Below are 72,089 nucleotides of genomic sequence, written 5' to 3' on the forward strand. Positions count from 1 at the left end.
GACACCAAAACAAGTCCATGCTTAAAATATTTAGTTCCACTGGTGGAACAAAAAGACGCGATGATGCTAACTACATAAATCTTGTGTTAAAATGCAACACGAACACACGTTGCGGTCCCTTTCCTTGCAGCAGCAAAGCTGAGAATGATTTTCCCCATCTAGCCTGTAGGTAGCTGCTATTCGTGATATAAAGTCTGTCTTTTTTTTTATCAAATTGACGCCATCCGCTCACACACAAAACAAATAACTTATTTATCATCCGTTCGCTTAATGGGGATGAGTCTTCATGATTGCCTGAGGTGGTCATCCAGACGTGTCACGTGGTTGGAGAGGCTGCGAGGATGTAAAATGTATGACCTACATCTACACCGCTTGCTGCCTTCAGTCAACAGACAATACAAATGTAACTGTATCTCACATAGACAATGTGAGACAGAGGAAAGTATTTTATTAGCATAAAATTCTGAAGAAACAGGTGACAACCTTGTCGTCGACTGAAGTCAGCGTTGGTATAAGAAAAGTAAATTAAGTCAAAAAGACCATATAGTGTGTTGTACATGTCATGCAGTGTATAAATAAAGTGTTGTTTTTGTGTTGTATTACACATGCAACACACACACACACGTGTATGTTTGTGTTATTATGACATGAATTTAATTTGGACAAATTTTGGCTTTATTTCCATTATTAGTTACTCAACAAATATTTGTTTACGGATGCACTAATTATGACTATAAAACATTTATTTATTTGACCAGTGGGTCGGGGTCAGGGCTTTTATGTGGGGAGAATGTGCCGTTGTTTCGAGAAAAAGAAGTCAAGAAAATAAAGGGAAAAGAACATTTGATAGTTGAGATAAAAAAAACATCACACATTTTCTATGATGGTACAATGCAAATCATTATTTGTAAAGCTAAATGACACTGACACTTTGTTCATGTATCAATGTGTCAACCGCAGATTATCGAGTGATGAAATCAAATTATGTGCATGGCCGTCATTACACCCTCAAGAGAGCACACACTCTTTCCCACTGTCTTACAGATGGAGCCACCATGACAGTGAACTTGTGCACTTTTGAGTGACAAAGATAGCGAGGTCACATGTGGAACAAGATCTACTGTGCGCCTTCACGTTGAGGTCAGGGGGTCAGATGCATTAGCGTGGTCTGTGCTCCACCACAATGTGAAGCCAGGTACAATAAGAAGGTCTCAGTGATACAGGCAGGCAGCAGCGGCCTGTTGCGGCCCTGCAGATGTACGATTACATTTTTAAAGCTCACTCATGAAGGAAGTAGAGCGTGTATCTAGCTGTGATATCTGAGCTGCATCCTCATAATAATATTAAACGGTCTGGTTTTGGATGACTACTGTGCGGACGTCAGGAAGCTCACGGCTGCTGCTGCCTGCGCGCAGTACATGATGCTTCCTGTGCAGATAAAAACACAGCACCACTCAGTGTTTACTGGACAGATAATGCTCATGGTAGCAGCTACTTTAAATCAGATCAGAAAGGAGGAATGCCAGTCGCAGCTGCGTCCATGAAGCCACGTGCTTTATCTAAACAGGCGCAGCACTAAATTAAGGAATTTTCAAGGTTTACAAATGATCATTTGCTGCCGCTCCCCGCAGCCAGAAACTGCAAAGTAAAGACCGTGTGAACAGTGATGCATGTGTCCACTAAGTCATTTGTGCATTGTCAAGAAAACAGCTCCACTTTGTGCATCCGAACTTTGAACGATAAAAGAACATTTCAAAAATCTCTCGCTCTCATCTCAACATCTAAAAAGGCAGAAATGACAGGGAAGTGCATGGATTTGTGAAGCTGCTAGCTGATCTTTAAACACCACTACTGTCAACATCATGTGCTCCTTTATCAGAGTCTGCTTTGTTTATTTTTCATTTATCAAGCATATATTTTTAGCGTTGCAGTTGTTTGCTGCCTCGCAGGATAAAAAGATCAAGTCGCAGCACAACTGTGAGTCACTGTGTGTGTGTGTGTCACTGTTTGTCTCCCTCTGTTGGCTGACTCATCCATCATATGATGAATTCAAACATTTCCTTAATCATACACCCTGAAAAATACAGAAGACCTTCCAGTGTAAGTAGGACAATTACTGCGGCTTCAATCCTAGCCACTGTCTGACAGAACGTTGCTGCTAAGTCGGAAAAACACAGTGCAAAAAAACACAAAAACATTACAATTAAAACAATTAAATTACAGTCAAAGGTTCACAAAACAAAATACACAGAAAAAAGAAAATTCATTAGCAAATTAAAATAAAATGCTAAAATTGGTCTTATTCCAGTTAGCAATAGTGTGAATATAACTTGTTAAAGGTTCAGTGTTTAAGATTTAGGTGAAAGGAATCTATTGGCAGAAATTCAGTGTAAAATAATCCTAATGATGTTTTCACTAGTGTGTTTCATCTAAATTGTACGAATTGTTGTTTTCTTTACCCTAGCATGAGCCCTTTATATTTATATACTTTCGATTTACATCGGGAACGGGTCCTCTCTACGGAGGCCGCCATGTTATTTACAGTAGCCCAGACTGGACAAACTAAAGTTTTTAGTTTTTATGAAAACTGAAGGTTACCACAGGTTCTTTCATGTTTGGAAGGGGGGGTGAGGTGAGGGGTATTCAGCTGCAACATGCAACTTCACCACTAGATGTCGCTAAATTCTACACACTAAACCTTTAAGTTGAAGTTGAACATACTTATTTCATGTGTGTGTTACCACCTGGAGTAATTCTTCAAAGTTGGTCCAGGAATTTACTTTTTTCATACTACTGCTGGATTATTGCTACTGATGATTTCACATGGGAAGTTTTAAAATAACTATTTTTAAACTGCTGTTTATATTGCAGAGGAATGTTTAAATTAAAAATAAATCTTTACATTTTTTGAATCGGTCAAATGTGTTGTGTGTATAATCCTTATCTACAAAAAAACTGCAACTACACATCATATAAATGTATCTGATTGAAACCTGCTTAATTTTGTTTTGAAATGGAGTGAGGGGAAGTCTTCAGAAGCATGAAATTAAAAGCGATAAAATACAGCACTTGAGTAACTGTACTTACTGTACATGATTAGTGGAAATAAAACCCACACAGCCCTGGTGTTATCTTAAATCCTTTAATATATGAAAGAGGCATATTTTCAACACAATATACAGTGTAACAGACCATGTCCCACAGTTTTCATTTACATTTCTTTACAAGGCTGCCCGTCAGAGAGGATGCAACTGAAACAACTGATCGACAGTATGGTTTTGTTTGTTGTGTTCTGCTGCAATCGAGACACAACTGGAAACAGCCTGTTAATTAAACAATGTTTGTGTTGCCCAGCTGAACAAACATATTCTGAATAATTTCTGTGAGCCTAAGAGATCTCTATCTACTGTATCTGTATCCATACTCTTCAACTGGGAGCCAATGTGTACCAGTCAACAACTCAATATGATCACAAACAAATCAGTTCTGCTGCATCTTTGTGCTCGGACGTGACCGGCGTCTGAACACCAGCAGGAACGATCCGCGGTTGAGTGATGTGCTGCTCACCTTTGTAAGAACTATTTGACAGGGACATGAGCAGACTCCGAAAGCTTAGACAGGATCACAGGACAGTGTTGCATGAATATAAGGAAAATAAAGTTAAATCCTTCATAAATGCATATGTAGAAAACGTTTTTCTATCAATAAGGGATTATCAAACCTTTGAAATAATGATTTGTGATCATACTTAGAAAATCATCCACAGCCACTTAAGAGACATAAAAGCCAAAACAAACAAAGATTTTAATGCTTTGAGATTGCATATAAAACGTAGGTCTGAAAACACACACACACACACACACACACACACACACACACACACACACACACACACACACACACACACACACACACACACACACACACACACACACACACACACACACACACACACACACACACACACACACACACACACACACACACACACACACAAAATGGAATGCTCATTTGCTTTTATGCTCACGAAACAATTAAAAAAAAGAGGACACCAGAATAACATTGAAAACAAAAGAGACAAGTTTTAATTCACATTACTAAACTTCACTGGTTTTGTGCATTGCGTGCATGTAAGGGTAAAGATTACGATTTCTTACTGTAGTAGGTCCATGCGGATACAGACTTATACATTCATGTTATGCATAAGGCTCCTCAGGAATGATTTAACTGCCCAGAGGGACAGCAGAAAAAATGAAAGAGGTTGTTTTGTGATTGCGAGGCTGTTATGATAAAGGACAAAGCACATTTAGCATTGTTCGCTCCCCCCCCCCCCCACATTGGAGGAATACAAGCAGCCGAAGCTGGTCAAACCGAACATACTCCAGCGAGTCACCTTTGTAGAGTCTGCATAAAGAAAGTCCTGCCATCCTGCAGATTATTATGGCACTTTAGTCCTCATTACCAAGGTGACTTTCTGATTATTGGCAGATCCATCTAGACACGGCGGAGGCTGCACAGAGTCGGTGCTTTTTGTTTTAGAGCTGCAGCAGAACTGACACCCGTGGCCTCCATCTGCCCCAGCCAGACCCGCGGCATCACTCAAAAAGGCAGCGGCTGCTCTGTTAACGTCACGTACGACACCAGTCTCCTTGCATGCATGACCAGAGGTTGGTCTATATTTATGAGGGGAAGGGGTGTTTCAGGCCCTGAGAAAACATTTTCCCTTAAGGGTGATTTAAAAGGAAAAGAAGGGAACACTTAACAGATTAACTGAACCAATCAACTAATTCATTAAAATTAGAAAAAGAAAGGTGTGAAAATGAAATGCTTCCAGTTTCATCCTCATACATTTTACAGGACAATCGAGAAAAATAAAAGTAAAGCAATGTCACGTCAGGCAACTTTGGGTGAGGATTAACTTGCCGTAAGTTGTGTTTTATCCTGTAAATGTTTCTACATTTGAGCTGAAGGACAAAAAGACTAAAGAGAAAACGTGTTTTCTCAGATTGCTGCAGGCGCTGTGTTTAAAAATACATCAAAATGACAGCCTAGGAGATATGTGCAGTCAGATCAGGTAGTGGTTTGGAAGCGGGAGCACGGGGAGCGAAAGCAACATGTGACATGTAATGTACACACAGCGGGCGATCGTCAGGGGCTGAACGAAATGACAGAGCAGTTAGAGGTTTTGGTGTAATGTCGGAAAATAGCAATGCTACTCATCTTTCATCTTGTGTGCGCTTCATTTCAAAACATGTGTTTCAGTAAATCGCACCTGAACCCACCTGTGCAATAGAATAATGATCATGAAAGAATAAAAAAAATTGATGTATAAAATGATCAAGTGAACCCAGTTATACCTACATTCTGTGAGGATCACGGACGAGATGAAAAGCTGTAGCTTGAAGTGTGAGACAAGAGTTTGTTTTTTTTATATGATGAAAAACAAACGGCAATGTGGGCTGAGTGTAAACGAAAATTTCCCTCAGCCTGGGAACAACATGGCAGATTGTTCGAATGCCAAATCAGGTGAGACTTGTTATTTTCCTGGTTACTGCACTAAGTTATCAATAATCTAGTCAAAGTAAAAGCAGCATTCATGTTATATTGACACTGATGCTAACATCAAAAAGGTAACAGCATGTATTTACTATTCTATTTTTAAAAAATAGGCCAAACAATAGACAAGACAATGAATTAAAGATAAAAGCAATGTGTTAGTATTTTTAATTTTTTGTTTGATTTCTCATTTCAACTGGCACTTCCCACATAAAAAGGGACAATTAATTCACATTTTGGCTGTGCAGAAATGCGGTTTGTTAATGTGGGAGTTCCTAATCAAATATGAATTGTAGCCAGATAAAATCTTGGCAGTTAGCTTGTGACCAGCTGATATTATTTGGTCTCCATTTGGACTGCTAGCAATATCATGATAAGAAGATGATGTGCAGTTCACTGATGGATGAGACTTAAAACAGGCGCCTGTTGAAGTCAAACAATAAACCTGGGATACAAGTCTCTCTACGAAAGGAAAGGATGAATAAAGGACGTATTCAAAGAACAGAAACGAATATTTTCATAATGCAGAAGACGCAATATAAATGTAAGACAAGTGTGGTAACAAAGTCAAGTAAAAAAGGCCCCAAACCAGCAATCCCATGTGCCTGAGGGATGCTCAGAGATAAACAACAAACTCTGACTTTAAGTCCCCCCCCTTTAGCATATAACCTACAATCCTAACCACACCAGGCCATCCATATAATACAATCTAATATCCTTCAGTAAATCAACAGATAATACAGTTACTGCAGGGCAAACAGGGTGACTGTCGAAGAACTGTCAGTGTTATTCTGCGTTAACTTAGTGTAATTTTAACAGACATAGATAGATATGCTTTTACCGGTGGCAGAAAGCATAATGGAGTCAAGGCCTCAAGTGTTTGTATGGTTGCACATGTTTTTGTTCCGCAGGCACTGAGCTTCAGCATATTCAAGTATCAGCTTTGATTAAAGTAGGTTAACATCAACATTGACAGATTGTGTTGGAAGATATAACCCTTTAAGCACTAAGCGCCCAGGTTTAGCGGTAAACGGTAATTGGATGGTTGTACATGAAGTAAAAAAGAAACTCCTGCTACCCAGGTACATGGTATACATGTTTCCATGTCAACGGTCGAGCTGCAGATGTGGAACAAAGTCTTTAAGATTGATGAAACAAAAATCAATCAACTGATGAATTCTGGGGGAAAAGATGAACAGCTCATGATCAAAGCATCAACTCATGTGTCGAACATGGAGCTGGTTGTGTTAGGGCTCAGACATGTGTGGCTGCCGATGGAACTGGCATTTACTTATGATTCCACTGATAACAGAAGCAACAGGATAAATGCAGGTGAACAGGATCATCCTGAAAGCTCAGATTCAGTCACACACATTAAAACCCATTGGACGACATGTCATTATTCGGCAGGACCACGATACTCAACATACAACCAGAGCGACCACAGAGCCTTTTAGGGTGAAGGGCTGAGTCAGTCACCTGATCTCAGTCTGACTGAGCAACAGTCGACTTGGTGAATATTAAAGACCGAGCTGACGGAGAGAATCACCAGGGATGATACAAAGTGGCTGCTGATGTCTGTGGGTCGTAGACTTCAGACAGTCACTGGCTGCCAACCATTTTAAGTAAAACATGAAATATGATAATTTTGTTTGACTTCATGTGTCCAATTATTTTTGAAGTCCTAAAATGTGGGCGCTATGTGTTAAAAGGGTTAAATCTCCCACACAGTTCCTTCTGTGTTGACTTTAAACTACTGAAATCAAAGCTGAGACTTGGCACTTTAATGTAGAGCCTACTTTATTTTAGTTCAAATTGAATGTGCTGAAGCTCAGAGCCTGAAGTGTGTGTACAATCACTTTGAGTCTTGACTGAGTTTTTTTGGCCAGACCCTGAGGTATTGTGGGGCGGGGTGCAGAGAATCATATACAGAACAGAAAAGACACAAACATATCATTGAGAATTAATGGCACTTTTTTTTTTACATTTACAGTTAGAATTTAAATCTCTTGAAACAGTTTGAAGCTGAAGACATGACCAGCCAGTGTTCAGAGTCTTCTCAGTGGTCATTAAAAAGGTCACAATTGGGAAATATTACACGCAACAGAGTCAATGTGTTTGTTGGCCAGCTGGCCGGCCGGCCACCCACCATCCCCTGCAGCAGGAAGTCGGGATAATCACGTAAAAAAAACTCTGCTGTTTTTATATGAGATTTTCAACCCCTCGCTGGGTGGGATTGTGGCTCTGTGACAAAGTAACTCTTGACCAAAGAGATTGAGACTTGTCGTCCCTTTTCCTTTGTTGTCTCTTACTTTCATCCATGGCTTTCAATCTCCCAGCTGACAGGAGTCCTTGTGCAACTACGCCCCATAAATACACTGGTCTAAGAACAAAATCAGAGGAAAAAGCTAAAATAATGGAATCTATCTCTGAAGTAGGCAAGGCGGTCCTCTGTTTATTTGGGTTAAAATCCCAGCTGAGTGGTAAACAAAGTGTTGACGGTTTGGTTTGCGTGGGATATTTTCTCCCTCCCCACCATTCAAGTGTCATCGTTACACAGAGAAGTAAACGCTTGGTGACAGTTTGTCTGTAAGTGTGTATGTGCTGCTGAGCTCAGTGGAAAAGTGGACCGGGCTCATGGCTCTCCGTCCTCAGCTGGACGGGAACTGTTTGTGTGCTGTGTTGACCTGGTGTGGGCCTGAGGGGCGGGGCTCCCTCACCTCACCTCTCCTGTCACCAGTTGGCTTTGACGGTGTTGACGTCGCTCACTAGGTTTTGAGCAAGGCAGATACCAAAAATCTGTGGAGGGAGCCACACAGGACGTTAGACCAGGAAGTGACATCAGTACACAACACAATTGATTAAACAAAAAACAAAAAAAAGGAGCAGCATTGATGTTGCCTCTTCTCACCACTAGATAGCAGTGATGACACAAAATCAAAACCCATCCACATTTTCTGTTTTAAATAAACATGTGATTTTCGAATGCACAAAGTGTCCTCGTATAAATACTTCCAGGTAAAATAATCTGCAAACAATGATTCCTTACCTGCAAAAGTGCAACACCAACAAAGATTCCAGCTACAATGATCAGGTTGTCCTGAAGCCACTTCTCAAACTGTCCCACACAGCCCTTGGTGTAGATATATTTCTGCCGATCCAGCTCCTTTTCAGAAACAAAGAACAGATACAATAAAATTATGACTTCATAAATAGTTTATTAATAATCATTAGATCCATCAGCTCCCAGAGACAACACTTTAAGATGAGTGAAACATCAGACTCTGACCCAGCTGACCTAATAACTAATCCTGGACAAAATAAAAATACACAGCGTTTTGCCCGCTGACTCCTTCATCGCTGAGGAGGGCAGAAGGAGTGAGTGACAGTCGTTCTTAGATTACGACATGTCCGTGTCTGGACATCATGGAGGATAAGCAGGCAGTGTATTCAGTCTTCTCTGCGGACACAGTGTGACTGAACAAACAGGCAGAAGCTGTTTCCTGTTACCGGACAGATGGTTGTTTGCGTTGGCAGATTCAGCCGATGATGTATGTGCGCCGTTCAGAGATGCAAATAAAAAGGTGTAATTTAGAGCTGCAAAGACCCTGACAAGGGGGGGAATAAGACTGGGTGTGAACAAGACTACACCGTGCTGTCTTTGTTACTCTTCAAGACGAGTCAACCAGGCAAACCCTTTGTTCTATTGCAAAACCTGAAGGCTATCTTTCAACCAATGGGAGGTAACGGGAGCCCCCTGGCAGCCAATAAAAAAAAGCAGGAAACTCAATGTTGTTCTGGCTGTGAACTTCCTCACAAGCTATTTCAGCCCTCTGTTGTGCTGCTGTCCCTCCCATGTCTCCTGCTCTTCCTGTTTCTCATCCTGCCATCCATAAAAAAGGGCTGCACAGGAACCTGGTGCACATCACTGATGGGCATAGTGTCAACAGCCAGGGCGACAGCACGAGAGCACGCAGAGAGAAAATGAATTCATAACAACTCCGTGGCAGGTGGTTCACTGTATTGCAGTGTGCCTAGCAACAGCAATCTTTCTGACTGCAGTGCAGTGAGTTGTAACCACCACACCCACACACAGAGGAAAAGGGAACGGACTGGCGTAACCCACTGAGTTGCCAATTACAGAGTGTAGTAAGGCTGCTCTCTCTGCTAAAACTGGAGCCTAATTATCCCTGTTAGAAGAACAATCTGTTATTAAGGCACGAAGCATGCAGAGGAGTCTGTGTGCTGCTTAACCCTTCACATTCTCTGTGTCTGCTGTGTCAGCAAACTGTTTCCAGATATACATGTATTTTTAAAAAAAGGCTATAATTCATACGTCTTTATCAAGAATGATGGACGGAACAATAACAGGATTCCTGAAGTTAAATTCAATACCTTTAAGACCTTTTTTAAACGGCAAAATCACTTCAACACTGAGCTCTAACCATTTCATCAGGGACACACCTTGAACTTCCATTTATTAAATACATATATTGATTTTGAGATTGCAAAACTCAAGAATCTAGATTGCAATAACTTTTATGGAACACTGTACCAACACAACAGAATTCAGATATGCTGGGAGGTGGGCCTAACTCAAAGATGAAAGTAATAACAGCAACATGCTCACTAACACGGGCATTAACATAAATCTCAGAGGTCTTAGCATTCTTTCCTCTCTCTCCCATTCACTCTGTAACATTTGGCCGAACAAATGAGGCCGTTTGAAAACAAAATATTGCTGAGAATCGCACCGTCAGCATGATATTGGCCAGGTGGGTTTCTAAAGCGGTGAAAAGCAACTCAGCCATTAGAAGAGGCTTTCTATGGCTGCAGTATATTCAAATTACAACTGATAAAAGCCACACATACACACTTATGAAAATCAGAATTTAACTAAAAGTACTCAGTAAAACACTAAACTAAGATAATGGCAACATGTTACACACGTTAACTCACAACTCACTGTGGGGGTAGGGCCCACCTCCATTCAAAAACCCATCGGGATTCATGGCATGAGCCTCAACTCTGTTCAAAGCCGGTCCTGACCTCCCTGGGGCCCTAAAGCTAAATTCTGTAAAGGAGCCCTCCGACCTGACCCCGGAGCCATGTAAACCATTTGCCATTGTCCCAGTCACACCTGAAGCCCCAGAGCTCCCACTACAATCCTCCCTCTTTTAAAACTGTTTGCTCCATCAGTCGTTCAAGCAATCAGTAAACCTGAGGCATAAACAAACAACATTGGCTTTTATATTTTTCCTAATTGTAAGTAATAAGTGGCATCTGGTACCTTGGAAGGTGTTGTATAAATCTATATAAAATTATTATTGAATAAAACATATTCTATATGAACCTAAGGTAATATTGACATAGGGAATATTCTAAAGAGGAAATTGTAGAAAACAAAAAATGTAGAAAAGAGTCAAATATAACACTGAGCTTTGGCTCTGCTGCCTGGTGATTAACACCGACTCATTCAGTGTCTCCTCCACTGTAAAACTTATAGCACCTGAAAATTATAGATAACCCACTATTATTAATTTGATCAGCTTCACTGGACCCATTCAAGCTGGCTCACCAGGATTTTCTTCAGTACATTCGTCGAATATAAAAAAGTTGGCTGAGTCCTTTAGCTTTTATTTAATGAGAGATGTGCAGCCATATTGCCCAGTATGCCTAGCTGATCAACATTTGAAATTCAATGTTTAACCAATAGTCAATGTCAATTAATTACCTATGGCCTATGTAGAGTACCATCATGAACACACATTGTCTGCACTGGTTCACACAGAAGCCGCAGCCTGATGGCACAGGTTTGTTTTGGTGAGTCTATTTTCAAGCTGCATTTTATGAACACCGTTGACCATTTATAAAACATAATGAACTGTTGCATTTTCCTCTCTCACTTTTGTCATTCACAAAGTCACAGAACAGCCCTGGAAGTGGTTGGCAAGCAAAAAACTGACTAAGAGATGCACTGCCCAGTTAAGTTGAGCCTTTTTCAGACATGACCTCTGGGTAAAATCCGGAGGATCTGCGGAGTCCAGTCCATGTCTGAAAGCAGCTTTAGTGAGAGACAGACATGAGACAGATGCAAATCAACTTAATGTTACTGTTATTTGCTGACATAAAAAATAGAACAAGTTTACCCGATTGCTGTTTCTGCAATTCACTTCCGTGATGTCTTTATTGTCTTTGCGACCAGAAGGACAGTTCTTCTTTTCTCTCTCTTCCAAGCTGTAAACACTGACACCTGCTTTGGCACGAGTGTGTAGGGCTGCCTGGCTCGGATTCAGTGGCTTTGTATTCCATGTGTTATACAATCAAGAATCTGCAGCGGGTGTCTGATTTTGTAAAATTAACTGAATGCTATATAATTTATGTGTCTGACTTCCTGGCCAGCTCGTTCTGCTCTGTGCAGTTTAATGCAGCTGCACAGAAGTCTGCAAAGCTATACAATATTAAGAAATTCACATTGGACAAACATGCTATTTATATTGAAAATGTAGTTTCATAATGTTAAACCTTGTAAAATAGAAATTAAGATGTTTGAATACTTTTTTTAGGGTTTTAATTGTCACTAAATGGATTTACTACCTTCTTTTTAAGGTCCTGCAGACACCCTGGACAACCAATCACGACCAATACCAATGAAGCCAATTGCCACTCCAACCGAACAACTGCTGAGATCACCTCAATCAAGCAGGTTTGCAGCTTGTCAGTCAACTCTGCCTCAGGAGTAATTCCACTCAGGAGCATCGCGTCAGTTTAACCAGGAAGGCTGGCATTGGCTGCCAATCATGCCTTAGACGACTGCCCTTGACCGTACCATATATAAGAACTGGTTCTCCGTAACTGCTATAATCTTATAAGTCTTTTTATATTTAGATATATATGGAATATATTCTGAAGGACAATATTATATATAGCATGAAAACAGAATAAAAATAGGCAAAGAGAGACCTGTTGATACTTACCAATTGAAGCCGAACATCATAACCACACTGCGTGTTGATTACATCCTCCTGTAAAAAGAAGAATACAAAAATGTGAAGTACTCTATAAATAGAGGATTATTTATATGTCTGAGTGACATGAGGACAAATTAAGAACTTCAAATAACTTCCGGTAATTACTAATTTCTTAATGAAAGAAATGTTGCAGGTGTCTCCTAGATTATTTATTAAAATCCAGTTTTTTCTTATTGCTGAGTGACTTACTGCAGGGTCTTTAACACAACAGGAAAAGGGGACTCCACAGCGCTCCCTGCTGGGGTTCAGTTCAGTGCAGTTGAAGTAGATGTTGAGGTTCCAGTCGTCGGGCCCGTGAGCTCCGCAGCATGACCACTGAGACAGCAGCAGCAACAACACGAAATTAAACTGCCAGCTTTGACTAACGGACACATTTATTTTCTCTGATCTGGTCTTAGGTTAGCTTGGGCGGGTAGCAAACTACAGACAGACAGACTCAAATGGCAAGACAACAGCGGATCTAATTAGCTTTACAGTGCGACATGACAGAGCCCAGCATTTTCACATGGGAGCCAATTATCTAAAGCGTTTCATTCATATAATTGGATAATCATTTGAAGGAAATGAAATCACATTAAACATGAGATTTACTGCACAGCTGCAGCGGCTGACTCATTCTCCTCTCAGCCCAGAGCCGAGCAGATTCAACATCAGCTTTTAAACACGTACACAACAAAAATCTATAAAGAAGGCAGTGACTTCTAACAGCCTGGAAACACGAGCTAGTGACACACAAGTTTCAGTCAGTTAGTGTGGACTCACATATTCCTGGGCAAAGTCAATGAGATTCTGTAAGTCGATGTCATCTCGGTAGGCCTTCACATTTTTGTTGATGAAAAAGTTGAGCTGGTCTTTGATCCAGTCCTTAAAGACGAAGGCGAGGATCCCCGCAGTCAGCTCCAAGAAGAAGATCAAACCAAGGAACACAGAAAACTGGAAAAGTACAAGACACACATCAGAGTAAATACACACACAAAAAATGGCTCACTTCAATCGTCTGTGTATCTTGTGTTGTAAATTGTGGTGGCCCTCAGAGTTCAATGCAATAAACACAAGAAAACACAATACATGCAAATGGTGAAAACATTCATTTCATCATTTTGACAACACATATAAAACGCACTGCGATACTCACAACATTAACAAATACTTGCAACACAACAAAATACATGCAACATAACAAAGTGTTTCCAAGGGACACTAACAAGTGATAAAGATGGTTGTGGCGTTATTTGTTGTGAGTATTTGGTCGTGTTGTTAGTATTTGATCATGTTGGGAACATTTGTATTGTTGTGAGTATATGTAGTGTTGTCCATATTTGGTAGTGTTGTGAGGGTTTGTGGTGTGTTTTCTATTGCTGTGCATGTGCTGTGCAAATGATTGAAGATAAATTTAGATATAAGGGCCAGAACAACATTTTTTTCTGGTATTTCTTGGAAAAGGACAACAGCTCCCATGTGTCCCTGTGCAGGTCTGGTGGTAAGATTGGTCCTGATTTGCTGAGTGAGAGTGTGGCAACATAAACCGCAGTCCCAGAGGTACCCTTATGTCATCCCTTTACAGTAAATGTAGGAGGAGACAGGGATTATGATAAATGCACAAAAGCCACATTAGCTGCTCACTCTGACGCGTGACTTATTGCTGCTAATGGACATGGGCTGGAGTTAATAGCTACTCGGAATCACAGCCTGCAACAAGGCTAGTTTGTCTATGTCACTCATATGTTCTCATGCTCATCATTACAGCTGAACACAAAGAAACATCCTACAATGGTGACGCCATGGCTTTGGAACAATTCTCAGCTTCTTTCAGATCAAAACCAAAAAGTTGCCACTGAAGAAAACATTGCTTGACACAGTGGGAATATTTGTATGGCCTATGAGGACTAGATCAGTGTCTCTGGTTATTAGTGAAAAAGGAGTAGGTTTAGTGATGAGATAACACATTTTAATGCCATGCAATCACCCATAACATTTGGCTCGGGTGAATCGAAGGGACACCTGGTACACTGACAGTCTCAGCTCTGGTGTGAACTGCAGATCTAAAAGGGGTGTGAAGTGGTTAAAATGGAGTCTGTGCAGAGAGAAGCAGGAGCTGGCTTACAAATTTAAGCAATAAGGTGTTCTCTCTGAGGGCTCCGATACAGCCAGCAAAGCCCAGGACGAACATGACCCCTCCCACAACGATGAAGAGCCACACAGGGTCGAAACCCCCTAGATCTGTGATGGATGACAGATTGGACAGCACGCCCTGAGGGAGAGGAGAGAAGACAAAAGGCAGTGGTTTAAATCCTGACTATAATATTTCCACAATCAATCCTCATCATCTCTTTTACAAGGTCTCATGAAAATCTCTCATTCTTAAGCTTTGAAAAGTGTTGGGTGTCAAAGTACGAATTGAAGTAATGACCAACTTGTGTTGCAGATGCAAAAATGTAGAGAAATCTATTGGAATACAATAGTGCTGTTGGATTTGACTGGTATTTATCAAATATATTGCTTTTAAATAAAACAACAAACCCCATCTTATCAGTTTATCTACAACACAGCTTCACTCTCTGGTAGATCACTGTCCAGCCAACAAAATAAGTCACTTTTATCAGGAGACAGATATGTTCACAGCAGACAATCTGTCCTTCCTCTCCGGCCCCACAGCCCCCGAGGCCACAGTGTATACACGGACATGTTTTCCTGTCAGTCTCTGGTCTGCATCACTCCTTACACTGACAAAGACTGGTTTTATCTGAAAGAACGGCCCATTTCTCAATCTGTACTACACTTTGAAGACAGTGACTCAGCTTAATGGAAAATGCTTTTATCATGTATACTATGTCAATATTTAAAGTTTCAAATTTAAAAGTAATCTTTGCGAGATAACAGCCCCTGCGTCACACTGCTCTGAATGCCAAATGCCAAATTCCCAATTTTTGTTTTTACATTTACGACAAGCTGATATCAGCACCGATTTCTTCATACAGTCATCCGCTCCGAGCACAGCTTGTTCTCCTGAAATAGGGGACTTGAGTATTTTTATATGGATTGTATGTACTCCTGCAAACAAACAGCCGACACTACAGACATTTGGCGACAGCACAATCAGATTTTACTGGCAACTTTAGCTTTTGGATTAAATGACAGCAGTCGTTTTCCACTTGAACATTTTGGTACTTTTCCAACACGTACAGTGATTAACAAGGGCATATACAGAAACACTTTCATATAAGGATTGTGATGGGACTAAATCCACACAATAAGCAGGCAATGGGCATAATTATTTACCCAACACAAACATCCTGCTGTAATCTTTGTTGCTGCGGTTGTTCATGCATCCCACTCTCATATTCTTAGATCAGCATCAGGCTCAAACACGTACAGATGGATTTGAGAAGTTATTATTCGCAATCAATTATGTTTTGTTTCTTAGATTTACAGTTTGCTTTCAGAACCTCCATACCAGTAAAGAGGATGAGGCGCTGCTACAAAGCACTGGTTTTGCTGTCGGTTTTTAAGGAGCTCTGAGATAAAATTGCCTGTTTCAGTCAGAGGCTTAAATGAGGGGCTGTGTAACAGGCAATTTTAGACAAATATAGACTTTGTTGATCTTTTTTTGAATTTCTGGAGTTCCAGAGCAAAAATATAAAGCTGGAAATGAGCGTAATAGGTCACCTTTACTGTCACTGTGTAGTGCAACATAAGGAGCATTGTTTGTGGGTCTAAAAGCTCGTTCAAATATAATAGGTGTTCCAATTCATGGGTGGTCTCTCAACATCTCTCACCAAAAGGGAACCCACCATTTATTGTTTGTAAATGTGGGCCCCTGCTCTCCGTTCTGACATACTGTTTATTTTTCACATATATTGCACACGTCAAAAGAAAACTTGCAGCTAAAGCCCAAGAAGCTGAAGTCTCATACTGCTTAACTTAAGCTGCTCTGCACTGAGCTGAGGGACAACTGCGGGACAATACCGCATTCTTACCGCGTTTTTATGGCACTGGTGCAGAATAAACTTCCTTCATTTGAATTAAAGCATGAGGCCCTGAAACAATAATGTGGTCTGGCTGCACGCAGCGGGCTTGAAACTAATCAGCTTAGTCACTGAGACCCAAACTCACCATTGTGCCTTTCCAGTACCCGCTATTCATCATTTGGCAAAATCCTTTTAAATTATTCACTCTGTTCCACAAAGGTACTCCGGTGCAGGCCTATTTGCGGAGTTCATGACCAGATGTTACTAATGAGTACAAGCTTCCACAGCATTTACTGAACTGAATGGGGCATTTTCTAGCTAATTAATGAACAAATTGACTGTAAACTCTGTTGGAAGAAATTTTGAAACAACCTCTTATAAGCACATGACACCTGACATTTGTGGCCTGCACTGTGGGAAATAAATAGTATCTACTTTCCATACAAATCTGAAGGCCAGTTAATTTATTCTGTACTAGTAGCTGTTCCAATTTTTTAACGGATGGGCTACAGCAACTTTGTTAATTTCCTAAGGTGTCTAAGGCCTGGTGCACACTAGAGGATTTTTCAACTCTTAACCGATTGTAAAAACGTGAGAGATCACAGACAAGAGGACAGATTTAACAGATTTTTTTATATAATAATCGCGAGAACGCACACACTCTAAGATTTGGCCTGACGTACGTTGTCGGCTGGCTACACTTGTGTGTGTGCGTTGCAGCGAAAGACAAAAAAAGAGGAAGAAAAACTATGGCTGTTGTCTGGCTGAGAAGGCGGAATTGGAAATACATTTTGCAGCGTGAGCTAGAGCTGAGTTGGAAATATATTGCTGTTTTTAGTCGCAGCTATACAGTTGGTGGTGCTTCCAAGGTCAGCTCGCTGTCATTGGCGATTGATGGTTTCTGTAGGAGCCAATTACGGTAACTACCAAACATGTTTGGTAGTTACGTTTCAAGATCAGGGAGGCTTCGAATCCATCAGTAACATTAAGATTATTTTGTAAATCTCTCTGACTTCAGGAACATTTGGGCAGATAATCAGCACCGACTGGCCTCCGGTCAGGAACGGCCCCGCAAATGTCGGAAAGTCGGCCCAACTATCCTCTTGAGTGCAGCAGCCCGAAGACGTGTTTACAGGAGCGTTATTAGTAAATACTCATTCTTCGAATTTATATTTCCACACCACTTCTCTCAAACTCTCCGCTCCCACCTAAACTCCCTCAGCTTGTTTCGGCCAGGACATTGGAAAAATTTGAGCTATGCTGTTGAGGCAGTCATGTTGTACTTCACCAGCGTGTGTTTATGTGTGCATGTGTTTATACTTACCTTCTCCGCCCATGCCCACAAGCCTACGCACAAGAATGCTGCGCCTAGTAACTGTAAAACAAAGCAGAGAGAAGAGGATCTTCAGTCACACAAAAAGCAGCCGTACCCACTAGTTATGAGACCATTTTACATCCTCCCAGTTTCAAGTATCTCAAAATGTCACTTTACTTCTTCAGTATTTGTTTAAAAGCATAAATACTTGAGACTTAATGAGCATCGACGCAGGTCAAAGAAAGAAAAAAAAAAACATCTCACGTGACAGATCAAATATAAAAAAAAGACTGAGGGTGCGATTCAGTCGTTCTTGGTTTAAAGTGGTGTCTCCATGGAAACACAACTGTATTCAGTCATTTTCTTTGTTAAACTCTGATTGATCAAACGTAATCCATGACATCACCTTTTCCCAATACATCCTTGCCCAAAGCAAAAACAAAAGAATTCCAAACACAAATACAAAGATCTTCTAATTCAATATAACCTCCAAGTTCTCTTCTAAACCTGGCCGTTTATAGTGAGTCCATGTAGAACTCCTATTACTTTTAGGAAGAAAAATGTCTTCAGAGCTTTTAAACTATAGTGAATTCTCAGAAGACTTTTGTCTTTTAAACTAGCTGTGGACAGAGGGAATCATTACATTTGCCAGTTATTGCAGGTTTAAGTCATTGCACTGGGCTGCGTAAGAGGAGGTGTTAAAGGTAAATCCCTCCTGTATTAGTCTCCCATCGAAGGGAAGAATGATTATAGGGCTCAGCTTAAAACAAGCCACATAAGAAGAACTTCAGAAAGTACAGGGTGACCACAGCACTGGACCACCCAAAGTAAAAAAAACACAAAATGAAAAAAATACAGCAGAGAGGCTTCAAAATTATATTAGACTACGTGTCAGTAAAGATCGAAAGTTTCTTAGCTGCCAAAAAATGTAATTTGTAAGAGATTTGGTACAGTAATGCACTTAGCTGAAGGACATAACAATGAAAATTACATTGAAATTGAGTTAAATCATACTGCTGCGAAGTTGATTAAATAAAGCCAGAAAAACAAAGGAAACCTGTCAATGCAAAACAGGACCCACAGTGTGATAATAACAACAGCAGCAGCAGTCACTGGGAGGGGGTGCTGCCGCTGCTGAGTTGACCTGGTATTTACGCAAGCAGTTGTAGTGAAGGGTGTGGTGGCTTCGGCTTGAAGTGACGCGCAGGTAAGCAGCTGGAGATCAGTCAGAGGAGATTAAACTGACAGGGTGAGAGTAATAAACCATTGAGCCTCTGACTCAAAATACTCCACATAATTACCAAGAGCACAAAAAAAACATGACAGAGAAAACAACTCTCAGTTTACAGCTTGGAGACCACAATTGTACAGCTCCACCTCAAGGATAGTGTTACAGAACGTCTTTCTAGATGCTGTATTTTGTTGTTTTAACTGTAAAGACGTGTTCATTCAGTTGTTTATTTTGAAAGACGTAGGCGGGGATGTTGCTAAGCTGCATTCTGTATGTTCACGCAAGTTTCTATTATTTTTTTCACCCCATTCAAATCAGTGATGGACAGCTAAACAAAACATATATCTTTGTATAAAGCGGTACAGTTTAACAGTGGCCTCCAAATATTTCTAAGATCATACCGTTGAATCGGCATTAGAAGGGATTTGTTGCAGACTGCGTTTCTAATAAAGTGACAAGTGCACGGATGTATTGTATGTTCAAAGGACAGTTTTTACTTTTTTAAGGATAGTTATTGACTATTTGTAAGCCTGTGCGATCCAGTGAAGTTGCAGGAAACATAATCACATGCTCCCTTTTGTTCCCGAGTTCTGCAAAACATTTTTGACATATAATTTTATAACTTGGTCATTTTATTCTAGCAGACATTTGTTAAGTTGCACCATAACTAGTGTGATCTTGACATATGACGACTAAATTCTAATCAGTTTAGTCCAAGCAAACGTTTGTACGAAGGAAATCCCCTCAAGTCATTGCTGAGATATTGAGTTCACGAGAAACTGATGGACAGACAGTCAGGCAGACAGAAAATTCAAAAACATAGTGCCTCTAATCATGGATGTCACCAGCGAGAAGGTATAATTTATGTTATATCGGTTTGCTAATGGCTATATGGGTAAACCAACCTTGGTAAAAAACAATTTCAAATATTTGGATTTTAAAGGATAGGGAAATATTTCTGCATTCAACCCTTTGCTGCACTGTGTTAAGTCACTGCTAAATATATAAATCGGACTGCGATGACAGTCTGGTTTGGCCAATTCTTACTGTCACTGAATAAAGCGTTCCCAATCCTTGTGTGTTATATACACTAGGGTGTGACCTTCTGCTGAAATTTGTGACTTGCTTCAAGGCTTGGAACTTTCTAAGAACACAGCCCATGAAGGAGTGCCCTTGGTCTAACCTGAAGGCAAAACTGTGCAATCCTGCCTCACTGACACAAAAATCTATGTTGAATCAAAGTGTTCATTTCATGAGAAAGATTCCTTGAGGTTGCCACCAGGACGCTGCCCTAAAACTGTTTTCAACAAAACACTCAGCATTACCATTTGTATGAGCTCCATATCACCATTCCAAAAAGAATGTTATGATGTACCAATATAAAATGTATTCTTTTCTGAAGGTAGACACTTTCCGCCTACGTGGCTGATGTTCTTCCTGTCTCACTTCCATTTGTCTGTCCTCTACAGGAAATCAGTCAGTTGAGGAAACTTCAAAGAATATCTGGCAAACACAAAACTCATTTCCTAAATACAAATATCTCTCAATATAACACAGCAGATCAATTAAAACGTTCCTAATTAGCTAGAGATGATTAAGAATAGCTTGGAGTTCGAACATTACCAGGAGTTCTCATTTCTAATGATACCAGAGCACTTAGCAGATAAAGGGAACACAACCCACAATGACTGATGTCATGTGTCCTACGGTTTATCCTGTAGTATTTCATGTAAATTACAGGCACTTAAAATAAATATTACAACCACTTCAGGCTAATTGCTCAAATCATCAATTACACGATGCCCTGATGATTGACTAAAGAATCCTCCCCTCTCTCTCCCGCTTCATCTCTGCAGCGGACTATCCAATAAGAGAAAGAAAACATTGCCTTGTTACTCTGGGGCTTCTAAAATAAAACACCAGCCAGACAGCAGAACAGTACTTTCGTTATATGGCAAATTTTGAAAAGGTACATGAAAGCACGTCAAGTGCAAGCGCTATAGTTTCAGATGACCTCGTAGGCAGCATTAAATGAAACAGCCATGGAGGTTTCCATGCCTGGCTGGTAGCCTATCAATCTGGTTTACTATCTCTTTTTCAGTCTTGGAATATTTCCATCAATTTTATTTATGAAATAAACAATAACTGTCCAGAGAGGAGATAATGAAAAATCAAGACTGAACTTAAGTAAATTTGAAGGTTCTATAATGTAATAATGTGAAACAATTTATATGCGTTTAATCCATTTTAAATGCCAACATATGACCAGTGAGTAATACAATTAAAAAAAACTAAAGAAAAACAACCTTCCCCAACTTTCGTGGTTGCCTACAAACTTTAACAAAATTCCCAGTGTGCCTGTCCTTCAGGGTGCGTATGAGAGTGGACTGTATTTGTGTTCGACCATCAAGTACATCACTGCCACCAATAGATGGTAGATACGCTACGGCCTCTTATCAGCATCTGGAGCAATATCTGGAGACGACTGAAGTTTAGACTGCTCCTTCTTCTACTAGTAAACCTTAAATTGGAGTAATCCAAGCGGCATACATGGCTGAATCTCATTCCCAGTCTGACCATCACATTATAGTTTTTTGAGTCCAACTAAAGCATGCAAGCTTGCGTTAGAAACTGGAAGCTGACTGCACTGGTGCATTGAAAAACAAGGGTTGTATGAGTGTTGCGTATGTAAAGTCTCCATTATGTTAAACCATATAATGTGTGTGTTTTAAAAGGCCTATCTGCAAACACAGTTTCCTTCGTGGGACAATAAGGTTTGGATTCAAGTGTATTTAACTGAATGAGTACACTGAAATGGAACTGAACCTGCCTTTGTGTCATGCTTGTTAGTTTTTCCACAGTATAATGTGGGCAGCCAGAGTCAAATTCAGGTCAGTTGGTGGCATGGAAAAACATATTGTGCCACTGCTACTCTGAGACAAAAAAAAAAAATCTCCACAAAAAATGTGCTTTTACTGCTCAGTGGACAATAACAAAGTGAAAATGTAACAAATTAAATTTGACAAACATTCTACACTCATCTGTTCTCAACGGACATCTCTTCTGTTTGTGCTTTTTAAAAGCCTCCTAGGGTTTGTTTACTTAAATCTCACCTGCCACTAATTTGTTTCCTATTCCTCTGTGTATTTTTATCCTACTATCAAATCCCTGTGCCTTTATCGCTGTTCTTAAGCCAATAAGCAAATAACAATGTCTGGACTTGGACGTCCTTGTGTCTGCCTTGTTATTTAAAACAGGCTGCTCAGATTATTTCACTGTCAAGTACTGCTGTAAAATGTGTATTTCCCAGTCCAGAGCAAAGGGTTCTTCTACTTGTGGACACAGTGATTATCAACACATGAGAAGATGCTTTTTAAGCCAGCTGATCCCATTAACCTTAACTAACTAGCAGACAAACCAAGCGTCACGCTGCCTGAACACACACACACACACACACACACACACACACACACACACACACACACACACACACACACACACACACACACACACACACACACACACACACACACACACACACACACACACACACACACACACACACACACACACACACACACACACACACACACACACACACGAGACTGCCCTTTCAATGACTCCCTAAAAAGCTGAATATCTAATGTGTCCCACTGTGTGAATGCAGTCATTCTTGATAATACGATAACAGCGGCACTGCAGGGCGAACAAAATGTGTGGCTCGTCTGACTCCAAAACAAAGTATCACTTCCACAGATTTTTGCATTCACACTTCTCTGTGCTTGATACTGCAAAATCAATGAATCTATTTGGCTGATTAATTGCAGCAATGATACAAGAGTCTGAAATTGGATTCAGGTCCAAAATGTATCTGACTGGAATGGACTATCTAAGTCTATAATCGAGAGAACGTTAGATCCTGTCGATGTTATTATCTTGTAGCCAGAGACCCAACTGAGAGGGACTGCGGTTGACACACGGTATCAGAGCACAAATCAGAACAAATCAGAACAAATCAGAACAAATCAGAACAGAAAAATCCCTTAGTGAGTGGACTTTGCCTCCCTGTTCACATTTGATTGTATCTGTTGTAGACGGCAAATACTACTGAACAGAAAAACATAGACATTTATCCTCAGACTAACAGCTAGAAGATAGAAAATAGCTGTTATTTGGTGTCTCGGCATGGATATGTGTACTCAGTTAGGAGAGGGGCACCTGTACACCTGCTTATTTGGGCTATTATCCAATCACCAAGCAGAGCAGTGCATAGAATTATGGAGATACAGTTTAATTAGTCAATGTTCACGTCAAACATTAGAATGGAGAAAAACATATGATCTTAGTGACTTTGACAGCGGCATGATTGCTGATACCAGAGGGGCTGGTTTGAGTATGTCCCATTGTCATACACAATAGCCTCTAGATTTTAGTCAGAATGGTGTGAAATACAAAAGACATCCATTGGGCGGGACTTCTACAGATGGAAACGCCTTGCTGATGAGAAAGGTCAGAATAGCTGGGAGCTGATAGAAAGGCTGTGGTTAGTCAGAAAACCTCTCTTTACAACTGTGGTGAGCAGCAAAGCATCTCAACTTGAACAACATGTCAAACCTTGAGGTGGACGGTCTACAACAGCAGACGACCTCATCATGTTCCACTGTTGTCAGCCAGGAACAGAAATCTGCAGCAGCAAGGTTTAAGACTGAAAAACAGAACCTGGTCTGATGAATCTCTGTTTTATAAAGTACGAATGGACACAAGCAAATGGTGTGAGAAACGTTTTCTTGTCTCACTTTGAGCCCTTAACACCAATCAATCATGGTCAATCAATCATGGCTTACCATGCTCATCCCTTTATGGCTACAATTCACCATCCTCTAATGAATACCTTAAGCTGGATAATGATCCCTGTCACAAGGTAAAAGTTGTCTCAAACTGCTTTCATGAACAAGACAGTGAGATCAGTGAACTTCAGTGGCCTGCTCAGCTACCAGACCTGAATCCAATAAAACACCTTTGGGATATGATAGAACAGAGATTGGCAGCATGAATCTGCAGCCTACAAATCTGCAGAAACGATGTGAAGCAGAATCTGAAAGGAAAGTTTCCAACATCATGCGGAATCCATGTCATAAATAATTCAGGTGGTTTTTAGAGCAAAGGAAGGCCCTACTCAGTGTTAGTATGGTGTTCCTAATAAAGTAATATGTGAGTGTGCATCAGCTGCGCTGTGGAGGATTGTCATGTTATTTGCTGGGGACACAACAATTATTTTTCAGTTAACCTGATGATTATTTTCTTGATTAATCAATTTGTCAAGATATTTTGTCGGAAAATAGTGACAATGCTCATGTGATTTCCCAGAGCCCGAGGTCACATACTGGTGATTATTTGCTATATCAGATCAATGACCCAAACACCAGAAGATATTCACATTACTGTACCATTTGATGAGAAACAGCATTTAATGCTCAAATTTTAAAAGCTGGCAAAGTTTTAGAACCAGTGATTGAATTTTCTTGAAAAAAATGTAAACAACTAATTGGTTGACTGATTAAGTGATTAATCAAGTAACAGTTTCAGCTCTACCATACACATATACAAAAGTATATGCTTTCATTCAATGGAATGCATCATGGACACACTCACACTTACTGTTTTGGTTTCATAAGCATGTTCACATCGACAAGTATGACAACATGCATACCTTAAGTACCTGGACAGTGTACTCCGAACGGTCCAAAAGTTGGGTCTAAATGTTAGACGATTCTCGCCCTAAATGGCTCGTTAGAGGACGGAGAGGGACCACCAATGAGTTTTCAAACTTGTGGAAATGTTCACAAGTTGTGACTTGTTTACTTATGTTTTGTGTTCATTGTTCCTGAATCCTGAGCTCCAGATGAAGGAAGCAACATGCAGTACAATGGGTGTGATGATCCTCTAAATACACGGTTTGGTTTAGACCTCGATACTTTCTGTTTGAGTGTGTGTGTGTGTGTGTGTGTGTGTGTGTGTGTGTGTGTGTGTGTGTGTGTGTGTGTGTGTGTGTGTGTGTGTGTGTGTGTGTGTGATAGGAGTGGGGGGAGGCAACTGTAGCGGTGGAAGTGGGTGGGGTTGGGTGTCTCACGGTTCTGTCATCCTATTTTGCAATGCAAGATCATGGATGCTAGAATCACAGCTTCGATCTCCGTTAAGGAATCGTTACAGCCCCACTCTGTCCACATCATACTACTGCAAATGCGTCCTCCAAAGGCTGCATTCACAATGGTTTTTCTGCTGCTCTCTACCTGTGATGCGATCAAGCAACGCACATTTGGGTGCCAAATGCAAACAGACATTTGGAGCTGTAGCTGGCTAATAACACACAAGCTGCATCCAACCAACTCAGCAACTTGGTTACAGCTTAACAAGCTTTTAATTACAGCACGCAGAGCATCCAAACATTTCAGCAGCTCAGGCAGAAAATGTGATTAATTAAGTGGATGTGAGGAATTTTTCTATTCTAAGGACGAGAGAAGGTTGGTTGTTCTTGGGTGAGAATGTCTGGCTGTCAACAGCGTGTCCGGGCACAGGAAGAATTCGCACAGAAGAATAGCACTAAGTTTTATTGCCCTATTTTGTTCACAATATTTAGGGTCCTACAAGCATTCTGTCTCAATTTGGGCAGCATTTTCAAGCCTGACAAGATCACTACAGGAAAGACAAATGGGTTGATTTGTGGAGAATAAACCCCATCTCTTTCTATTCCAGCAACGCACTGGCTTGTCTGTCATATCCAGTTTCACAGCACACAGACAAGAGGAGAACATCTTCTAGTGATTATTAACGGAAACAACCAGCGAGCTGGAACTTGTTTCACAGAGAGCTCAGACACAGTTAGCTTGGCCTGAGTGTCTGAAGAGACCCAATGAGTCAAACACAACACTACAGCCCTATGACTCAATGTTTCCTGGTTGATTGCTCAATCCAATTCAATTACAGAGTGCTTTTTCCAATTGTAAGGGAAATTATTAAATTAATCTGGGCATTTTTCATTTAATAAAAATCCACAAACTCTGGCTTGTGGCATGTTTTGCAATTCACATTGCCTCACATGTCACAAGTATGGTGTAACGCTCCCATGTTGTGAAAGGGAGGAATAGGGCGGTGGTGACGAAAGGAGAGCGAGTTGCATGTGGATTAGACGAAACAAGAATACGAGGGGAGAAAATGCAGGATCACACCCTATGCTCCCCCCAATCTTTGTTCTCACCACCCCTCTTTGTGTGTTAGTGGTTGTGTGAGTGAAGGGAAACAATGGTGTCCCACAGAGCCTGAACACTATGGTTGTGGACAGAGTGAAAGGGGTGCTTGGAAAGAGGAGGGCTGGGTGGTATTCAGGCCCGTGTGGCTTTTTCCTTCAAGCAGTGTGTGGGTAGACCCTCTGAGGCAGACAGACACGCCATTCCTTTACCCGCAAACATTGTACTACACCAGTTGCACAGAGGCAACGCAGATGGGCGAGGAGGGAGGGGTGAGGGAGACCAAACAGAGGAACTTTTCAGACTGAGGGTGGGAGGAGAAAGATGGAGGGCGCATTGTAAAGGAGACGTGGTCTCACTCGCCACTGGCCTAACAATGCAGATGAGTCTCCTGCCTTTTCTCGGACTCAAACACAATGGTACCACTGCTTAGTGCCGGGTCAAAGCAGGGAGGGGAACCAACATTAGCCCAACTTCAGTCCCTTCGTGGGTCCACCAAACACTCAGCAGATTACCAAACCATAAGCAGAGAGATTAATTTACTCTTTTAAAAAAAACTGGATCAGCCAGTAAAATATTCAAATGAGCTGGACAGGTTTACGTTTCACTCCTCACCATTAGTCACTTCATGAGTTTCGCAAGAGAAAAGTTTCCCAGCAACAGAAAAAAGACTTACTCACATAAATTGAGCAATTATATTGTATTATTTGATATCACATATTTATAGTCAATTAAAGTTATGGCAACAATGTTTTTAACTTTTGTGCTAATTTGTATTACTCTTTAGCTATTTTCCTGCCCCAAAAATCAATTAGGTGACGACCCCTAAGTCAATGAACCTACTGTTATGCAACTTTAAACAAATAGACACATGGCAGAATGACTAATTTCAAACTTTACTGGTTGTTTTAACTTGTGTTTACCAATAACAGTGAAATATCGTGGATTACTCTGGTTTGCTTTGCCTACACCGACGGTGTGAACGTTAAGCCAACTCCCAGAATCTTTCAACATACTTTTAATGAGCCATATTACCTTTATTTTTCACGTGATATCAAAAGAAACACCACACAGTGACTGGAGTGACTTACCCAGAATAGAATGTTGAATCCGAACAAGAAGTATTTCACACAGCAGCTGACTTCGGTCCCTTTTAAATGTTGGTGTTTGTTTCTGCTCATTCTTCCTAGGATAGTGGTTGCTAACGGCTAAGCTAGGTAACTAACTACTACGACTGGTACTTCGGGGGCTTGGTGGCCAAAGCTGCGGGTGTTGAACTGGTGAAGCCGATGCTTGTCGGCTCCATTAGCTAAACGACGTCGAGTTTAGCCACCGGGACAGCAGACAGCAAACCAAACACATGAGGCTGGTGGTCTTCTCCTCGCTTTCACAGTTAGCTCGCCAGGCCAGCTAGCTCACAACTTCTCTGGTTAGCATCAGCGGCTAACAACAACAAATCCGGGGACACTTTCAGGCTCGTTCATCCGCAGTTCGGTCGGTGTTCAAGTTGCCTGGCGTCACTTCGGCGGCGAGCACCGGCGGAGCAGGATGAGGCTGAGGGCTCTTCAGCTAATCGTCTTCCTCGTTATCAGTGCCGCGGGTGCATCGTCGCTGGAAATCTTCATCCTTGTTGTTTTGTGCTGTAAAACAAGCCCCTGCTGCTGTCAAAGAGGAAACCACTGCGCTGCCTCTCGCCCTTTTCACCTCAAGAGCGGCACCTTGTGTCTCAGTGAGGGCCCTCACCTCACCGGGCCCTCCACACGGGGGCTGATCCTGTTTGTGTTCACCTGCAGCTCAGCACAGAGGAGTGTGGAACTCAGGCTGATCTCTGCAGCAGGATCTGTCAAGGTTCAACATCTAATTCATTCAAAAACTAAGAAGAGCAACAACTTTATTTGAATACATGGGTCCCAGATTCATTTCCTCCCCCCCATCCACACAGAATGAGTTAAATTGAATAATTGAAATAAATCAATTATTTATATTATGGTCTAACTTAGGGAAAAATAAAACAATAAAAACAATTATTGCAATATAATTTTTAACAATAGCAATATAACAAAGGACATATGTATATATGTATAAATATAATATATATATATTGATTTATAAATGCATTGTGCACTGTGAGGAGATATAACACGTAACTGTTCGACCTCAGATTTGTAAAATTCGCTGCCCTTAAAGAAGTGTTTATAAACCACAACCTTCAACCAGGCGCAAAATCAATCTTTTAACTTAAAGAGTTTAAGAAACACTAATGTGATATCTATCGAGATAATTATCACTATCCAATATAAAAGTCTTTGTCTTGATATAACATTTGGCCCTATCGCCATAGTCTAACATATATTTAGTCTGCAAAAATTGAGTAAAAATCGTCTGCTAACACTTGATTCACAGTTCAAGCAGTCTTGCACTTTTTAAATTGAATGAAGTGTGTGCGACATCTAACACGAATCTGATGACTTGTGATCCTATGTGTTAGTGAGCATCCAGGTTAGTTTCACTCTGTTCAGTTGTCAACATAGTGTGACTGAAAATGAAGATGACTGCATGCATAATTAATGTAGGCACTGATCCTGCAAAAGTGTAGGCCTTTTTATTCCAACACATATTTTCACGTGACAATAGGGAAAAACCATAGGTGTATATAATATCATGAATGACACTGGAAGAACTAAATGCAATACTTGTATGATTCATGACCTTATTATTGTTATTAAATGCACATGTGATTTTCCTGCTATATTACAAAAACCATATATCAGAAATGATGTACATTTTTACTTTTGAAAAACAGTGGACACTAAATTGAAACTGTATTCCTAATTTCCCTGTTTTCACACCGCAGTATTTTCTTGACGAAACAGAAAATGGAGACCATGACGCAAACTCTTGCATGTACAGAATCAGCTGAGTGTCTCTTCATTTGAACTTCTGTCTGGAGTCCAACAGATGGCAGTCTATGAACCTTTGATAAATGAGGCTTTGGTCTCTGTTTTCACCCTGAGGAGTTGCTGCTGAGGACATTTCAGTCTAATAATTATCACCACAGATGTGTAGTATGTAGCACAGTCAATAGAGGTCAACACTTGACAGTAAAACCAAATGAAACAAGTCTGTAAACAGCCTGCTGCGGTTCAGCCTGTGCATGTGTCATTCATTTGGGTAATAAGCAACTTATGAGCAGATGTTAGTTATTTGTTTGTATGCCTTCAAATTGTGCTTTCATAACATCTCATTCAAACTATCAACCTACATCAAAATACATAAACTAGATTGTCATAAAGTTTTAATTTAATACAGGGGCGAGCGACTGAAGAGGCTTACATAATGAATCCTTGTTTATGGGGCACTACAGGATTACTGTTGTCCTATATGTGATAGTTTAACCTTAAATACTCCAAGTTTATAATAACTGGTTACTTACTTAAATAACAAAACAGTATAAATCTGTGGATCTTCTGAATCAGGGGTGGATCTAGGGGCGGGGCCAGCTGACATCTGATTTGCTCAAAGCTGTAGAGCTAACAGTAAACAAGGAATGACTTCAATGTGCACTTTACTGAATCAGGAATTATGCATGGATGTTGAACATATAATTGGCCCCTCTGTGTAGATTCAGGCCCCTTTCAAGGCCCTGGTTTATAAAAAATCCTTGATCTGCCAACGTTCTGTATGAATTCCAGTGGATCTGATGACTTACGTTCCACTATTTAATTTTTTATATAAACAAATGGGAAATTACTACTCTAGCTTACATTACTTCAGTTACGTTATCATTGTCAGTTCAGGGTTTTATGCAGTAAAATAACAAAGCAATGGACAAACCACAAATGATTTAAATTGGTGTGTCATCACTTTTTATTTTGTATTCTTATTTCAGAAACGATACAGTAAATGAAATGATGAGCTGTGTTGATACAATTCAGGAATGCAATCACAGAGCCAAAGAAAAAGCTTGCAAAACTGCAGAGGTGAACCAGATTGTAATCAATCCATGACAGTGTCTCCATCGTGCTGAAGGAGCCAGGTCAACATGGAGCAGGTGTCCCTGCCACTCAAAACACACACTGAAGTAAATATTTAGAAATGTGCTGACGCTCTTGGCCCCCGCATGTCAGGGAACGAAAGAATGATCTGTTGTGTGTGCTGGTACCGGACTGGCTAAGATGGGTTTCATTTATCCCACATTTGAAGGAAGGAACTAGCTGTGATCTGAACCATGTTTACAGCTGTAGCTCTCACACCATGTTGCATAGTGCACGAATGTTCTTATTTTTTTGCGGAAGGATATTTATTTGCTGGTCTTATTGTGAATGACACTCCTTTGAGCAAATCAAGTTTGAAACAATGCAAACATGGCTGCTGAAATGGAATGAATAGAAGTGCAAATCAAGTATAAAAAGAAACTATGTATTTAAATGTGTTTAAAATACAAGTCATTCCTCCGATCCTTTTCTCACAAACACTCAGATTAATATTCCATATACGACATACAACATTCTTACAACTAACATGTTCTTTTCCCTCATGAATAACATCACTGATATGAAAAGTTATGATCAGTAAAATCCACAAAATAGGCATACATACATCAATCTCCAAAATGATTTTTACAATCAATATGCCATTCGTTTTGCACAAGTCTTCGGCTAACATTTGTTTAATCAATTGCTCATCATCAATTCTTTAAACATTTGCAAATAACCCTTTGAAATCTTTTTTTCCCTCAAACATGGCCACAGTGACGTGTCTTTGTCCCATCTAACCACATAACTCTTCATACTCAACACTACCTTCATTCTACCATTCTCTGTCAACCTGCCTGTAAACCGTACATTCATTTGAGCAAATGCAGCACATAAAGCAACATAATATACACTGTGTTAAACTGATTATTGCACGGTGATAGTTATGCATATTCTTTATTTTCCATTGATTAAAAATGAATAATAAACCGCAGTGAATACTTTAACCATGTATGTTAATGTGAATGCCATGTGTCCTACCCACCGACCCCTGTGATTTTGTCATGGAAAAATTAAGGAATCTCATTTGACTTAGTATCATCTACATCGATATTCATCAGGATTTGACTGGATTGTTAAATATGATCCTTTATTAATACAGAACAAGGAGAGTGCCTCAACCAAAGTACTGTATAGTCGATTAAGATATGTATCAACACGACTTTGACTTAGTGTGTCCCTTCTTTGCCTTAAAAGTTAAAACCTCCCCCCACTTCTCCTTGTGCAAGACCAGTAAATATAATGATAATGATAATTCATTAATAATATTCAAAACAATAGCCCTTTACTTTGACATTATTCAACTATAATAGTCAGACACTGTCAAAGTGTGGTGAAGATGTAAAAAAGTGTAACAGTCATTTAGAGTGAATTCAAATCTCTGGTTATTTAGAGTCACTTTTTGGTATGTATAGATGCATACAAGCCACAGCAACTGTGATATGTAAAAAGCTTGTTCTTGTCACTCCGGAATATGAATGTGAGTCACATAAAATACTAAAACTACCTCAATACATTAATCATAGTCCAGGACCGGCAATAAAAGCTGCAGAAGAGTAACTTGGATGAAACTTCATCAGAAAATCTTTTTAATGGTTGATCCAATGGCAAGAAAGTCTGCGGAAAGTGTGGTTATGCTTTAATGGACATCCTGTAAACACCCTCACAGGTCACTGGAGACGTTGCTCCTCTTCACCCTCAGGCTGCCGCCCCAGCCGCGGGGACAGGTGTTGTAGGAGTGTCCGGGCGACCGGAGGCCCGAGTCCTCAGACTCAACAGAGGCATCAGAGTCGGTGAGGGAGCGAGTGTTGTAAAGCCTCACAGGGGAGCAGATCGTCTGTGTTGGAGTGGGTGGGGGGCTGGTGAAGGGAGGGGACCGGGCCCCCAGTGCCCGCGACTGGAAGGGGCTTGTGGGCGGTTTGTGACAGTCGTAGCCATGGTGCGAATTTCCCAGCGGTGAGATGGGGAGGCTGTGACCGCTCAGTGCACCAGGGGACGGGCTGTTTTTACGTTTGGCTGCGTTGATGATGTTCTTTGCCAGGAGGCGATGGTTGGCCTTTGAGCCTGAGTTATTAACAATGGGGGACATGCATCGACTCTCTTTGGTTGGGAGAACAGGAGAGGTGGCAGAGGATGTGTACAGAGGTTTGGTGGCAGCGAAGGATAAACTGTTGTGCGAGGGAGCTGGAGACTGGGAACGTGAACCCCAGGGAGGAGAGATGGGAGATGTGATTGTTTGGGAGGGTCTTTGTGAGACGACAGTGGAAGTATTCTGGTTTACCATTGGCGACTGGCATCTCGAACCCCAAGGAGCTGAGATGGGAGATGTGACTGTAGGTGTTTGGGAGGGTCTGGATGAGACGACAGTGGAAGTATTCTGGCTTACCATCGGGGACTGACATCTCGACCCCCAAGGAGGTGAGCGTGGGGAGGTGGCTGCAGATATCTGCGAGGGTCTGACTGTTGTGGTTGAGTTAACAGTGGAAAACTGGATATTCTGACTGGTCATAGGAGACTGGCATCTAGAACCCCTGGGAGTGGATACAGGGGACGTGAATGAGCGGTTGGAGCTGGAGGTGGTGGTGGAGGGGCGATTCCCTTGGAGGCCTGACGTCCAGGGTCCTGAGGCGGGACCCTCTGGGCTGTTGAAACGTCTGGTGAGACTGGGTGTCCTGGTTGGTGTGGGAGTATCACTTGAGGTTTCAACTGGGGTTGAGTCCTTTGGCGTCTGTAGGCAAAAATATAATAAATAAATACATTTGAAGGAGTAGGGTGGGCTCTCAAATACATGCATACACCAATATAACACACAAACATACAAAATAAGAGAGTGTAATTCTTTTACAACATAGGAATAATTCAATTTTAAGGTTTTGATTTGACCATGACTTTACTTTACAAAGCTATTTCATTATCTATTTTGATGAATAAGTGTTTATGTGTTCAGTCTGAGTCCCCAGTGAAAGTCAGGTCATCTGAGTGTGTTCCCTTCTGCTGTTTGTGTTTCCTTAAAGCCAGTGTACACAGCCAGGGCCGGTCTTCAGTGTCTCTCTCAGGTTACTGTAATCTGGCCTGGCTGAGGTTGTTAACCTGAACTTGGCAGTCCATGTTAATACACCTACTAATCAAGAACTAACAGTCTTTGCTCAGGATAATAATATGAAGACATGTCAGTGGAGTTATAGTCTGAACTGCTCAGATCAGTATCCTGGTTGTGATATTTTAAGACGTGGTCATGTTTCAAAAGGTCAGGGCGTCTGTGCGGGAAACAAGACCCAGGTCAAGGTTCACATCATTTGTCTGAAAGTCTGAGCCCCTGCGGACAAAACAAGACCAAACACACATAACCCAGATGCTGAAGTGTAAAATATCTTCCGATGCTGAGCTGAGCTTATTTTTCAGCATTAAATGTCACATACTGTTTTAAAACTAGACCTGGCTGCTTGTGTAAATAATCTGTTTACTTAACCATCGCGTTACATTTATTATTGTGTGCCAGTAGTTGCAGTGATTGCAAGAAAGAAAAGGGAAATAACGAAGAGTTAATATTAAAAAGTCAAAGTCTGAAAGAAGTGCATGAAGTCAGGAAATGAGAAAAAGGAGAAAGAGGTCACAGCAAAGTGTTAGCACAAAGCTTTAATCACAGAAGGAAAGAACTTTAACACAAAGCAAATCAATCATAACAGGATAACAGCAGAAGAGAAGAGAAGAGTAAATCAAGCTTTAAAAACTAAAACATGCATAAACCCTGACTGATGACATCCTGGGAAAAATACATATGGAATTACTACGAAAACAATAAATATATAGATCGTTGATGCAAATTAGTATGCAGCCTACCTGAGACATCAAAGAAGTACACACCATGTACCATATATTTAGGTAGGGAAAAAAAGGCGGAAAGCACAGTGTATTACCCTGAAGACATAAAGACATAAAAGGAGCTCTCTTGCTGTAACTCTCATGTCAGTGAGCAGCATTAAATTGCAAATCATAGATCATAAAGCAGATGCCAGACCATCTGTTAAAGTGCTTTGTGAAGCAGCATCACCCTAGTGACCACAGGACTGGGAGACAAAGTGGAAAGAGTGTGAGGTTGTTTCTCATCATTTTTTGAAAGGCACTGAGAATGGAAGTGCTGACGTGCTCAGCAGCTTTTGGGTTCAGCAACTTATCTGATTCCATCAAGGCGCTTTTGAAAATTTTTAACCAAGGATAAGGATCTTCATGTGGAAAAAAACAAGTGGAAATTAAGATAATTATATGGTCACTTCCATATTCTATTTAACAATATTTGAATATGACATTCATTGTGGTATTCGAACCTTATAGTATCTATAGAGCATGTATTTTACACTATATTTCAAGATTCAATCATTTCAAATCTAAAAAGATTCAACTCTATGATGTCTCTACAATGCAGGAGATAGTACAAAGAAAGAAGAGGCACAAGAAGGATGCGTAAGATTAAGAAAAAAGTGCATTCAATTTTAAACTTAAAGCCTTCCACGTCAAATTGAGTTTTACAATCATATGCATAATCTCTACAAAAGACCCAATCCCTCTAATGACATTTCATTCTAAAAGTGATACAGAGAGGGTCTCCACACCTGTGGTGCCATCCCTGCCCTCTTGGCAGAAAACGTTGGCCTCGGTGCCTGGACTCCTGACCGGGGAGTGGACACTCGCTCTGGAGAAAAGGCAGGCATAGGAGAACTGATCCTTGGCTGCCCAGGAGCTGGATTAGACGGATATTCGACTCCACCTGGGGGACTGAGAGGCAGCTGAGGAGACATGCAATGGGTATGGATGTGAGAGGGAGGGTTGTGGGGCAAGGAAGTCTGTCTTGAGAACGTCTGGGTGGAGATCATGTTCTTGGCCTGTGGTGCTCCTCTGGGTAGCGTACTAATGGGGTCTTTAACGGGGTTAAAGGTGAAGAGGGACGAGTTAATCTGGTAGGGCCGGTGCCTCGATAGTTCCATCTCTATCTTGGAGCATCCATTCTCTAACGGCTCTGGAACCGGCTGTGGTGCTGGAGCTTTTTGCCTCGGTTTCTGCTTGATTTCCTGTTGGGCCTTTAGGTTTTGTGAAAGCTGAGTGCTCATGTCAGAGTTTTTAGCAATGGCCTTGACTCTCCCTGGCATGTTTGATGGGTAAACCCAAGATGGTGGCAGAGACATCGTGGGAGACGGAGACCTCATTTGACCTGCTTTCTGATTATCAACAACATATTTCTCCATCCTGGACTGACGCTTGGCAAACAGCTCTGCCCCCTTTCCTGAGACATTGGTGAGGGTCTGTTCTGGCCTGTGCTCTTCTCTCGGTCGGGTCCTGGAGCTCTTTAGGCAGGAGGTCCACTCTGGCTCTTTAGCCTCATCTTTCCTGTCCTCTTCCTTGGCGAGGAAGTTGGAGGCCTCTGCACCCAGAGCCAGTAACTCTTCCTCAGATGTTGGCTCTGGAACAGATCTATGTCCGTGTTTCTTCCTGTCATCCGCCCCTTGCACCAGAGACAGCAGCTCGGGGTTCGGAGCTACCACCTGCTTCTCTTTGAATGTGAACATTGATTTCCTACTTGCCCTCTTAACCGCACCCTCCTCAAGTATCCCTGTTTTGATCGTTGTTATTGGCCTCCTCTCTTCAGAGGGCTGAGGAACAAAGCTGGAGGGCTTTGGGGCCTTGGGTGGGCCGTAATGAGGCATTGGTGGGTAGTTAGATACAGAAGAAACAGGGAACTGAGATGGTGGAAGGGAAGAAGGCGACATCACCGGAGACATCAGAGGTGGACTGGAGTAGTAGGCCTGCGGCGGTTGGTTTGTGAAGGCCGGTAGAGGTGGCATGGGATACGATGGAGGTGGAGGTGGAGGTGAGAAGGTCACGGGTTGTGGAGCAGCGTAAGCAGGCAGACGAGGAGTGGTGTAGGAAGGAGGAGGGGGGATGTTCATGACAGGGCTGGCTGCTTCTGGAGACTGCACCGTCGGTGGGGAGAAAAAGGGCCTGGCAGTTCTGTTGATGATGGCGCTTGTCTGCTTGGATGTGGACACAAACGCCCTGTCTGATCCAGAGGCACCGTGACAGCCGTTAAGAAACGTTCCGCGGGGAGCCGGCCCTGTAAGCCTATTAATCTCTGCCTCCTCTTCAACATGCCCCACCATGACTGGATCAGTATTATTACTTCCTGGGGGAATCTCCTCCTTGACTTTGTCCTCATGGATTTCATCTCTCGCCTCTTCGTCTTCCTCCTGTTCCTCTTTGACAGGCAGGAAGTGTCTCTCATGGATAACACTATCCTCCAACTCCTCTTTGTGGAAATCTTTACATGGCTCCTCCATGATGTGACCTACTCCAGGTACACTGACAGGTGACGAGAATAGAGGCTTGGTGGCGCTATTCTTCAAGTTGAGATCTCTATCGTGTTCCTCACTGCTCCTCTCTGCCCATGTTAATTTGTTGGAGGGGGCAGTTTTCAAATTCTCTGCTCTGTCCTCCTCTGAGCCCTCTCCGCAGCTTTTGAGTGTGAAGGCGTTGACCCTCTGCTTGCGGCGGTTGAAGAGCTGCACGCCCCTGGAGCTGGAGTTGGAAGGCACGGTGAGCTGGGCGGCGATGATTTGGCTCCTGACTCGAGCCTCTTTGAGCTCCTTCTCTGATAAACTGGCGCTGCGGGTCAAATCTGAGGTGAAAGGGAAAGAGAGTGGACAACTTGATCAATAAAAGACAAACAATGGCTTTAGTTGGTTTTTTTCTTTATAGAGATGTTCGATTAATGATCAAACAGACCCAAACCATACTATTTAAACATACAGCATTCCCTCAACGTCCAATTAAAGCTCACCACAGGGCTTTTATGTACAAATAGAGAGAACCACCAAGGACACATTTTTTAACAAGTCTGGGATTGAATTTCTTTTTTAAACCCACATAATTGTCTCTGCACCATATGTTTTTTATTATTCTTCGCTGTACTTTTGATTTCTTCCAATCCAGCGAGAAAAAAAGGTGTAGACAAAGAGCTAAGAGACATAGGCGGAGAAACATTTCAAATAAACAATTTAATAGGAAAGTTGTAAAAGCTTGTTGTTGTTGCAAGTTGGTAAGAAAAAGAATCTGGGTCATTGTCTGCTATGGGACCAAAAAAATTGACCTGATTCTGCAGTTTGCTGACCGCTTTGGATTTAAGAGCTAAAATATGTCCGTGTTAAAACTGAAAGTTTGTTTTCTGAGCTTAAGAGCTCCATTCCAGGCAGCGGAGCTATTTCCTCTGCCATCTGCAGCAGTCCCTCCCTGAGCATTCCTCCGCCGCTGAGGAAAAACTCCCTGCCTGAGCTTCCAAAATGCCTTTGGTTTCTCTGTGTAGTTCATTTGTGCGACGCTACAGCTCGAACCCTTAATAGACCATTTTTTACAATCTACAGCTTCCAAAAATGACATCTTTCGCCTGCTGTATATAAACATACTATACAATCAAGTGTTCCCGATCTTAAATATAGTGACTGCATCGCGCTTCAAAGTTCATGAGAGGAAAATCAAAGCTGCATCTTTTTTTTCAGGCTGGTGGAAGATATTTAACTTCCCCCCAGGCACGTCTCTTTTTTCATTTAATGAGGTGATGGATCCAGACAGCAACATTTTATGCTGTAATCATGTGTCAGTCACAGTAACAACACAGTGTACATTCTAAATGCATTTTTTCCCCCGGCACAGAGTATAAAGCTAATAATCATTCCCTCCAGTAAAAAGAGTAATATGCTTCAGTCATTGATTTTTACAGAGACTTTAAGTCTGCCCTCAGAGTAATTTGTTTAACTCTTTGTAGTTTTCTCTTACATAATCTCCTGTCAAGTTCACAAGCACAAATTCTTTATGTCACTTTTACCTTACTCTTTTAATTAATAAAGAGGGACAATGGGGCCCAGTTGGATTATATATACGTTATCGTTGCATATACAAACACGGACTGACACCTTTGATGATGACTGTTCTCACCTCTGAAGGGAAATCCATCAATGTCACTTTCAACTGTGTCAAATCAATCAACCTGACACTACAGCGGAAAAGATGGAGCGTGACACTAAAAGGGATATCATAGATCAACCCCATTAGATATATGTGATAACAATATAACAAGGATAAAAACATCATCACACAGCCTTTTAAACAAGCACTCCCCTCAGCGCTATTGGCATGAGCATAAATCACTGTCATTTATAAGCTGCAGCAGAGACGTGAAGCGGCCCTGTCGCACAGGTACTTATTGTATATTCAGATGCTTTTATCAGTGTTGTCAATAACTAGCTCACAGGTCCCAATAACGACTGTTATTTGCCATTTACTGTTTGTAATCCATGCTGCCATGAATATATACCTGAGCAGTGAGACATGAAATGAGATGTCCTCACCGTAAACATCAACCTCTGCTGTGAGCCAGACCTTCTTATCAAGTAACAGCAGGTGCAAATGCCATCAGTGACCAAACTACAAGTGATACCCTTTATGAATTTTAGATTTGTATCCTTTTTTCCCCAATTTCTTAAAGCTAATTCAATTTAATTTGTACAAAACTTAGTATTAATTAAACGACAGATGCCACTTTTCCAGATAGGATGATCAATCAACAACCAATAATTGGAAATAAATCTGATTGAAATAAAGTAATTCTTGCTATTTTTAAGTTCCTGTGCAAATTACATCATAGATCACAGCAGGGCAATAAATAAATAAATAAATAAGTTAGTTTCAACTTCAAGTTCAGTTGTGAGGGGGAAAAAGAGAAACCAAAAGTTTATGGACAGTTTAGTTGATGTCATCTGACACAAAAACAACATACTCCTAAGTCATACTTTTTACCACAAACAGGCAAGTCAAAAATCTCCTCAGTTTTTGAGTCATCACCAGAAAATAATCCTCTCCCTGTGTCCTCACTTCAGTGCCTATTCTCTTACCTTCTTTTCCACGTCAAAACTCAAGAGCTCCGCCGTTTTCTAGTACTTCCAGAAGAGTTTTCAATCTAACTGCGTCTGATTCAGCTTCACACCCCCTTTCTGTACCGAGTCCGAGCCACGGGATCGGGTTTCTTCCCCTCCGCAGCCCAGCACACAGGCAGGCAGGCAGGCAGGGAGAGAGGGAGGGAGGGAGGGGGCTGTAGCTGGAGGCTGTGCTGTCCGTCATTCAGCCTCCAGCACTTTTTCACTTTTTTTAAAACTCTATGTTACCACCATCTCCACTGGGCGAGCACTTATTATAAAGAATGAGACATGCCTCTGAGAAACAGTGCTCAAGTGGAGAAAGTATCGAAGCTGCACGCAGACGCCACTTTTGTTTTGACAGCTCTGGAGAGGTGTCCAATCAATGGTGGTCTTATCTCTGTCTAATATCCTGTGATGGCAGGCAAGTGTCTGACCCTGGTTCAAGTCTTTGAAGTGGAGAGGCAAGCCAGAGATACAGGCTGCTCCAGCTTATTAGACCACTGGGACACCAGAGCTCCAGCACCTCAGCTGCCCTGCTCGTCTGTCTGGACAGCGCCATGTGTGTTCACCGTGCGTCCTCTGCCCTTCTGTGAGTCCTCTGGGCCATGAGCTCCAACCTGCAAGTGCAGGATAGGAATTTCCCATCCTCCAATCGAGACAAAACTCAGCCTTCAACGGATGATGCAAGAGCCTCTACATTACATCGTCCACCTCCCCCTACATCTAACTTTCTCTAGATCCCTCTGCCCTTGGTCCTATCCCTGAGATGGGAACACTCCCCCACAGCGGGAGGATTTATGTCAGGGGGCCAACCATGCATTTGTGTACCAAAGGTCAGATTACCCTGTCGGATGTTATCTTTCTCCGGGCGATGGCTGTGCGGGGTGACAGCAGCGGCTCCCGTGGGTGATGTGTGAAGCCGTATGGAAAGACAAGGATTAACTGGAGGTCCTGGGATCTCACCAGGCTGAATTTGACCTCAACTCCAGGGTGGATCCCGTGGGGGAAATACAAGACCAGCCCAGAGGTTGAAACTGAGCCCTGCTGCTCATATTGTTACTTTTGTGCATTAGGGCAACGGTCCCTGCAGAGGTGCTGTTGATTCTTACGCCTTTGTTTTGCTTTCCGGATTTCTTTTAAACTTGAGGTAACTACTTAGTGGGTAATGAGTGATGAGAACAGTGCTGAGGCTGGAGATTTTGATCAGGGCCTTGTCTACGTAACAGTTATTTAATGGCCTCAACCTTTCTGTTTTGCTTCCTCACAGCACAATGTTCACAATGTTGCTTTATGCTCTTTGAATGCAGCGTCTGACAAACCTGTCACCGCCCAGAGGTAATAATATCTCCATATTGTTTTCTAATATTGCTATTTAACTACATAATGATTCTGTGTTATTATAGAGCTGAGTTAACTCCTCTCCTTCTTTTGGAGTTGGCAGTTGTGAAAGAAAAATAGAAAGGTCTGGAAAAAGTTTCCAAACAGCTTCTCCCAGAAGTTAGACCATTATTGTCAGTGGCTGTCTTGTATTTGAAGTCTGCCCTTTAGCGGTGATGCTTGATTGCATTTCCATTGGTGGTAGGACAGCCTTTTTTTAAAAAAAATTTTAACAGCATGGAAACAGATGTTTCATCGAGCATTTCACTGCGTCAAGTAGCACAGATGACGCAGGGCCGCCTGTTTTCTCTATTCGCTGTCTCAGCCGCACGGTTTCTGAGAATACGGTAAACAACAGTTCAAGCTATACTGTAGCATCACGGCGTGAGTCACAGAGTCACAGAGTAACAGAGCACTTTCATGCCACTGCTTGGGCTCCACAAATAAAGACATGAATGCCAAATAAACAAACACTTACTTGTTTTCCGGCTCACATGTTCTTTGTTGAAACCTGTCTTCTCCCATAATGCATTGCACTCTGTCCCGGGAGTGTGCATGTCTTGCGTTGCCTGGATAGGTTTTCTCTGTCCTCCTGGACTCCAGCTCACCCCTCTCTTGATCGATGCATGTCCCTTCTTCATCTCCATCGCTACCCACAGTTAAAATGCTGCTGCTGCAGCAGAAACAAAAACACCCGCAGCAGTGGGAAATGGGGCGGTTTAGTTCCAGTCAGGTCAATCTTCTCTCCTGATAAGATGAAGCCACTGATCCAGCTGGAAGATGGGAAGTTTTACTCCTCACTGGCAGGCAGTGAAAAAAGTTTACAAACACAAGAACCCAAACCAAAGGGCAGACAAGGAAAGAAGTGGCTCAGCTTTCCAGTTCGCTGCTTCCGGCCATGGCTCCCCTTTCAGCGACAAAGCCTCCAAATGTTGTTCTGTAGTCAGCAGAAATTTGATGGAAGAAGTGTGCTCTCACTTTGGTCTTCATGAAGTATTATTCTCTGTCTAACAGGACCTCCCAGCAGGGTCAGCTCCAATGTGTCTTGGATGAGGTCCCGTGGATAACTGCCACGAAAATTGCACAAGTTTGTTGTGCTCTGTTCAAAATCTGGCAAAGACGGGTGAGAATCAGTCCAGGCTTCTCTATTTGCATCTCTCTAGTACTCCTTTTTTTTCCCCCTTTCCCAGACTTTGCTCTTCCTCCTCTGCTATTTTGGTCACCAAAACATGCTTCTCGTCTGCATCCGTATCTCCAGCGCGGAGATTATTTTTCTCTCGGAGAAAAGGATCTGCCCTTTATCTTGAAGATCATAACTCTGCAGTGACGTGTAGGGGGACTGTGTATGTGGGCGCTTCCTGCTGTTAGGTGCATGCGAGGAATAACATTTTGCTCTGGAAAGGTTATTCCACAGACTGATTTGTATTCAGAGCTTCAAAGCAGCCAGTTAGTGTTGCTTTACTGAAGTTTCCTGTGCTATTTGTTATACAGTAAAGCCAGATACAGCCTCCACAGGCTCAATGTCTTTCTTGTGTTTGTTCACAAAACCACAATCGAGAAGGAAATTTCTTTTGCTGATTGTGGAATTAGGGAGTTGTCATGAATTCAGTAATTCAGCCGTCAGGTGCTGCTACCCACAGATTTGGTTTGTTTGTTTTGCTTCTAGTTAAAAAAGAGTTGATATCTGTCTTCTGATTGTTCAGACAACTGAACCTGTTGTAGCTAGTGGTTGATAAATGGTCTTTAATAAATCTCCACGTCCATTTTCTTTGCAGAATCACCTGTGAACAGAGGAATAACAAGGTTTAATTCAAGTTATGCAAATGTCAACAGTCATGTTATTTAAAATGTGACATTTAGACAGATAAAAGCTAGATATTACATCTATTCAGAGGTTTGGGAAACCGCTGGTACAAGAACCCTGCTTCATTCTCCATCATCACCGTTTGTATAATGACACAAGCTTCAACCCACTTCTTTGTACAGGACTTAAAGTATTATCATGATGCTTTCAAGGAAGCAGTCCAAAAACCTGACCTTTGTGCCGTCTGAGAAGCAGCAGTTTCTACAGATGGCAACCCTGGCAGATGGGGAAACTCAGTTTGGCTCATCTAACACTTCTAATGAGCACAGCTTGAACTCCAAAACGCACAAATCTAAACTTATTTTCGAAACAATGCAAGTCTTTAAAGATGAAGACTAGCGCCCTCATTTTGAACTTCAGATGGGCTGAAAGGGTGAAGCAGGAAATGAAGACATGCAGCTATAAAAGTCTGGACATGATAAAACTCCAAATAAGGAAGAAAGGTCACAATTCATTAAGACTTGAATGTCAGAAATCTGTACTAAATCTGCCAAATAATGAGCGTCATCTGAGTCCACGCCTGTTGATACGCTGGAGGAGACAAACAAAGATGTGAATGTCCCACAGTGACATCCATTGCATTCCTTCTTCTTATCGGATGAAGCATTTCATTAGATCCACAGTGTCACGTTTCCCTCCTTAAAGCTAAAAAGAACCACTGGCAAAGTTTGCATTGATGAACCACTGTTTGCACGTCCTTGTCCTTGATCAGACTTGCCTCTCCTTGAAGCTGATCAGGGCTGCATTTGTTTTCATTCATGAGTCACCACTGTAACACTCAGGAGTGGGTGGCCTGTGCCGAGGACATAATCATTATCTTTTAACTGTCTAGTCTCTCAGGGGCCTAGCAACCACCCTCACTTCCGTCTTTTCTCAAGGTTTGTGAGCTCCGTGAATTTGTTTGCATGCCTTGAAGACTGTGTTTTGTTGAGACGCTCTCCAACGCGACTGCTGAGTCGGGGGGGGGGGGGGGGGGGGGGCATTGATGGCATGGATCTGATTGGCCCCTTAAGTGCCCCTGTTCTGTCTTCATTCATTTTTATTTTCTAAGCTTTTTTGTACACAATGTGCTTGAACAAGAAACGATGTTTTCAAAATATATTCAATGTTTGCTCAGAGCTATCGAGCTAACAGTAACATGGCCTGACCTAAATGTGTTTGACATATAATTGGGACCTCTGTGTGATCAAGAAAAGTCCCAGATCCGCCACTGCTGGGTCATGACAGCCTCATTCCTCCGAAGACAATCGGCCCAAACACAACAGAGCACCACCTCCCTGCAGAGAAGAGACAAATATCCTCCACAGTTCAGCTTACTGGTGTGAATGTGTCAAGTGAGACAAGATGAAAGCTGGTATTGTTTAGACCCCTTTTGACAACAGGGCTTTGATTCCCCCAGATGTGTTATCTATGCTGGGATCAAACTGGATCTCAACTGGAATCAGAAACAGTCTCTTTGGATTTGTTTTCCCCAGGCGCCCCCAATGGCTTTTCTGGTATTTACTTTAAACACAGTTGTTGTTCCAAGACTTCACATGTCAATGTAATCAACAGGAACAGAGGTGAACATGTATCAAGGGCTCCCGCTGGTCCACTGCTGCAGCAGATTGATTACAATATACATGTAGTTTAATTATTGTTTTTTGATGCAATCTGACAATATTTATTAAGTGCTGGACAGAGAACAGATGTAGGAAACTTAAAACCAACATCAGCAGAGAAGCATAATCGCTCTGGCTCGGAAAACAAAACACCAACATAAGGACACTCGAAATCCACAACTGCAACAATCTGTTATTTATTTTCTCCTTTCTGTTATCCGGCCCAGTTTGTTAATTTCCATCTTGCCTGTTGCGTTTCATCCAGACGAACTCGTGATATCTCCCCCGCTGATCCTATCTACCCGCCATACCTAAGACCTGATGTCAGCTCTCCTCTTCCCCTCCTCTACCCCTCAATTACCTTGAAGTTCAAAAGGTACTTTTACAGTGCCCACCTGTGCTGCTCCGCTCCCACACACTTTTCCTGTGCCACCCATTGACCTCCATGTGAGGAGCCAAGGATATCAGTTACAGTTTGGCCCGTAGGCCACTTTAGAGTGCAATCACAGAATTCCTGTACATCGTCAGTACGTGACGGATTCATATGCAGACAGCAAAATGTACACCACAGCTCCCTGCAGCATGTCTCACATAGTGATAACACACAAAGGAAATGTTCTGGCAGCAGCACAAACCGTAATCACTCATATGTCCCTTGTGGCCGTGGTGTTTTACATTTATCACACATCTGCAATCAACAGCCAACGTGTTGAAAGCACGTCAGTCACCTAATAAATCCTGTATTCATGTGTGTATTTTCACCTCAGGTATAACATCTGCACATCATCTGTGGCTCTGGAATATGTGTCCAGGTTGATTGGGAAAGCCGTCCCAGACTTTTGGACCCCACTAAATGTGAGATGTGTGGATGTCAGGTGAACATTCCAGCCACTGAGACTTTGAAGTGTATCAGACCACAAAGCTTACAATGAGACATCTGGTCCGGAGAGCAACGAGCAGACCTTTATGACTGAGTCCCTCAGGGGCAGAGCTGCTGTGTGTCTGCGGTGGGTGGCTCCTTTACAGTTTGGCATGCCCCAAAAAAATTATCATTCCGCCGTAAATGGCAAAAAGGCTTTAGCAGGGCCTTTTGCTCCTTCTCTCTCTCTCTTTCATTGTTCCTCTTACTCAGACAAAAGAGTCATTCAGCAGTGCAAAATAATTTTGGATAGTGCCCCAAAATTGGCATTCCTGGATCATAATTCCTCAGGAGTCTGTGATAGTCGACATGCCTCGACTTGTGCACGGCTGATGGCTGACATGTAAAGCTCTGCGTGGCACAGACGCCAATGAAAGTCACAAATTTCTCTTTTTTCTCTCCACTCTACTTTCTCTTTTCTCTTTTCAAAAATCCTGCGAGTGCACTCATAAATCATGCAGAGGGAAAAAACCTTGTGATGAAGTGTCAGCGTCATGTGCGGCTCATCCTACTCTGTCTGAGTCGCAGGTGGAGAACTTCAAGAGGCAGAGATAAATACTTGAAGTTGGTGTCTGTGATCCGGTGCCAAGAGGGAGGAACCCTCCAAAACAATCAGAGTCATAATCTGAAAACTGTTAGACATGAAAGGAAGGAAGTACAAGGACGTTTTAAGAATGTAAAACGTGCACAAGTAATATCAATACAGCAGCATCTATTTGCAGAGTATTACTGACTTTTTAGCAGTTTTTCTCTTCACATGGGGGCCAAAAAAACTTTTCTGCAGTTTTAAAGCATCTTCAGGGTAACATTTGCTAATATATGCAAGGTAACATATGGCTGAATAGAACCTGCCATCGCCCCCCTGTAAAGCAGTTAATGGCTCTCACCTGTTGTGTTAACAGGAAGCAATTACTTATATGCGTAAGTCAATACAGTCTCCAGCCAGGTCTTTAATTAGATACACATTCTAATGTTACACAGTGCAGTTCAACTCTATAACCTGGCTAAACCCCAGGCTCCACACAGTCAGGACAATAGGCTCAGATATCAGTGACCACGGTGCTAATGTGGCCAGCCAACCCCCCTTCCTCTGCAAGTCTGCAAGCCTGCACCGAGGGAAAAAAATACCACAGCAGCCAGCCACAGATGTTTGTCATCTGCACAGACAAAGACTTTCAAAGTTTCCCTCCTCTTCTGCTGTAGTTCCCTGCTTCCCTGCTTCCCTGCTTCCCTCTCTGCGTCTCTCTTTCTGCAAACAAAGACAACGTCTTACCCCAAATGGACAAATGTAACGGGCTGCAGGTGACAACGTCACAGTCTCACAGCAGCAGATACAATTCCAGGGGTTTTGTGCTCCTTCCTGTTTGCTGGTGTTGTCACGCTGCTCACCTGTACTGTAGAGGGTCTGGCTGTGTGAGGCAGCCAGAGTGTGCAGCACTGCCCCTTTTCAGACCCTGCACACACGCCTCCCCCTTTTTACCTCTCCCCCTTGCTCCCTCACTCCCTCAGTTGAAACAGACGAAGGATGGGGTTGGGAGGGGGGTCAGTTGGAGCACAGAAGGCTCTTTGTCTGGGATCTTTTCATATGGTTTCCTTCAAGCTTGCATACTGAACACATTATGCCATAATATATTTTCATATTCAACACAGGGATGTCGAGGAGCGAGCGGGCCCCACTCTGCTCCCTCGCCCCCTTTTTCTTGCAATTTTTCCCGCCATGCACCTCTGGAAAGACAAATCCAAATAAAAACTGAAGGCTATGCAGGAAAAAGTTCCTGTTAAAACCCACAGAATCTGTTGATGCAGTGCCTGGCTGTTTTTGAGTAATAAAACACAGAAAAGATTCTCTTTCTTTCAGAGAAACACCAGGTATGGAAACCCCATAGAGCTTTTTTACCGTGTGTTTATTGCTCAGGACAGTAACTCATGGACACTCTGGCACATAGTACAGAATCTCTCGCCTCTCTGCAGGGATGTTGATCCTTAGATTGGCTAATAAAAGGCAATATCTCCAAACGTTGATCGACTCAAAAGATCCCACAAGAGCCACATAGAGTCCAAAAGTAACATCTGGTTCGCTCCATGGAGTCGGAGGCTCAGAAATTATGATGTCTTTTAGATTTACACATCTACAGTCTTGTGCAGAGACATATAGAGACACATTGCGCCAATCTTGTGGTTCACAGCAGGTTGCACAAAGTTTACCAAAGGGGGAAAAAAACCCAAAATCATGAGCATCATTTCTGTATCTTTAGTCATTCAGAAGGTGTCGTCTGGTGTTGGGATTTTACTCTGACAAATGTTTGTCTGAACTTTTCTTCTCAGCACCTTCCCTCACCTGATGGATGGATGGAGCTGCCAGGCGGCTCAGACAATCCATCACACGGCGTCTACTTAAAGTAAAGTCTCAGCGCTGCCTCCGACATCACTTTCCTCCCACTCCCACTCTCCCTCTCTCTGTATTCTTCTATCATTTTCCTCTCTTTCCTCACACGTCTGTCACCAGATTGATTTTCTTTCTCCTTATCTCTGTGGGTCCTCTCTTCACAGTCTCACTATAGGCTACTTACTCCAGATTTTCCCCTTCAGTCTCCCTTCTCTTCATCGCCATTCCTGTGCGCTTTCTCCTTTGACCCAACCTCTCCTGACATGTTTGTATGTGTAAGACCACATGCAGCTGGGAGAGCAGCCATTAGCCGCTGTGTCTAAGTTTTTTTTTTTCTTCCGTCTCCCTCTCTGCATCTCCAGCGGCCGGCTTGGCTCTGCTTCTCTGGCGTGACTCTGAAGGGCAGCTGTGCGTGTGTGGGAGACCAAGGAATTGAGGGGAAATGTTCGCGCACATTCCTTCAGAAGAGGGGCTTTTGCTGCAAAGAGAGGGCCGCGGAATTTCCTAAGTGATCTGGTTTGCATTCCCTCTCAAGTCGGATCCATCTACAGAAGTTATTAAAGAGCCCTTGCTACAGCCAAGGCCTGAATTGATTAGAATCATACACAGGCCCCTCTCCGCTTTCTCGCTCACCATACCATCCCTCGGCACATCCCTCTGGATGTAATGGGATACAGCCGTGGGGCTGTTCAAAGGCCCAGCCTCAGTATAAACACAGTGAAAGGCAAAGAGAGAACGGGAGATTATTCAGCATGCTTGTGGATGTTTTGATGGGTAGATGTTCCTCTGTGATTACCAGGCATATGAGGCATGGTGTGTTTGAGAATACAACTCCAAACCAATTGTGTTCATTACTGATCTTCTGGACATGTATGTAGAACTAATTTGGTGAAGGCGCAGCTCATGTTTCAGCTCTGCCTCTGTTTATTTTCAGTCAAGCAGACATCTGTATTTCTCATACGCACAACCTCAGAGGGTGTTGTGGTCTGAAGCAGCGATGAATAAAGCCTGGTAGATTCAGGGCGTGTCCACTTGTGTTTTGATGATGTATACTACTGTAAGGCCACATTTGAAGAGAGGCAGTTGGTCCCACAATTCCTTTATAGTATCACTTCATAGCGTTGCCTGATAGACAACTCATTTCACTGTTGAAGTACAAGCAGACTGGGATGATGACCTGGCACCGGCTAATACATTAAAACACACGCAAACTTTTCTGAATCCAATCTATATGCTAAATATACTCCATGGCGCATGTCCCATTACGACAGACTTTTGTGGTCTCAATTGCTTCCACAGACTGGGCAAGGCTTCTGAGTTGCTTGTGGATCCTGGAGTCCTTTTTTGTTGTGTGTGTGTGTTCATTTATGTGTGTGCCAGACTTGGACCCACACCACCATAAGCATATGGCGGGAGCCCCAGTGCATTAATTCAGAGACTGAGACTGAGCCCAAACCACAATCAGCTGGCTCAGTGTCTGTGTCTGGGTATACTGTCGAAACACACTCACACACTCACACTCACACACAAGGAGCCAGCTCTGCTATTTACAAATAAAAAACACAATCAGCTATAGCACCATTGCCTCCTTTAATGTGTTTTTGGCTACAGCGCTGCTCAGACAGGAGGGAATCAGAAATAATTGCAAGTGAATCTCGGGGGGCTCGCCCTGGATTCAATCACTCTTTCCTTCCCTAACAGCTCATCTGGATTTTATTTGTAATGTTTTAACGTGATAGATTTCTGCAGTTATCTAGTTTAGAATCCAACTCCACTGTGTTCACACTGCTGCAGCGGCCAAAACAAACAAACAGCGGATGTTGCAAAATGTTTTGGTCAATGTGATTTAGTCTGAGATTAGTGGAAGAACAAACAGACCTGGTTTTCCATGGATGGACCATAGACTTCATATAAGGATGGACAACATGGTGGCTCCCCAAAAGTGAAGCCAAAGTGACCTGATCGCCACCTGGTGGCTGACTGCAGCATAGGTAATAATCCCCACCCCCTCCATGTTATGGTGCATTCCCACCAAAGGTGAAGCAAATCTTTTGAGTGATGAGATTACATACAAAGTCAATGCAAAGATTCAAATAGACGCAAACTTTGCGACATTTGCTTCACTCGCTCAAGTTGAGATATTTTAACTCTCACAAAAGATGTGTGTGATGCAATGTTGCGAAAGCCAATCAGCGCTGTGTAGGAAACCCACCAGGGTCAGGTCCTGGCACCGGTCTGATCTAGTAGGTCATCTAACTGCCACTGGTCAGCCTCAGGTGGTGCTGTTGTCCAGAAATTCATTTTGCGTTTTTATTAGTATTAGTATTAGTATTAAAAGTCAAAATATACATGAAATAGATTTTCTCAAAGATGGTTTCTGTGATTTGAGGTGCAGAATGATGTATGTTCAATATCTAGTTTTCCCAGTAAATTAGATTTTAATTAGTTACTTGATGCTTTAAAAATGTGGTGAAATGTGATAATTGGCAGCTGAGACACGAATTGTTGACGGGATCCTGCTACCACAGCTCCATCCCTCGTTTGTATCGGGGATATTTTGTCTTCTTTTTTGGACAGTGGAAGCAAGTGGAGACGCGTCGTCCATCTTTATATTCAATCTTTGGACAATGCAGCACCAAACAGACCATGTTAAAGGTCTGTCCCCTTTGTAAAAGCTGCATGAGAAACTGGATTAATACTCTGGGTCTGTATCACAGGTCAGTGGTTTGGGTGTGAATAGCTACATAACAAGAGGTAGACGTCTTTCACATGTAGTCTGGTTGTAATCTGTACAGGACATTAGATAATTCAATGGAATGTCAGGCAACACTTTTACACCCTTTTTGCTCCATTGTCATGTTAAGTGTTAAAGAATAAGGGGAAATGGGAGGGGAGCACAAGATTTATAAAAAAAAAAAAGTCCAGACATACTCTAACCTGTCACTTTGCTGCAGCCGGGCCCTTTTTCCCATGCTGTGTTGTTCCGGCCAATAAGGTTTAAGCACCAAAATAATTAAAGCTGAGCATTTCACAGCAGCATTTATCCGTCTGATCAGCATTATGCACAAGCTTGTGTCACAAACGATGTGACATTTCCATCTGATTCCGTTTGTGTCAGCCCATTTCCATCTAAATGCCTTTCAGCCTCGTACTGTGGCCGGGCCTCTCCGCAGATGGGACAGGAACAAGGCAGGAATTATTCCCCCGACAAGAGGCTCGCTCTTTGTCTTTGGATCAACGCTCCGTGCAACATAATCAAAATTTACAAAAACAAAATGCCAAAAACACCGATCTGGGTCACCGCCGCACAAGCTAAGGACTTAACCTGTGTTGCACAAAGCAAGTTTCCTGACAAGATATTTATTCGACTTGCCTCCTGCAAATTACATTAGTGAGTGAGCCCAAAATATCTGCCGCAGTCATTGTGAATGTGTATGTCAGGAAATCAGAGGCCCCAGTGTGTGTGAGAAAAAGAAAGAGTCACAGAAAGAGAAACATGAGAGAAAGTCAGTGTTTTTTTTCTTGATCTTATTTCCAGCTCCAGCTCGTTGTCAGTTATATCATCACTGGATAAAACCAGTGGCACCGCACAAGCTGGTTTTTAATGAATTAACATTCACACATTTACATCCTGACACACTGTCGTGACTTGTTACATTGTTCATCAGGAGTCTCTCAGTGTGGATTAGTGCAGTTACAGTAGTGTGTACCCCCTCTTCTCACATGGCGTCTGGAAGCAATTAAATCCATACCTTTATACCTTCTGCCATCTGGGCCCTGCAGGGCCCTGACTTTTTTTTTTTAACTCTCTGAATTAAGAGAATATGTTGGATCATTTTCCATTCTGTGGGCCCATATTCCTTCTCAGGACACTAGAGGCTTTGTTGGTTCAGTTATTTTTTATTCGTCTTACCCTCGTTCTCCATTTCTCAGCGAAAATAAGCCACTGGAGAAGGTTTAAATGTCTCATCTGGGAATAACTTAATGTAACACAAAGATTTGCTGATAAATGTACAAATAACGCAGCTGCAAAAACATTCATGTCAAATCATGTTGCTAATATTGGAGCCACAGTGGAGAATGATTTCATTCATAATGCAAATCAGTTCCCAGGGCTTTGGTTCGCTGAGACACGGGATCAAAGTGCAACAACTGAAGCTCAGTGTCACTTTACCTGCCAGTTAGTTGCCTGGAGGTTGGCCAAACCAGTGAGTCAGGCTGTAATAGGTGTTCCTGCTGTTCACATTTAAGCAGGGTCTCCACAGTGTGCTCTGCTCATCATTCATCCCTGCATTGGTTTAATGGACTCTCTCCGGCCCGCAGTGGATCCCAGTGCACTCTGGGGCCGAGCGAAGATACTGGCAAGGACACCATTTTTTCCGGTTAGGAGAAAAGTGTTGAAGAGTCCGCAGAGGCCGCAGAGGCCGGTGGATGGGTCAAGGTACAGCGGCTTCACCAGAGGGTTGGAGACGCTTATTCATGATAGTCCGGCCAGGCTCAGGAGACCGCAGGAGACAGTTTCTGAGGAGGACCCTCTCCGAGCAGCCGCTTGACGGATGGGACAGAAACAGGAACACAGACCGCTGCCCCTGCATCCTGGAAAAGACGCACTCAGGACGCAATAATGAGCAGCAACTCCTCACCGTCACTGGCTTTTCACTTCCTTCATGAACAATGATGAATAAAAAAAGTTTTCTCTTTGCAGTTCTGCCCCACAGGAAGCGATATATTGCATTAGCAGTGATAGGAGAACATAGTCGTGTTAAGCCAGAGACGAAGAAGAATTTATGTCTCTCAGTGATTAGTCCGTTTGACCACAATGACATCTCTAACTAGCAATCAGTAGAGCGCAAAAGGCCAAACAGTCCCTGTCGCTCCAAATTTTGCACACTCATAGATAGCAGTCCTCTAAACATGCCTGATTTTTGGCATCAAGATCCATGATTTATATATTGTGAAAATGTTGACAAATGCCCTAGCTCACAATGTTAAAGGAAGTGAGATTTTATGGGTTCTTCCCTGATCAATACTGCATCCTTCCACCGAGTTTCATGGAAATCCATTCAGTGGTTTTAGTTTAATCTTGCTTAAAATCAAACAAACATACAAACCAACCAACAAACAAATGGACAGGGGGTGAAAGCATAACCTCCTTAGAGGTGATAAAAAATGCTTTCAGTAAAAGAAATTCAAAACTCGTCCAACCCCAGACAGTCTTAGGAAAGAATTTCCTCTGTAAAAGTTACAGGCAACTCGATCACATTTGAGGGAACATTTTTCATGAGAGTTCACATGCGAAGTGAAGCTGTGAGAAATTCAGTTTTTAAAAAGAGAGTGAGATCCCCAGGTTTCATGGGACTAGAACAAAGTGAAAGAATGCTGGAGTGTATTGTGGAAGTGGTGGGCAGCCGCATTGTCAAAGCGTTGGCCATCACTTTGGGGTTTGCAGTGCGTGTGTGAGAGAGAATTGTTGTGGGTGTGTGTGTGTGTGTGTGTGTGTGTGTGTATGTGTGTGTGTGGATGCAGTGAGGATGTGTGGTCAGACATAACCTTCTTCCATTTCTTTAAATTTAATAGTCCAGGATGTGAATAATGTTCTTGGTTGTGGTTTCCAGCCGAAACTCTGAGAACTGGTCTGGCTGCACAGTTTTTATTCATTAGTCAGTGATGGGAACCAATCATGACTCCTTACAGATGTAATGCATTTACTGGCATTACCCCTATTGTGTGAAGAGAAAATGACTATTAAAAACTCTTGCATGGTGAATGACGGGATACACCACTGGGCCTGATTTAGCTGGACAGACTTGTACGTCCCCAGCTCAGGGGCGGGGGGGGGGGGGTATTGAAAGGACAGTGATTATCTGTGTTTGTATCTGTTGTCTCCCAGTCTATTACTACATACCAGAATCTCTATGTGGCTAATCTGGCTCATTAGGTGGCTAATCAGCTTGATTTGCCTTGGTGTGTTGGGATGCTGAGAGGAATTAGCTTCTGTTGTGTTCAGTGTCCTCTCTGAACTTCTCTTGGTGCCAGACACAGCTCAGTGCTCATGTACACACTGGTGGCCATGTTCATGATTTACATCACTCTGAACAGGAAAACTCGTGTAATCGTCACAATAGACTGTCTACATGATGTATTGGTCAAAAGACAATGCTGTTTTAAACTTGTGCTAACGATTGCTGCACATTTTAAACGGTACAATGTCGGTCTATGAATTATTTAGTAGCATTTGGTATAGTTAGTCTTTTATTGTGGTTTTTGATATCTATACCAAACCCAAAACAAGCCAAATACAGGTCCTGTTAGTAAGTGCTACATTTGATTTGTGGTTCCTAAAGATTTAAACTGCGGGAGACTCAGGTGTTGTAATGGTTCAAGTCCTTATTTTTTTATTATTGCTGGACTTTGGGACATGTGTAATTAAGCAGTTACGTTGATCTGTGCAGTATTACCTTTCCCTGTTATAACCTCTGCCAGGTCAAAAAGTATTTTTAATAACAAAATGAGTAATGTAGCGCCAAAGTAATAACAAGTGGCAAAATTTCAATAGCGTGATACATGCATCTATACCACTTCTCCTTTGAGGGTCACATGGGAAGCTGGAGCCAATCCCAGCTGATATTGAGCGAGAGGTGGGCTACACTCTGGACAGGTGGCCAGTGTATCGCAGGGCCAACAGACAGAGACAAACAATCATTCACCTACATTAACACCTCAATTCAGAGTCTGCCATTGACCTAACTCCAATCTGAATGTGTTTGGACTGTGGGCAGGAAGCCAGAGTATCATCAAGCTCACTGTGCTCATGATGTGCCAGTTCCACAAAAGTAATAGGTCATGCAACGTTTATTTGTGCAATAAAATATTTAAAGTAATTTCTTTTAATGAAAGTTAAGTTTTATCATCGCAGGCCTCAAAAGATTCCAGGGGAAACACTGGAATATATTATTGCCTGTTATATTAGGCAGAAGTTTTATTTAGATTTATAATTTTTTTCCCCAAATGCCTTAAAATCGTAAGTTTTTTTTGTCTTACTATGTGAGAAAGATGTAAGAACTGGAGAGTCTCCATATGTCATCCTTCCAGCTCTGTCTCCTGGTGTGTAATAAGAGTTACAGCCTCACGGGGCCACTTGTGTGGTGACAGATTTTTTGTCTTGTTTTCTCTTTTCAAATAAAGTAAGAGCGAAGCAGCCAATGAACCTCCTTCCTTGGTTTTACTCCATCAACTGTGACTCTTAATGACACATCACTCTTTCAGTTGCTCTCTTGGTAAACAAAAGACCAGACGGGACTGAAAACATTCTTCAATGCCACAGGTGGGTGATTCAGTCTGTAAAAACATGTGGAGGAACATTAACTCTTTGAGGCTGGTGCACCTCTTTTCACTACATCCCTGTGTGAGTTATGCTCGATTCTGGCCAAGTGATTCAGATGACTGGAGCTTCACTCTGCACTGTGTGTGTGTGTGTGTGTGTGTTAGTGTATGAGTACATGTGTACCTGTCTGTACATGCACACACCCACGCACACACACATGAATACACACAACCCCTGCTGCGCCTCACTGATGGCAGACGTGGCCTCCGACACATGTCTGGATGTCTGGAGAAGATGCTGCCGCTCTGACATCACCGTCTCTTCCCATAAATACCAGTTCCTGTATCACGTCCGCTCCCACCCCTGACCCCTGGCAGGCACGTAGCAAGACAGCACAATGTGGAATCAATACTCAAATTATTCACACAGCATGCAGAGGAAGTGTCCTCTCCAAGTCAGAGTGAACTCGTTTGTTATTGTAAAGAGAAGGTTCCACCTAAGGGCCGTCCTAGTTGTTTATCTCTAGAATGCTGCTCTGGTTTAATCCCATCTGCTCAGCATGTGGTTTTAAGAAGAAAAACGCTCTTCGCTATTTACAACAAGCAATTAAGAAAACATGTTTTTTCACCTGACACAATTTGTAATGGAAAACCTATCTACGCCTGGAGAAAACCACTCATCCACTACTGTTACCAGCCACCCACCTGGACGATACCACCGTGGCCGCTTCGTGCCTCGGAATGCAGCACGCTAAATGAAAGCAGACACGAGAGGATCTTTTATTAACTATCTCACCCACGCTTGTTTTTGAATCTTTGGCCCAACTGGCATGACTTAATGAGTAGTATAGTTCATGCAAAGTGCTGAATCCCCATAACCTCTCTTGTGCGGATGCCATGTATAGCCTGCAGCTCTTTTGATTACTGCTCTTCCAGTCAAACGCAGACATTCCAGACAGCAGCAATGACTGTGTTGTAAATAGACAAAACATGCTTCGACAGGCTTCCTACATGGTCTCCCATTTCTCTGACAGTTCACTTTTCTCTATATTTTGACTTCTTTCTTGCATTTTTCCTCCTCCACTGCCTCTATTAGTATCCTTACGACCACAGATATGCTCTGTGAACCAAGCCAGTTTGGTTCAGAAAATGGAGTGCAATGCAAATGCCCTTTTATAATGGAGCCAAGGTCTGAGCAGTTAGAGGTTGAACACTCAGTGCTGCTTTCCCATGAGTTCTTTGTGCATGACCTAGGGTTGTTTTATGTTAATGGGAGTTAAAGTCCCAGCTCTGTGGTTTTCCTGTCTGTTCGAGTCAGAGAGGATGCAAACAAAGCTTCAGACTGAGACGGTAGTCACCACAGAAGATTGTGACCGTGCAGACTGGCAGATGAGTAACAAATGAGGGAAATAGTCCTTTCTTATGGATGCATGGCATGCACCCTAATTTGTGCATATCTGTCAGTCTCCATGCGTGTATATCTTATTCTAAGTATCTCCGTGTGGTGGCGTTTGATTGTGTGCATTCACAAACCTGCATGAGCGCAATGCGTGCCCGTCTGCGTGCCTGTGTGTTTAGTCTGCAAGCAGAAGAAAGGAGCTAGTGGGTTGACAAAGACGAATAGCCGAATTTGTTCCTCCTCTGTGAACGTGTATCAGCACATGATCTCATCACTTCCATTTTCATGTGGTCGGCTGGCTGGTGGTCAGTGTGCTCTGGGCATGCAGGCACTCAGATACACTGCATAATAAGTGGGATCATTGACAAACAGAGGTAGAGGGAAAAAAGACAGAGTGAGGTCGGCTGCAGCGGGTGATTAGATAGGCGGTATGCCATTGTTACAGGACAGAGTGAGCTACTTTGTGGTATTAGAGTGTTAACTACATGTGCAACATCAGCGCAAAAAAAATATGCTGAGCAGAAGTAACCCCCTCCGTTGTGGAGAGAAAATCTTTACACGGAAATTATAACACAAACACGGAAGTGGCAGACAACAGTAAACAAAAAATAAGATTGCAAACAGAGTTGGTCAGTTAGCATCAGTACAAACTCAATGCTCAGAGCTCAAAGCTCATGTGCCTAATTATTCTAAAAGATTTGATTTTTTATTAGTAAGAAGGAGAATTTGTTCAGCCACTTAATCCTGCCACTTCCTTTAGCTCTGTTTTAGTCCCCACCAAATCTTGAGGGAAATGCTCACGACACAACAGGGTCATTAGTTAGCATTAGGGATATTAACAGACACTCCCTCCTCCAGTATGTAGGCTAATTGTTTCTAAGTCCATACCTAACGTTTTTGCTCCTCAAAATGACATAAACTGTTTTCAGACATGAACCCCAGAGAATGTTCGCACAATGGCGTCCAGACTTTCTCCAGCGTTCAGAGATTCTCTGGTCAGATGTGTTCACAACAACAACAAAATCTCCAGAACGTTCAAACGTGGAGTGGTCCAGCATGCAGGAGGCAGGACATAACGTATAAATTCAGCTGCAGAGATCACATATTGTTGTTTACAGCTCATCAACGCAGGTATCGGCCCTCATCGGCAAAAACTGTTGAATCTTGTTGTCCTTCCAAGATGACATCTTCTTCGGGGTCTTCTATGTGTATAACTCCTCCTTTTCATTCTTCGATAATTGTATTCTTTTTGTTTTTTTCAGTTTAGTGTCTGTCGCTGTTAGAAACATCATCCACTCGCAGGGAATCTTCCAGAGAAACTCCTGCTGTGTTCTCACATGGGCTCAATCGGACAGCAGAGGTTTCACATTATCCGAACATTTATGTTCTTACATACAGCCTCAGGAGAATATCTGCACTTCAGTTCATGTCTGAAAGCAGCTTTTGTCTGTTTCATGCTGGTCAACTAGAAAGAGCTGCCTGCTGCTGCTGTGGAAAACAATGTCATGAGAAATGAGAGTGAATCAAAGCAAAAACAATGGGTTCAAAAATCAATACAATGAGCCAAAAGAAGCTAAAACACTTTATAAATCTGTGGGGAACTGCAGAGTTCAGTGATATTTTGCTGTGGGCTCATCACTACAAGAGACCCCCTTCACATTATACATAATCATTTGCTCTTTATAAACACTGACTATAGTTACTTTAACAGAAAGGTACATCAGAACTATTAATTTCCATTGCTAATATATAAGAGCAATAATAGCCACTACGAGAAACGATCTACAGCTTGTCCCTGTTTACAAGCTAGTTTGCCTTTACTTCCCCATTGTACAGCACCTCGTGAATGTCAGTTAACACCACCACATGACCATGTTCCCAGTGGAAATAAAATCAACTCTAGGCTCACAGCAAATTTGTTAGTTGGCTCTGAAGTCAAGAAGTGTAATTTGTTACTGTCGTTCAGGTCTTATCACAGTTCCTGTAGCCCTGTTGCTCCTAGCTGGGGCTCACTAACATTTCCCGCCATATTCCTTTGATTAGAAGCACATCTGACTCCTATTAAAACTTCCACATGCAGATCCAGGGCTGCTATGGAGCTGGATGGAAAAAGTTCTTTTCTCTTTTTTTTTTCTTTCTTCCACCCAGAGGCCTGACTGAGCAATCAGAAGAGAGTCTCTCAAAGTGAAGCTTTAGGCTACTGGTGTACAGTGTTGAAGCAAGTGTTTTCTCATCAACACGTTTACATTTTAAAGTCAAATTTAATCAATGAGTTTCGGGGTTAAGTTTAGGGTTTAACCAACACCATACACAGATGCGGTTTTGAAAGATTGTATTAGTGCTGTCTGCCTTTGGTCACACGTTAAATGTCCTCTGCCAAATGCCATTCAGAGCCTGGGAATAATGTTCAAATGGATGACAGTTCCATTGCGCTCCACTTTCACAATTTAATTTTCCAACAGTTAAATAGTAAAGGAAAAAGTAAGAGGAAAGAAAATAATGGTTTTGACAGTCGAGGACGTGTGCTGACCGTGGTTTAACCATAAAAGCAGCCGTGGACAAAGGAGAGCTGTGGCTAAATGGGCCACTGCCTGGCAAGGACAATAGGAAGTGATATGACTAATCCATGGATTCCAGGGAGGAAATGACACACTGTGGAAAGCCTCAGAGGCCTTGAATCCCACAGAATGTCAGGCGACATGGAGTCCACCCCTGAAGGAAAGGAAGTTATTTCACAAACTGGGCACATATTTCGATTCCTGTGTAACTGTCCCTCTGCCCAGATTGTCACTCTGATAATATACAGTGCTTGATATAAGATATAAACTCGGAAGGACTGGGATGTATAAAGATGACACAACATCGGCTCAGCTCTGTAACTCCCTGCTTTTTCCTTTTCTCCTCCATGGTCCAACACTTTCATCCAGACTGAGATATCTGGATTGTATTGACATTACAGTTTATCTTGGTTCCCATTTGATCCAACACACTTTGGTGATCCCTTTACTTCTCCTATAGCTCTGCCATCAGGTTGATGTGTAATTTTAAATGAGATGTCAACACGATTGTCAGGAGTTTCTTTAAATATTTTACAAAAATGTACATCCTCCTCATGATAAATTGTTACTTGGCATTCCCTTTTTGTTCTTATCTAACACAATCAGGTCCAAATTTCAGTTTGATCAGTTTGCCTATTTAATAACCCATTTACATGTCCAATACTGGTGGCATTTCAAATTGGCAAATGTAAGCATTCCACCAGGTCTGTAGAGGTTGATGTGATGGTACAGTGTTGCATTGAGCTAAATGCTAACAGCATGCCAACATGCGCACAGTGACAATGCTAACATGCTCGTGTTATGGCGCAATGTCAACCATGCTAACCATTTTAATTGAGCCATTAAAACCAATTAAAATGGTGAACATGATAACAAATTGCGCCAAAACATGAGCATCTCAGCATTGTCACTGTGCGCATGTTGGCATGCTGTTAGCATTTAGCTCAATGCAACACTGTACCATAACAACAACCTCTACAGACCTGCTAGCATGGCTACGAAGTTGAGAATATTATTTCCCTACCTGAATTTTATCTATGTGGAAATGCTGTAAAACAACATGTAGGAAAATTTACAAATAATATTATTCATCAGTTGATTGAAATATGAAACATTCAAACCATTTGGGGTTTATTGCCAATTTTTTGTATAGAGGACAATCTTGTCAGTGGCTGTAATTGAACACTTGGACTCAGGACTCACTTCTCTATGTTTGAATATTGTATATATGCATAAACATATATCTACTCAGATATATGCAGATATATGTACATGCCTGAGATTAATCTGGGTTTGTTTAATAAATCCAGACAGGAGTCTGAAACATTTAGACTCTTTTCTGGATTGATCAAAGTGCGGAACACCAGATGGGATATATTACCATTCACGCCCTGTTTCATATTGGCTACCAACCCCTGTATATCATTTCAGATTCATGGCACTGACAGACCAGCAATTTTAGGTCATGCACCCCTGCCACAGCAACCCAAGCATGTTGTAATTTGAGCCTGTCGCCAGGAATTAATTGTCTGCTTTTTTGCCAGAAAACATAAATCAGTTGTCTGCATCCTTTCAGTGTCAGCCCCTTTTGCACAGAGCAGCAGCCAGGCCTGTGCACTCCTGACAATTATAACGCTGGGGTGAGCCAGAACCAACCATGAAATCAGCAGCTCAGGATTCTCAGAGAAGAGATACTAAGGAGGGAAAGGTGGAGTGCAAAACCTTGACTCTGTTCTCAAAGATAAAGAAAGCATGGATGGGAAACAGCACGCACTATTATTCAATATGGACGCAGCAAAAAAATCCTTATACAGTATTTGATATTCTGTTGCACCGTTATCAATTCTTTTCGTAGATTATATTTCATCGTAGTCAAAATGAAAACAAAACGTCTGATAATATCTGGACACATAATAAATAGTAACATATTTCTAATGAATGAGTTCGACATAATAATAATGCCATACCGGTTGCTTGTTTTCATAAGTCCCTATTTCCTCCATGTCTGGCTCTTTTCTATGATTAGCTAAGTGTTTGCAGTGTCCAACTAAAACAAAGATGACGTTGGTAGCCAGAGTTCTGCCCTAAACCACCGTACAATCTATCTGCTGATCTCAGCCTAGATCCTGTCCAGACAATACCCTGTTTCCCCCCGCTGCACCAATCAAAACACATGCCATTATATGGCAGCCGGGTGAGAGGCCTGGAGACGAAAAACAAGGAGAAGGCAAGGTGACAGAAAGAGAAAGGGAGGAGGAGGAGGAGGAATGAGGGGAGACATACCAGAGTAAGCTGTTAGTGCTGACAAGCCAAAGTCATCAAATGAAGAGAGGAATTTGTGTCGTCTATTTCGACCACCCTCTCAGCCTTTGTTTAGTCTTTTGTAATTTTCTCATGCCCATAAAGCTGCTAAATGCATCGCCTCTTCTCTCCAGTGCTCTCAAAGAAAACCCCCACAGTGGGATGGAGAACAGTCCTCAGACGCTGCTGCTGTGCGGACCAGTGCTCTGATGAAGTGAGGCGACTGGGGCTGCTGGTCGGGGGCAGTGAACTTGGTCCTCCCCCGGTGCTCTCTGACAGAGCCTCTAATCCATATAGGTCGAGTCCTGGCAGACAATCTGAGGTCTGACAAAGCCCAGCTCTGTCTTAGTGATCCAGCCCACTGGGTTTTAAGCTTCTGCAGATGTGTGGAGAAAGTGGGCATGGAGCAGGATGCGGCTGAGATGGCTGGCTAACTGGGCGAAGGGTGCTAAGTCTGCCTTTCAACAACCGCCTGATGGTTCTTCTGTGTCTCTTTCTCGTCTCTCCACAGTGTGAGTCTGAATCTCACAAACACACACAATAAACTCAGCCTGCCAGGGCCCGTGTTTATTTCCAAAACTGATCTGGCAGAAATTGGATGTGAGCTTATCCAAAGGTTTTTTTTGTTGTGTACAGGGGCAGACAGCCAAACGTCTCAGTCCTGATGTTGTCTTTCCTGGTTTCTGTCACAATGCTCTTCAGAAATAGGGGGGACGTGATGGGGAATGTAATTCTTTTGACTCAGCTTCCTACTAAGATCACCGATGGGCAATTGTGACATTGTGCCATCAAGTGAACCATGGGAAAATCTTGAAAATAGATCATCTCTCCGATCATCTCTCGAATCATGGCAGCCATTATGCCAAAAATGATATGGACGACATCAAAGCAGACAGGAGAAGTTGACTTGGATGAGGAGCAGCACATCCACATTATGTCATGGCAGCTGAATACAAAAAGATTTATTCAACATGATGCTGAACCAGATGTCGGCAGTATGCGGTGCCATGTGTGAGTGCCCCTTTGTTTCCTTTTCCAGTCAAGAAGATGAGTTAGGGGGTGACTGCCATGGCGAAATCCAAATCCAGCTACTTTTTGAATCAGTTTCATTTTGCTCTGATCAAGGACAAACTTGGAGAGACGGGGCACATCATGAATATATTAAAGGTGAAGGAATGAAAACAGGATACTCCACTGTATGAAAGTATAATCAGACATAAAGGAGCTGCAAATAGTTATTTCAGTAAAAGCCAAACCAATGAGCCAAGATACACTCCTGCTAGAACGGAGGGGTTAGTTGTATGTGACAGTGTTCAGGGGTGAGTAGAGATGATGGATGAATGACAGGCTAATTAGAATTGGACAGTGTAGACAGAGGGTGTGTCGTAAAAACCAGGATGATAGACTGTGGGTGTGTGTTTAAAGAGGTGGACTGCATCAGGATGTGGTAGTTGGCAGAATAAAATAGGAGTGTGTCAGGTATGATGGCAGCAATTTCCGTGTGTGAGTTCCTGGCCACCTGTTTGCCAGCTAGCATGAATAGGAAGGTACTATATCAGCGTCCCACGCTACACCCTTTCCTCCACCTCCTCTTCCTCCAGTCCTCTTCCTTCTCCTCCTCCTCCTCCTCCTCCTCCCTTCTGCTCAGAGCAGTAGAGCACTGACTAGGTCAGACTCCATTTGAGAAAAACAGTAAAACGCAAAAGTCACTCTGCCAAATATTTCCTGAGAAACGGAGCAAGACCTGAATGATGTGTGGGCTGTGTTTTCAGACCTTGGGCCGGGGCCAGCGCGCCTCACAACCCATATGTTTCATGCAGAGCATAAATAGTTGAGGAATTAATGTTGAAGAAGTCACTTAAAGAGCAGTAGAAGTTTATCCGAAGTTCAAGAGCCAATAAAAAAAAAACTGTCTTTGCTGTTTTAAAGTCAGTTGGACATTTTGAGAAACAAGTTGATTCACTTTCTTGCCAAGTGTAAGGTGAGATGATTGATTTCACTCTTAAATCTGTCTGTTCAGTATAACACTAGCCACTGGTTAGTTAAGCTTAGCATATAGACTGAAAACAACTAGTCTGGCTTTCTTTGAGTGTAACAAAATCCACTTATCACTATCCTCGCGAATACATATTTCTACAACAAAAGAAAAATTGTGGACTTGTCTTTCAGGGTGGTCCCTCCAGCTGTCCAGTCCCGTCAGGTCACGGTCTGGGTGAAGGAAAGTAGCTGTGAAGGCTTATTTATGCTCACTGTATTGAGCAGTACCACCGGAAAGCGTGGGGGGCAGTGAATCCAATAGTTCGAGGAAGACATTTTAACAATGGCTAAACTTTTTTAGAAGAGAGTTGGCAAGTTGTATCACAGTTGTTTACGACTCTGATTTTTTTTCAGCTTTGTTAAGCTACGTTATCACAATCTCCTCCACTGTCGGCATGTATGTTGTTTTCAGAAACTCTCGCCTCCGCCTCCTAGTGGATGTATCGTTTAACTACCATCCCAACATAAATGATGCATGAAAGCATGTGGACAGTGATGGTTACACTGTTTGAAACTGATGTATCTCTTTTCATACATCATGGTGCAAGGATCATGGTGACTGTCGATGAAACAAATGGTAATGCAGAAGGTTGCACTTATAATCATATTCCTGTCGAATTAAAAGACATAAGCCTGTGTGCCTTAGTTACGGGGACACACTCACAGTGGCAAATCACATGCTGCAACAAACTGGATGAGTTGTGAGGACAAATGTACTTAATGCTCATCGGTGAAGTTTGTGTGCCCAACAAGCAGCTTTCACTAGACCGTACTGAGACGGAGACACTGTTCTGTGGTGAGCCAGTTAATGAAATTTGTCTTTAAAAAGTTAACTAATTTGGGCCAAGATAATGAACAACATAATGTAGAAAATAAGCACTGAGGGGCACGGCACACTAATGTGGTTTGTCATTGTTTTACAGAATGAGGTAAGAAGTAAAACAATTCATGTGGATGAAGGGAAAACATGTTGTGTAGCCAAGTACCTGTCATACCTGAACAAAATCTCCAAGCATTTTCCCACGTTGCAAGAATATCTGCAATGACATTTGAGTAAGCTATGAGTCCTTGAGCCATTTGGTTGGAGATTTCACGACCTGAAATGTAAAGAAAAGAAACTTAACTAATTTCTTTTACCCGTTATTGTGGAACCAGCTAATCTGCCTCACCTCTAACATGTAATTAAGATTTGCTCAGAGCTACAACTCCCTCCCTCTGCTCAAGCTTCATAAACTGTGTACGTCCTGAGGATTCTGAAGTTTGCACCAGATATTTATTTCCAAAACTGAGTCTTGCAAAGACTCAACTCTGCTCAAGACTGACCCACCCAAACCTGGGAAACCAGCTGCGTGTAACATCCTCCTCATCACTACCATCTGACATCAGACGCCCCACCAAAGAGAGGCAGTTTCAGCCACAATACAGGTAAGTGTGTGTTTAGTAATTTGGTAAGAACCTCGGCAGATGTTATAAAAACTGAATTTGTCTTTGATAAGACAAAAATTACCAAACCCTGTGTTAATTAGTGAGCTAGGTTAAATATTAGTGATTCCCTGTGGTATCAGTTTGTGAGATCATTTCAAAGCTTACAGGATATCAACTTTGTTAAAATGTGAAATGTAACTGTTGAAAATATTCCTGAACAAATTTAGACATGCAAGTATTTCTACAGCTGTAAAGTTAAATTCAATATGTTTTTTTTTTTGTCACAAATTCACACTGAAAACGCAACAAAACAATCTTAATATCGTCTGTAGAATCAAAGAAAGGATTTCTTCTTATCGAAACCAGCATACAGAGTCAGTAACCATCATGAGCGTTCCAATGGTAAATCTAATGACTGGGCTAACTGACAGTTTGGGTTCTTCCATGTTTCCCCTCATAAACCTTTAGTAATGGATGGCGAGACCACAGAAGTCATTAAAACAAGCGGAGAAAGTGTATATGACAAATGCCTCTTTTTGCAGAAACATTCCCATATGTTGCAGAGGAAGAACATATTCTGAGAAGAAATTAGTTCAGTTCAGGCTATTTGACGGCACAAATAAATCATAGTGTTACGATACGAAGAGGGGTAGCTGAAAATTATACAGTTATATATATTATACGGACTAATACCATGATTGTCTAGGGTGGATCTGAAAAAGGAGAAGCTCATAATTTGAAAAATTGAGCTCAGGTAACATCATTGGCAGTGCCGTCTTATTTGTAAACTCATCAGGTATTGATATAACAGCCAAGTAAGTTATGAGCGTATCCCCGGAGACACAACCAAATATAAACAGCTTGAAATAAACGCCTGCCAATCTCCCCAGCGGCCGCCATCTGGGCCTCTCTCTCGTTACAGTGCTGAATAAGAAAATGAGAAAATAAATAGCCAGCGGTACCAGGTTCCTGTTCGGGGCTGACTCAAGAATACCACCTTCTCCTGTTCCAGCCCACAGGTGATCAAGCCAGTGTAAGTGCTTGTTAATGAATTCAGCAGCACAGTCCCTGAGGTGTCTGGGATGGCGGGGGTCCCGATTAGGGGGGGGGGGGGGGTTGTCTGACCTTCTGCTTGGATTCTGCAGTTCTCTGCCTAAGCACTGAAAAGCCCCGCCTGGGTTTCAGTTTCGTGACCCACTTAAAGGCTGTGCGCTGGCAAACGTGCCCGAAAGGTTTTTTTCTGGTCTGGCAGCAGCCCTGGTTTGCTCAACTGCCGCTCTGCCAAACTCACAAGCTTTAACAACTCTTGCCTTATTTTAACTCCCTTCTAATTAGCAGCTGGTTTGACCGTGAGGCGAGAGAAAAAAGGAAGGGAAAGAAATGAATAAAAGAGGAGAAGGATGTAAAGATGTCAATAAAAGCCGTGAATAAGAGTCAGAAACTGAGAATTCACGGGGGAGAATTTAGGGACAGTTGATATTTATTCTGTGCAGGAGAAGGAATTCTTTGTTTAACTTTGCATGAGGTCATGTTATGATAACCCTCAGCATGAAAATATTTATGAACTCGGTGAAGTGAGGGAGAAAAAAGGCTCATAATAACAGTTCATGTTGGACGTTTGCCGGCAGAAGTTCCTGCTAACAGCGTTGTGCAAGCTGCAACAGAAACATTAAGTCATTGCCGTCCTGAGGCTTTACACCCACACTAAAATCCATCTCAGATGCATGTTGTTTTACTCACTCTCTCAATTTAAAGGAGTATCTCGACACCATCACACAATCCTGACTACGACCCGAACGTTACTACCCCTCAGAGATGCTCCTTCGTTCCACGTTAAGCGAAGGAAAAGTATTCCAACACTGAAACAGAGTGAAGTTGCTCCAGCGAGGGAATGTGTGGCTCCTGCTTCAGGGTGAGCAAGGTCAAGTACACGGGGGTCAAGCTCATCCATTCTCGTGCAAATGGAAAGTTGTCAGGGATGCAATACTGCTGCTGTGTGGACCTGGAGCACGCTGCCATTTAGCTGTGTGTGAGCTGCTGTGTGCCGTTAGCAGTGAGTCACCACTTTCCATTTCGTATAGCCCTGCTCATGCTGACATTACTGTAGATCGGATGCTGCCCGCTGAATGTCATTAGCACAAATGATAGTTTACAGCTGCTGACACACACGGAAAGAAGGCGCACGTAGATTTCAAATGATGTGCGTTTGAGGAAGTAGGTGAGGAGGCCTTGTTGCTATGTCTCAAACGTTATCACGTTATCAGATGAATCAGATTGGTCCCAGACCAGAATATTTCTCTACTTTGGAGACATAATGTAACTCTTTCTGTCCACGTCCTCAATCTTCATTATTCCAGCTCTTTTGCTTTGACCTCTTTCCACCCTGCGATCAGGTTTAAACACTTCCACCACCCTGCAATACAACTTCGCGACGCAAGGACAGACTGGGTAAAACCAAATTGGTGTTGTTGTCAGCAAAACAGTTTTTATAAAATTGTCTCAACTGTGGACAGTGGTCGAGACTAGAGACACAACTACAAGAGCCACAACACAACCGCAAAAGCCAAAACACAAACTCAAACGCCAAAACACAACCGCAAGAGCTAGGACAGAATAATAAAAGCTCCAACACAGACGCAAGAGCCATGACACAACCGCAAAAGTGACGACACAAATGCCAAAGCCAAAACAAAAACGCAAAGGAAAAAACACAACCGCAAAAGCCACAATACAACTGCAACAACACAACCACAAAAGCCACGACCTAACTACATGAGCCACAACAAAACCGCAAAAGTCCCACAACAGAAACACAACCACAGTGTGGTGATTGAAAATGGATGTTGACAAGGAAACATGAACTGATTAGAAGAGTTACTTACTGCAGTTAAGTCATGGATGTAAGGGTCAGGTGAGATGTTGTTTCTCGAAACCTGGACAAGCAAGTCACTGCTTCAAATGTGATGCTTGTGTATTTGAGGAGTTACGGTATGGGTGCTCGCAGTGACCAAAAAGGAGGGAAGCACCTGTACCGTACGTTCTCAAATAGAAGAGCATCACGTTTTAACATTTGTTGTTACCGACTTCCGTTGTGATCATTGTTGGGCCATGGTTCTTTGTGAAACCACTCTTCGGCCTACATGTTCAGTCAAGAGCCTGAAGCCGCATGTTCCTCCAAGACTCAGTCTCCCAGGGGCCATCAAAAACCAGAGCAAGGAACTCCGTCTCCCAGGGGGCATCAGAGGTGTGAAAACCCCCCAGGGACACAGGTTTCAACTCCCATTGGTCACTCTGGACCCCATGACCTGTGAGGTCACCGGGCCAATATAAGCCAGGATCTCCAACTCTTCTAGTCCTCTTTCTACACTCCCTCTACGGAGAGCAGGCTGTCGAGCCTGTTCCTACAATCCTTCCACAGGAGGGAAGGCTGTTGAGCCTCGTCTCCAGCTCACATCTTCTCTTCCCATCCAACTCTTCGAGAGGAGCACAAAGGTGCAGCTTCCAGCTCATCTCACCAAGGAAACCTCCTCGCCCTCCAAGCTCTACCAACGTCCTAGCAGCGACGCGATGTCCTGCAGGAAAACTTCCGCCAGCAACTGAGCTACACAACTCAACAGGAACCAGCAAGACGACACAAAACTTCGAACTGCACAGCAACTTCCTTTTTCCCCTTTCTACGGACTGGTTACACAACTGGGCTTAATAATTATACTAGGCTAAGCAAGACTGTTTATTCGATTCTGTGTGAGGTTTATAAGTTTGATTTGTGGTGTTGTGATATTTTGGGTACAAGTTATTGAGAAAGTAATGTTAGTCTGTTATGCTCTTCACAGTCTTCCTTGCATACATCTAGTAACTTTCTCTAATTTGGCACACACACAGACACACGCATAACTCTTCACCTCATTATCTCTACAGGTCGTAAACATTCCAATAGGTGGGGGAAGGGTGTTATCTCTTTGGCCAGCGACCATCTTGAAAGCACGCTGACTCACACAGACACACACACATACCTATCCTTGTTTAGCAATTAGACCGTTAGTAATTTGTGTTTTTATACTTTATTATATTCATAATAAATGTTTTTCTTTCACAAATGTTTTTTCATTAATGTTGCATAAGTGAATTTCGCCAACCTCTACACTGTCAAGAACCCCATATCCTTCAACTTAGCTAACTATCTCTATGGTAATTTTGGTTATAGTTATTAATTTAATTGTTAATCAGAGTTCCAAATTTGTAGTTAGAACCTTTATGAGACTTAATCAATAAATTGGCTATCTTTTCCCTTCCTTTGAAGGGTGGTGCCCCGAGGTAACTTTAATCAATTAAAGTTATTATTTAATATTAATAATAAATATTAATATTTATTATTTTTATTTTGATAACCAAATTTATTGAATGCCGAAAGGCACACCATTTTATGGTATCACGTTTGATGCATTATGGCACAACATCATGTTTTCCGTTGTGTGACTTTTGTAGTTGTGTCATCACTTGTGACACCAAAGAGGGATTTATAAAGTGTGTAAAGTTATATAATAATTTGTGTAAGCTGCCACTAGGGCTGGGCGATAAAACAATATCTTTAATGATCGCAATGTAATTTTCAACGATAGCAATATCACAAAAGTCCAATATATGTTTTTATATACATTCTACAAACTCAACAAGGAGATGTAGCACATAATTGATCGACGTCAGATTTGTAAAATGTTTTGCCGTTAATCGAGTGTTTGTTATTCTCTGCTCATAAAAAAAAACGACAACCTACACTCAGGAGCAAAAATATATCTTCCAGCCCTCATACCCACACTGACTCTGTTTCTCATTTTCACTTTTTCCTCTACACACTCTCCCACCAGGTCTTCTCAAAACCAAGTTATAAAATACAAACAACCCAGAGAGGCCTGTCGTCCGAAGAGAAGGTGGTGCTGGGGTGGGTTCTGAGGATCGCAGATAAAGTCTTTGGCAACAAGATTATCTTTCCCGCGTCAGCAGGAAATCAAATCTGTGAGGCCCATCAACAGGAAATTAAAGAGAGCAACATAGTTTAGACAAAAGCCAACGGCCCCAATCTACCCTGTTCCTCCCAGCAGAACATCGACCAGTGACAAGACCTGGCAATGACTCAGGATGTCCTCACTGTGAGACCTGTGTCCTCGGGCAGGTCCACTTTGTAGATAAACAGCAGCCAGAACCACTGCACAGCACACATCCAAATAAATGTCTGGAGATTTCTACTTCTCCATCCTCTCACCAGGTCGGACAAGGCTCATTTCATCTGGATCTATGTTTTGGAAGGAAGTTTACCATCGTCGACAATCTGTCACAAGAAAAATAAATTCACTTCAAGCACCCAGAGACAGGGATAACACATGCAGTGGTTCCCAAACTAGGGCCTGGGACCCTCTGGGGGGTCGTGAGATAACTTCCATAAAAATTTAAAGCATTTAGAAATAACAGTGTTTTAGTCATTTTAGTTTCAAGAGTTAAATGTAGAAATGACTATGACGGATTAGAACTAGCAGCAGTTGCAGGTCATTTTACGGCACCACAGGAAGCAATGAAACATGTGCATTTTATTTAGTTAAAATAAATATCCTTTGCATGCTTCAACCAACTCCAGGGATAGTGAGGGTCACACGTCTCTGGCAGCTTTATTATAACCTACTGCACACACAATTAGATTGTTCAGATCCCTGTTATAGTCCAGTATCATATAGTATATATATTATATATTATAGTATAGTATATTAGTATAAAAACATACAATTTTGAGTTGAATTTTGAATTAAAACTAAATGAAAAGTGGTTGAAATTCTAATTTCTCTTTGAAAGTGAATTACTTTCCCCTAATCATGACTTCACTACATGTTCCTTGCTTTATTGTTTCAGTAAAGTTCAGTCTGTCTGAAATTCCTAAGGCATGACTTCAAAATGTGTAATTCAGTGCTGTGTTGTGTGCCGTCAGACTCTGCAGGATCTCCAGTCTGACTGTTTCCACAGCTGAACCCGAGTGTCCATAAACCTCTTTTACACACGATGTTCTCATTAACGGAGACAAGGTGAGAGTTAGCAGTGTGCAGCGAAACATCCAAATCACTTTGGACTTCAATAAATATGATCATCACTGACTCAAAAGGCAACCTAACTACGCACGACTGCATCAGAAGATAGATTACTAATTTGCAGGGATTAATGAAATATCCAAATCTCCTTTTGAAAAACATCTGTACGAAATATACGCTAATTAAGTGTTAAGTGAAATGCTTCATCAATCAATTAGTCAAACGTCATTTTTATAGCACCTGGTAGTTTAGAGACGATGAGCTAAAAACACTGACAATGAAATACTGTAACAGTTGGTTGTAAAAGCCATGACAACAATAGAATGATATTTACAACAAAGGTGCAATAAAATACAGTAATGTTTGTAACCATACAAAGCCAGTCTTAAGAGAATCATATAAATGATGTATTATTCATACATAAATATACAATATTTACATATTTTGTTGTGCATGACTATGGGCACTTTACAGTCGATAAACACTGGACTAACTGGACTCACACAAGTAGGATAACTTTCAAATTAGTTACTGGTTTTAGGTACTATTAAGTTTCACTTGTTAAGTTTGACCAGGTTGGAAGAAGAACAGGGTGTGCTGACCACTTCCTTAGGGGTTAGTGTCCACGTGCGAAGACACCTCTAATGTCTCTTCGGAGGAAACACGACGTCATGAAGGTGGATGGTTTGATTACAGTGTAGAAATGCTCTGCAGTGGTCGCACATTAGGGCGGTTGCGGCTGTGGTTCGATCCCCGCGGCTCCTCCAGCTCCGGCATGCCTAAGTGTCCACTGAAACCTAAATTGCCCTTGATGGTTGTGCGAATGATGTGTGATGGAAAAAGTGCTGAATTTAGAAAGAAGAAAATGTAACAAATTAAAACCCCAAATGAAGAACAACATAAATGAATATACATACAGAGTAAACAGGAGTATGAAAAAGTAAGAATTGTACCACGTTCACATCATATGTTAAAACCATGATTTCAAGCAGCTGAGTGGGAGAAAACATTGACGTCAGCCTGTGACTTCTCATTCTGAGTCTCAGACGTGGTGAATTTTCTGACACCATGATATTATATCTCCTGCTCAGTGAAAAGAACTGCAGACATGTCAGCAAACTGTGGGAAGAACTTTCACAGACGCACCACGCTGTCATTCACTTTAAGTCAAATCCAAGATTAACTCTAGTACAAACCAGCCAGCTGATTTTACAGGAGCTGTACAATTATACAGCACATCTCATCAGTCTGGTACAAAACAAAGTGAAGTTACCTGTGAAAAAACACACAAACACTACATGTTAATATAAATAGGGAACAACAATCATACGCTCCACAAGCTCCCTCTGCAGGGGTCTTTATTGTCCTCTGTGCTCATGAGGGGCTCCTCAACCTGTGAAATTCAACACTGATAGAGTCCACAGCAAATCCACATCTACTGTACACTTTGACATTTCATGTCCCTGCACCACACAGCCAATGAACATCC

The 72,089-nt window shown here is 42.2% G+C and overlaps 2 protein-coding genes across 3 annotated transcripts; both read right to left on the minus strand.

Annotated features, from left to right (window-relative positions):
• Window positions 1-3,968: 3,968 nt before the first annotated feature.
• Window positions 3,969-28,185, minus strand: tspan17 (tetraspanin 17). 2 transcript variants are annotated; one of them, XM_034598725.1, is made up of 9 exons: window positions 27,437-28,095; window positions 17,880-17,930; window positions 14,692-14,838; window positions 13,350-13,520; window positions 12,777-12,902; window positions 12,534-12,581; window positions 8,606-8,722; window positions 8,277-8,355; window positions 3,969-5,979 (listed from the first exon to the last, which is right to left on the minus strand). In XM_034598725.1, exons 1-8 carry the CDS (start codon window positions 27,524-27,526, stop codon window positions 8,290-8,292), a joined length of 816 nt encoding a protein of 271 aa, XP_034454616.1. In that variant the 5' UTR covers window positions 27,527-28,095; the 3' UTR covers window positions 3,969-5,979; window positions 8,277-8,289. The 2 variants fall into 2 exon arrangements, with proteins under 2 accessions (XP_034454616.1, XP_034454615.1); XM_034598724.1 differs by lacking the exon at window positions 3,969-5,979 and having other exon boundaries at window positions 8,133-8,355; window positions 27,437-28,185.
• A 2,009-nt stretch (window positions 28,186-30,194) lies between these two features.
• On the minus strand, window positions 30,195-46,524 carry LOC117769518 (synaptopodin-2). Its single transcript, XM_034598452.1, has 4 exons — window positions 46,374-46,524; window positions 41,195-42,497; window positions 34,990-37,046; window positions 30,195-33,107 (listed from the first exon to the last, which is right to left on the minus strand). Exons 2-4 carry the CDS (start codon window positions 41,361-41,363, stop codon window positions 32,043-32,045), a joined length of 3,291 nt encoding a protein of 1,096 aa, XP_034454343.1. The 5' UTR covers window positions 41,364-42,497; window positions 46,374-46,524; the 3' UTR covers window positions 30,195-32,042.
• Window positions 46,525-72,089: the final 25,565 nt, after the last annotated feature.

Source organism: Hippoglossus hippoglossus, chromosome 10 (genome assembly GCF_009819705.1).
Source record: "Hippoglossus hippoglossus isolate fHipHip1 chromosome 10, fHipHip1.pri, whole genome shotgun sequence".
Classification (NCBI taxonomy): domain Eukaryota; kingdom Metazoa; phylum Chordata; class Actinopteri; order Pleuronectiformes; family Pleuronectidae; genus Hippoglossus; species Hippoglossus hippoglossus.

What these genes read in the sequence shown, in the direction of transcription:
- tspan17 (XM_034598725.1), bottom strand. Translation starts at nt 27,526, where the DNA reads ATGAGCAGAAACAAACACCAACATTTAAAAGGGACCGAAGTCAGCTGC. An exon ending in TTGACTTTGCCCAGGAATAT is followed by an intron (nt 12,903 to 13,349) that starts GTGAGTCCACAC and finishes CTGCTGTCTCAG; the next exon opens with TGGTCATGCTGCGGAGCTCA. An exon ending in ATGATGTTCGGCTTCAATTG is followed by an intron (nt 8,723 to 12,533) that starts GTAAGTATCAAC and finishes GTTTCTGAAAAG; the next exon opens with GAGCTGGATCGGCAGAAATA.
- LOC117769518 (XM_034598452.1), bottom strand. Translation starts at nt 41,363, where the DNA reads ATGGAGATGAAGAAGGGACATGCATCGATCAAGAGAGGGGTGAGCTGG. An exon ending in ACATGTGAGCCGGAAAACAA is followed by an intron (nt 37,047 to 41,194) that starts GTAAGTGTTTGT and finishes CTTTCACCTCAG; the next exon opens with ATTTGACCCGCAGCGCCAGT. An exon ending in GGGCAGGGATGGCACCACAG is followed by an intron (nt 33,108 to 34,989) that starts GTGTGGAGACCC and finishes TTTTGCCTACAG; the next exon opens with ACGCCAAAGGACTCAACCCC.